The following is a 72,089-nucleotide window of genomic DNA, read 5'->3' as shown; positions in this document are numbered from 1 at the left end:
TGAACACTAAATTCTACTCCTGAAGCCAATATTACACTACATGTTAACTAAACAGAATTTAAATAAAAACCTGAAACAAATAAACAAAAAACATCTGGACACTGAGAGCCACCACACACTTTGTTTGTGCAAGTGATTTCATATTTAGAAGATACAACAAAGCTTTTAATCACTAAATCCCTAGATGATCATGGTAGGTTGTTTATGGCAATGAAAAACTATTCCCATCTCTCTTCTTCATTTCTGCACCTCACTGAATTGCCTGCAAAGCCAAGAATCACCTTTCTCAGCTTTCTCTTTGACTAAGAGAATATGTGATCCAATTTAGGTCTTCTGTTTTCTCTATTCCTTCTGACCTGATTGTGTAAGTAATGGCTAGAACCATCTTCAGACAATAACGGAAAAGTCAGAAGACTCAGAGAGGGCTGAGCCCTGACATCACCAAACCACAGACCCAATCCAGTAACTACTGACCTTGAGAACCTCTGTTATGTGAGAAAAATAAAACTGTTTGCATAATAAGAATCTGTAATCAGGGGTACCTGGATGGCTCAGCTGGTTGAGTATCTGACAATGATTTCCACTCAGGTCAGGTCATGATCCCCTGATGGGAAGATCAAGCTCCATATCTAGCCTACATAGGGCTCACATTTAGCAGGGAGTCTGCTTCTCCTCTCCCTCTGCCCCTCACCCTACATGCACTCCCTCTGAAATAAATAAATGTTTTTTTAAAAAAAGAATCTGTAATCAGGTTTGTATTACTTGTAGGTAAATACAATCTTCATTGATACAATATAATTAACTAAATCTTAAAAATTCACAACAACTTGGAGTCTGAGTAGCCATCACCTACAGATCTCAACATCAATATAATGGTAATCTACACATCCAAAAAACTGACTTTTTTCCATACCCAGAAATGAATTAAAAACTGTTTGTAAAATGCAAAGCAAACTGAACTAAGAGAAAATACAGGCTCTGTATCTTTTAACCTAATGCCAAATCATAGGATACTTTTATCCTGTTTGCGTAGGATGCCACATTTTATCCTGATATTTAAGTCCTTTCCTCATGAGAACCTATTTACTCTATTTTGATATAAGCAGGGTGTCTTAATTGTCATCTATACATGCCATGACTTTCCATGTAAATGAGGGTGCCCTCATCTTTCTCATCAGAAGGAATCCTCCACCTCCTACCTCTCCATTTATTCCAAATTGCCCATATTCTTTCTCATGTTCCATCTCCTCTCTGAAAATAGCTCTGGTTTTTCAAGTCCATAGCTGTCTCTTTAGTTTTTAAGCCACCTACTTAAAAAAGCATTGATTGGTACACATGCGCACACATGCACACACATGCACGCACACACAATGCACACATACACACACACCCCTCTACCACCTTTGCCCTGTGTCTACATTTGCCTTCCCCTGCTCTAACTCTGCAAAGGCAGGGCACATCACCCAACGGCCTTCTACCCACACTGTACCAAACTTAACAATGGAGCAGCACCAGAGTTTTATTAGGAAAATTCTGTGGATTCTCAGTAAGTAGTCTGGATTTTTGTGAACTCTTCAGGAGACACTGTTCTGCCCTTAAGTAATAGCCCTGTTCAAAGAATCAGACCTTCCAGGAGACCATGGGAAGACATCTTTAAAAGGCAGAATTGTCCTGAAAACATTCACTCACATCTTACCCTGCAGACTCCAGCCACTGGAAGTGGCCTTGTCTGTATATGGCACATTGGCCAGGCTGCCACTTTGTGCTCTATAGAAGTCCCATGGCCCCAGGTAGCTTCAAAAGTTCCTCCTGAAGAAAATTTTGCTTTTCATCCCTCTCTGTAACTCTGGTACCCATTCTCTTTTCTACCAACTTTCTCTCTTTCTCCTTTGCCTCAATGCATCTTCTGTTTCCTTCTGAATATCCCAGCACTTCCTATTCTGCCTCTCCTTTTGCTTTTCTCTGTGGACTTCCAAGGACTGATCATGGCCTTGCATATAATTTTCTCACTCTGTGTCTCCCCATCCATTCATTATTCTCCGAGTCTGATTTCTCAGTCTCCTTTCTACCTGGGAGGTAGGTGGTTTAGGAACAAAACCAGCTTTGTTTTGTTTTGTTTTCAGGATAAAGAGAACTAAGGCCCTGGCAGAAAAGGTATTTGTCCAAGGCTACAGCAAGTTACTACCATTGAGGACAGAGGTCATTCAACCCCCATGAAGACCTTGTCACTGACTCGTCCCAAGAACTGTGTCAGATGTAAAAATCAATTTCCTGGCAGCAACCAGCCACCACAAGTTTCAAAATAGTGACAACTGATCTGATTAATTCATTCTACAGAGAAATGACAATAAAAAGAGGAGTTAAGAAACTTAGAAAGGATATAGAAATGACGAACAAGCCCCTCCTTTCTTAAAAATGGTGTTAGCAGGGTATTAGATTTACTAGTGAATTTGAACGCCCTTTTCCACCCTACCCTACCATGCCTCTCTTTTAGCTGCGGATTTATTTCAAGGCCTTACCAATCATATGCTAAAGCTGGTACATCACTAAAACATCTTCTGGGAGGACAGGGAGAAATCCAATCTAGGATTGAAAGCTGCAACTGTCATAGATAAAAAATACGCTTCCAAAGGCTGCTATTGAGTCAGACAGTTGGAAGAGTTATTGCCAAGGTTCCTGAGCTTCATGTAAGTTACTGGCTACTATTCTGCCCAATGCCAGGAATACCTAATCTTAGGGAACCCCCAAGAGGAATGCAATCAGGCTCCTCCCATAACCACTCCCCTGTGACTCAATATTCTTATTACCAGAGACCACCTCAAAGGAACTGACTAAATGATTTCTACTAAAAAAGAGCTTTAAGAGCCAGATTTCCCTACTCTGAACTGTGCCTTAACTCAACATTCAGCACTACTGAGAGAAGCTCTAGCTAGACCAAAAATACCTTTTGAAGAAGAAAGCTATCCTATATCCTGCCATGAAAAGGTGTGTATTGAATGTGTGACACCACTGTCATCAATAAGCTGTTATAAAAGCCCACGGTTCAATACATTCATTTGTACATTTATGTCCTGCCCACAAAAACTCCTAGTTTTAGTCAGAAAATCTCAACATTCCTAATTAGAATCCTATATGCCAAATTGATAGTTCCAGTGCCACCAGTACTAGCCTGAGTCCTCAGCTTTATGATCTTACTGTCTCATTCAGGTACTTGCATACACATGCATATGTACATATGCACACACGCATACCCCACAAGCATACTGACACATACTTCTAGTTTTATGGCCTGTGTCAAATTATCCAGGCCTAGCTGTTGCCTAGGATCATAGATAATTCAATATTTGTGTCATTAATTTATGTAGCACAGGCTTATTTTTTGTCAGTAAAAATCATAATTGTATAAATTAAACAAGAAACTAAATGGATCCTCACTTTCTGGGATAGCTCTGTGGTGAGTCAGACTCCTCATTCAGTGGCATAGCCTTCAGATCAAATGATTCAATATGTAATTACAAAACCCCTCTTCTGGGAATCCCATTATAAAAGGACAACTCACTGGGAATAAAGACTCGTCCATATGCCTTCTTTCATAGTAAGGATTATAGTTTTTATTGCAAATAAGGAAAGCAAAGTGGCCTGCCTCTTCAGGTTAGGGGTGACTTAACCAATTATTAGAAAGAAAGAGATGTTTTACTATCTTTAAAACCTGAAGGAATATGCAATGGACTACATTTAAGACTTTAACCTGACAGCTCCAACTTGAAACTTTAGAATGCCCCCAAGATGTTAAATACAAAAGGACCTTTATGTACTTTCAACTGCAAAGTCTTTCTCAACATACCTATATACCTTAACTCCCTCCCTCTTTTTACTAACCTACAAATGCCACAACCTTTCCTTTTCCTGTACAAAAGGATATCAAACAAATTGCACTTCTTGATATATGTCGGTCCCTTCACTCAGGAAAAACGACATGGCTATTTTATTAGACGGGAGGTCTCAAGAGCTCCTGAACCCCACAGACAGTCTCGTAAATTACTAAGAGCCACACCACCGGAACAACAATAAACTTGAAATGGGTTAAGTGGTTTTGTTTCTGGCTCTCTCCCACATCTCTCCATGGACTGTCCTGAAACCGTACAGCTCCCTGGATATGTAATCACAGATACTTGCGTACCTGGGCCCCAAAAGCAAGAACACCATTACACCTGGCCTTGATTTATCATCACCAAATTGACTGCATCTTTGGATAACATTCTCTAGAAGGAGCTGATATTAACTATCTAAGGGTTTATGTATCTCTAAATATATTTCACTCCTTGAAATTCTTCGTATTTTTCAACTTTGCGATGATGTAATTATTTCTAAAAATCTGTAAGTTCTCCATTTTTATGTGTAATAATGTTTCTTTTATTTGACCTAAACTTGCAGCTTTAAGGAATGACCTCTGATATGAGCATTCTGTATTGATCTAGCTGGGATCGATCAAGAAGACAGCTAGAATCAGATCAGCCCAGTGTGCCTGCTGGGTAAAACTGCAGCTCTAGCTTAAAGAGCAAGCAGAGGATTTGAAGAAGAAAAGCTCACCTGTGAATGCAAAGGACTTCTAGCTCCTCTCCTTGGTTCACCATCTGGGAGATACCACTGCATTCAGACTTTAACCACACATACAGCACAAGTCTATCAAATGGGCAGCAATAATAAAGTCTCTCAATAATAATCTAGTCCTCAAATCTGTGGCTCTCTCCATTGATTTAACATGTCTTCAGAGAAGTCCAGGAGTCTGACTCCCTGCACAGAGCCACAGGTAGGCACAGGAACTGCAATCCCATTCCCTTCCTCTGCAGTCAAAGGCCTTTCCCTGTGCTTCCATCTGTTACCCCATCTGTGTTACCCCATCTGTGCAGTATTCTCTCTCCCCCCATCTATTCTCCTCTAAGAGACTGAAAAACACATGCATTTGTGTCTCCGGATCCCTATAGCTATGGTCATCTACATCACAGACAGACTCCTTAGCTACTGTGCTTGAGCACTGCTTCCATGGTTAGAAGCTTCACAGATAGCTATTTTGCTTTTTATGAAAATAAAAAAAAATGTATAATGACCAAGATACCAGGTCTTGAAATAATCGTGCCTGGGTTCCCAGTCAGCCTCCAACAATACCTTTTCTATAACTTTGGGCCTTAATTCTCCAGTGCCTCAGTTTTTCCATCTGTAAAATGTGAATGGAAGGACAGTCCCTGCTTTACAGAGCTATCATAAGATTCTACGTATAAAAAGCTTACTACAGTATTAGTAATATATACAGTTTTATTCTGTGCTGAGTAATAGTATATACTAACTGCTCAAAAAAACTACAAAAGAATATTATTATTCACTGTAGAACTATGCCAAGTGCTAGAAATAACACAAGAAAAACACATGTCTTCTCTTAACAAAGAGCTTATATGTATCCTATTGTTTTATATTTGCTATAGTAGCTCACCATTTGTCTGTCCCACAAGGGCCAGGAAACTCAAAGCTGGAAAATATATGTAGGCCTAGTTGTGTTCAAAATTTCAAATACTATACATTTTGTTAAGTATTTATAAAAAACTTTACCAAAATCAATCTCATTCTCAGATTTCACTCTCACAGGAAGACATACAGATTTCCAGCTTATGTCAGATAATGAATCCATTAATTTCTTCCTGATTTTGGGTCTAGTAAGCCTGAACTTTGAGGGAAATTAGATGATTATAACTATATTCAAGTTGGGATTTAGAAAACAGACAAAAGAGTAAGGAGGGATATTTGAGGCAGTCAGGGACCTAATGAGGAGCAAATTCCAAATAACAGTCACAGAATACAAAGAAAATGGCCTTTTATGGATACCACAAAGGAATCATTTGGGTTTGAAATATCTTTTTTTAAATGCAATAATTTGGTGAAGATGAAGTCACAAGGCTTCGAGCGGAGCATGAGGCGGCCTGCAGGAAGGCACAGATGGCTGGAAGCAAACTAAGCAAAGACCCAGCCCCACGCAGCCAGTTCTCTGAAAGGCTGTGATCGCCTGGCACAAAGGCCAACCAGACATGTCAGGGAGGAGAGCAGGAGGCAGCTGGAGAAGCTGAGATTAATGAGGAAGCGCAAAATGAGAAAGAGCAACAACTGGAAACCCTTGTGGTGACATCAGGAACAGAGCCAGAGAAGACAACCTTGTTATCACATCTGTTCCGTCATTATAATTAAATGGTAATGCATGTCTCTTGTTGGGTTACCAGGGTGGAATTCCAAGTGGGGGAGCCCCTCACCACTCACTCAGGCCCCCAGCCTCTGGCCTTCTTGTTGAAACTGAGGAATCGTTCCGGGTGCTAATAGGCTGGGTGTCTGGAGCAAGTGTTAATTTTGGATTACATCTGAGTGGAAAGAAGATGAAGGTCTAGGGAATGCTTTGCCTTCACTCAGATGCTTCATTTCCAATTACCAGCACTGCGGAATACCCAGGGAGATGTTTTCATTCCAATTTGGAAGATTTCATAAACTTCCAAACTTTTAGGTATTGATCCAAACTCTTGTGCTTTGGAAGCATGCACATGTACTCTGTGGGGAGGATCTAAAAGCTCCAGAGAGAGGGTGGAGGGAAAGAGAAGGTGGTGTAAGTCCCACCTGAGGAGATATGCCCACTCTCAAATGGCCATCCACCTCTGTTTTTGCCAAAATTGGCTCTGCCCAACCCTGAGGCCCATTAGAGGCACTCAGAACCATTAGCTCCAACTGGTTCTGTGCTGAGTAAATACTCTCATGTCCAGCTAGAAACTAGGGCAGCTGCCTGGGTTTGCTTTTTTTTTCCCCTCTCCCCTTTCTTTTAAAATCAGCAACACAAAGTTCTCAACCCCAAATGGCTCAAATGCACCTCTTAAAAAAATATACCGTTTTATATATTCTGCTAGTGGAGGTCAGCATTAATTTGAATTTTGCTAGACTCTCGGTCTTTTCTCACTTGGTTTTGAATATCTCAGATTTTTGTTTGATTTTGGACAGGGTCATTTGCAGGGAGGGTGTAATAATCAGATTTCTACCATCAGAAGGTAAGCTATCTATGCCTGCAGGGAAAGGCCTCTGTCTATCATCTTTGAAATCTAGGAACTAAATAGCAGTTGTTTGTGAAGACTCCCAAAGGAGGTTTTTAAAAACAAAGCACTTCACTAGATGAGAGTGGGGAGGGTAAGGCATGATGCTGTGCTAATGCATTATTCAGCTCAGCTCCAACCAGGGAGTTATCAGAATGCCCCCATACCTGGACATTATGTGGCTGTGTTGCAGGACAAGAAACTGAGATCACTGAGCCTAAAAGAAATTTAATTTATAAGTAATATTTGTTTCTTCTTTTACATTTTGGGTTAATAGCCAAATGAATCAGCAAATAAAGAATCAAGGGAGAAATTTATTTTGTGATAAAAAAAATTAGCCTAACACCTTGGTAAGATTTATTTCTACACCAAAAAAACACAAAAGAACACCAAGTGGCACAATCATGAAGTGCCTTGCACGTTTAGTCTCTAGCTGATATTTAGAGATGCTGTACTAGAAGTGATACAGTAAAATCAAAGCTACCCAGACAAGAATTACAGAAAAAGTATAAATGCTGGTTGCATTGAATCGTGTGGGTCGTTCTGATTTAGGCTCTTTTTATCTGGCCAACACTTCTCACTCTTTTTTCCTAATGCTGCCTTCTTCAGAAATGACAAAGGACAAAACTACTTTTTAAAAAGTGAAATAACAGGGTGCCTGGGTGGCTCAGTGGGTTAGGCCACTGCCTTCGGCTCAGGTCAAGATCTCAGGGTCCTGGGATCGAGCCCCGCATGGGGCTCTCTGCTCAGCAGGGAGCCTGCTTCCTCCTCTCTCTCTGCCTGCCTCTCTGCCCGCTTGTGATCTCTCTCTGTCAAATAAATAAATAAAATAAAATTGTAAAAATAAATAAATAAAAAGTGAAATAACAATTAGATTACTGGCAGATACCATTCTAGATGCTTAATGCACTTCCCTCTTTCTGGATACAGAGCAAAATTACATTTCCCTGTTCCCTGTGTCTCAACTGGAGCCAGAGGAATGTAAGGAAAACTTGTGACTTACAGACTGTGATGGCTAAGAGCAGGTGGGTCTTCTCTACTCCTTCAGTGGGGAGCTTGAAAAGCCACATGCTGAAGATGGCAGTAGCTAAAGATGGAAGGATCTTGAATTCCTGACTAACCACAGGAAGCTGAGCCCCATATCTCCCCTCCCCCTGCCAGTAAAAGTAAGGAATAAAATGTTTAAAGTGTTAATTCACTAAGAAGCGGAGAGGTTTATTTGGTTTGTTTGGGGTTCCCCCCCCCCAGTAGGTAGCATTAGTTAATTTGGTATGGAAATGGATACTTTGAAACGGAGTGCTATTATAACAAAGACCAAAAATGCAGGGCACTGACTTAGAAGTCAGATGGCAGATAACAGGGAAGATGACATTACAGTCTGGAAATACAGCGATTTGCATTACACAAAGACCACACATGCAATAACCTGACAGGAAGATTTCACACCTACTAAAGCAGCTGGAAGGAAAGTAGGGTGTTAGTATGTGTTTACAATTTTTGCTGAATTTGGTTAGAAATAATAATAAAGTGGTAAATTCAAGAGAAAATTGATCAGCTTGCAAAAAGAAAAGGGAATAGAAAGAGTCCAGTAATATGGGACCTTGGATTATAAATATTGACTGTTTCGTGGGCTCCAAGGAATAGGAAAAAAGATCAAATAAGGCTTTGAGCAACAGAATCCCACTAGGACCCAGCTTTCTGGAAAAAAATCAGATTAAAGATAACCCAACAGCCTCAAGGTAGCTGCCATTAAGCTGAAAGAAAAACGTGACTGAGAGGAAGCAAAGAAATAAGGCAGATCTGGACTTGGGTGCCTCAGTTACTAACATGTGAGATTGACTTAAAGCAAATAGATGAGCAGCCTACTTAGTTTTTCAAGAAGTGTGTTTATAGAGTATACTATTAGAAGGTAAGCTACAAGAATAGTACAATCCCTTTACCATTCAGGATTTTTTTTTAATTTTATTTTTTCAGTATTCCAAGATTCATTGTTTATGCACCACACCCAGTGCTCCTTGCAATATGTGCCCTCCGTAATACCCACCACCAGGCTCACCCAATGCCCCACCCCCTCCCCTCCAAAACCCTCAGCTTGTTTCTCAGAGTCCACAGTCTCTCATGGTTCATCTCCCCCTCCAATTTCCCCCAACTCACTTCACCCCTTCTCCCAATGTCCTCCATGTCATTCGTTATGCTCCACAAGTAAGTGAAACCGTATGACAAATCCTTGTGACCTCAGCTTTCTAAATGGTCTCTGAAAACACCACAGCCCCAAGAAGGGCACACATCCCAGTGCTGAACAATAGTTAATTTTATCTGTCAATTTGACGGAATCAGGAGATGCCCAGATATGGTTACCAGGATTTCTGGGTGTGTCTGTGAGCATGGTTCGGGAAGAAATTAGCATTTGAATTGGAGGACTCAGTAAAGCTGATTGCCCTCCCCAATGTGGGTTAGCATCTTCTAATGAGCTAAGCGCCTACACAAAACAAGAAGGCTGAAGCAAAAGGAATTTGTCTCCTTTGTTCTGCCTAATTGCTTGGGCTGGGACATACTGCCCCTCAAAATGGAATTTATGTCATCAACACCCCTGGTTCTCAGCCCTAAAGGCTCCAACTAAAATACACCACCAACTTTTCTGGGTCTCCAGATTACAGACAGCAGATCATAGGACTTTTCAGCTTCATAACCGCATCCCTCAGCCAATCCCTGATAATAAATCTCCTTTATATCCTTCTGTTTCGCTGGAGAACTCTGATCACCCCAAATGTTGCAGAAGCCCTTCCACCAAGGAATGGTGCCAAGAGCCAAGGAGATAAAAGAAAATACTTCCAGAGGATAAACCAGGCTCATCAGGAAGTTCCCCACTGAACTTGACAACGCCTGACCTACAACACTTCAATTTACTATGGACTAAAGATATCGATATGTTTTCTATCCTTCTTTTTCCAAATGGGAATTTTAATTCATATAACCTTGTTCTTACCCAACCACTGCATATAAATTTTATTTGGGAGGCACGCACAGCCTAAGGAGTCACATCAACACATCAACACTCAATGGGCATAACTGTGCAGTTAGTTCTGGTAGCATTGACTAAACAGGATTTTGAGTTGCTTCTTTTAAGAAAAGGTGTCACGCAAAGAACACATGCCCAAACAGTTGCCATAGCTCCACCCTCAAACAATATTAACTAGCAAACCTCCCAAAGACAAAGTCAAAAGTAGGTGTGCAGGTCCCCTGTAGGCCCTTCATTATAAGACAGCACAGAGATCTAGCAGAAGTATAAATCAGGCCATGGGAAACACAAGATCTTCCCCCAGCATGATCAGGGGACAATAAACAATTATAAAATAACATGCCAGAAACATCCCCAGCCCTTTCCTGCAGGCCTAACTTTCATAGTTGAGGAGATTCTAGTCCCTCCTTTGGAGTGACTGTGGTTTTTAGGTTCTAAGCCTTGGAATTTACCAAGATTGACTGCATTAGGTCTATAAAGATTTACAAAAGTCAAACTCTTTTGGGGGGAATGTTAGTGTTATAGGTTGAAATATGTCCCCCAAAACTATATATGTTCACTTGCAAATGTGAACTTTTCCCAAAATACAGTCTTTGTAGGTATAATCAAGTTAAAGTAAGGTCATAGTAAAATAGGGTAGGTGCTAATCAAATTACTGGTGCCCTTATAAGAAAGGGAAATTTGGACACAGGGAAACAGACACAGAGGAGAAGGAAGGTATAGATGGAGACAGAGGTTGAAATGATGCATCTACAAGCTAGGTGATGCCAAGGATTATCAATAAGCACCAGAAGCTGGAAAAGACCAAGAGGTGTTCTTCCCTAAAACCTTGAGAGGGACGTCTACCAGATCTACCAATGACTTGATTTTGGACTATAAGAACTATAAGAAAAATATATCTTATTTAAGGCAACCCAATTTGTTATACTTTGTTATGTAAGATATGTCAGCTAGCAGTAGACCAGTCTTAGGTAGAATATACCTACCTCTTAAGACAAAAGTATGCTTTAGTGTAGGAAAAAAATGAAACATGTGGGCAGGCTTATTACCAGAGGCCACTCTCTGTCATGGACAATGCTATATTTCTTTACTTCTAGGCACACAGCAAGACTACATTTCCCGGTCTCCCCTGCAGTTACATGGCTAAAGGAAAATGGGAAAAGTATTGTTGCCACTTCTAGATTTGATAGCCAAAGATGCCATGATCCTCTCGCTCATCCTCTGCCATGCAGCCACATGTCAACACCCTCCATGACCTAAGGAGCAGCACAATGAACATAGCAGAGCCTCTCTGTCAAGTGATTAGCAAAGCCTTACAGTGCATCCCCACTGATCACACTGAACTAACACAAAAGTGAGAAATGCACCTTACTGACTCAAGCCCAACAGTGTGTTGGAGATGGCTCATACCAGCTCAGAAGAGCCAACAAACAGATCTTCCTAATTTCACATATAATGACGAATCATTGTTAACTTAAATCTTGATTGACATCGGCCATGGTGGGTATACTGACCCCATGAAAATAGTAAATGCTACAAACAAAGACTTTTTATTTCCACACTTTTGTCTGTTGGTCAGTTACTAAATTTTGCTACCACACCACTAGTTAAGACTCTAAGGAATGAAGGTTACAGCAGCTAGAATTAATCACATTAACTAATAAAAATCTGGTAGTTTTAGTTCTGGCAGTGTGATACTAAAAACAATCAGAGTGGAATTCTAAAATCCTGGAAATGAATATCCTTTGGAGATCACCTGGGCCAAATTACTTATTTCATAGATGGAAAAAAAGTAATACTCAGTTGAAAATAAATAAAAAAATAAATGGGACTCTGATCACTGGTAGGGAACATATTGGAGAGAACTGAACTGCAAGTGGGGGCGCAGCTGGAAGGCTACTGAGAAGCGGAGATTTGAGGTGATGGTGGTCTGATCTTGGATAGGACAGTGGAGAAAGAGAGAAGCAAACAGGTCTGAGATAGATTTTTGAAACCAGAATAAACACGGATATACTTGCTCCCTAACTTGCTTATAATTCTGTTTGCTGCTGGAGAGTAATTTTGGGATAGAAGGACCATACTGGTAGGATTTAACAGGCATCCTTAGTGTCTAGCTTGAGAGTTACTATAATAAAGGATCAAAATTAAACCTACCAAGTAGCTAATTTTTTTTTAAGTGGCTGCTATATTTTAGGCATTTTACATATATTAGTTCTAACTCTTACAAAGGACAGAAACACTGGTAAGAGATGTGTGTACCCCTGAGATGAGGAGGAAGGAAGCAGGAGATGGAATGCATGGAGCTTCTAAGGCCAAAGGTATTAATATTTCTATACCACAGATGAGGAAACTGAGACTCAAAGAACCTGATTTGTTCAAGGTCACACAGGTAACAAGCAGTAGAGCTAAGATCCAACCCAGGTCCATTTAAGCCCCAAACTTCTTTATACTATTACACATCTTCCTTTTTTTAAAACATTTTTATTTATTTATTTGAGAAGAGAGTAAGAGCAAGAGAGAGCACAATCACAGAGGGAGGGGGAGAAGCAGACCCCCGCTGAGCAGGAAGCCTGATGAGGGGCTCAATCCCAGGACCCTTAAGATTATGACCTGAGCCAAAGACAGACAGTTAACCGAATGAAACACCCAGGCACCCCACACCTCCTTCTTTACAGTGAATTCCCATGTGGTTCAAGACTGGAAGGGTACAAACCAACCTTGGTAAGAAAAGTTTATCAAGAAATTTCCAATATCAAACAGTGGCAAAATAATAAGTAAAATTATTAACATGAGCTTACAAATACACTTTTAAGATTTCACTAATGCTTCTGATTTCTGTTATAATAAACACAATACATATAAAGCATTCTATAAATGTTGTCCATTATTACTAACTCTATCAGTATAAAACTTAGGGAAAAACTAACTGGAAAGAATGACTATTTAAGATGTTAAGCAACTAAAAAAATACCCCTCTTTCTTCTTTCCTCATTCCACTCAAAAACACATCATCCAAAAAAATTTAACTGTCTAGGCAGTCTGATGGGGCAGGAAAAGAATCATTAACAGATGCACATGTAGGCAGCAGTCTTTCACCCGGAAGTAATGAGCCATGTAGCATCTAGATGTAAATGTAAACACATCTGTGAGTATCCAACACGCTAACTGTCCAGTGTAGCTCTAGCTCCATTTCCTAGCTAGGAGGCTTTTCTTCTCCTAGCAGAACAAAAATGTAGCAGACAGACTGGCTTGACACTGGATTAAAATCCAAGATTCCTCAAACTTTGAGGAATTCCTCTTTCTTCTCCAAAGTTCTGAGAGCTATAGACCACCTTCTGAGTGTTCACACATATGGTGTTAGAAATGTATACACGTTTTGTCAAAGCAGAATTCTCCTGGGCTTTGGAGAACTGATGCCAGCTAATTTTCTGAGTGTTCAAACAGGCTAGGTACTCTTTTAAGTGTGTCATTTGGATTATTTCATTTAATTATCATATCAACCCAACGCAGTGGGTACTTTAACTTTATTTTACAAAAAGAAGAAGCTGAGGATTAGACAGATGGGTCACTTTTCGGAGGCTCCACAGCTAGTGACAGATGAAGACAGGATTAGGATCCACGCATTCATACTCCAGAGCCTGAGCTTTCTTCCTGTACTCTCCATAGCTCTATGGCCTCATGGGGCAGGGGGACTGGACCCCTTCCTCAGCTTAAACCTAGCTAGCCCAGGCTCCATTCCCTCCCTGTCATATTCCCATCTCTGAAGCTTATTTATCAAGAGGCTAACCAAGATGGTTTGTGGATGCTCCACACCATCCACAGTTCTCCTCCTCATATTGGCCTTAGAAGCTCCATGTATTCCATCTCCTGCTTACTTCCTCCACCTCTCAGGGCTACACACATCTCCTTCAGAAACTTCTAGACGTTTCTGACCTCTTGAAGGTTAGACCAAATGAGGTCTACAAATGATTTTAGTACCATCTCTAGATTACTATATCAGCAGTATCTGCTTTATCACCCCCCTTCCTTTGCTAACTGGCTATACATTTCTGGCTGAGAATCTTTCTTAGAAGGATAGCAATAGTACACAATGCCCTCCAGGTTAATCATAAATGCACAATGTTAGCGTCAATCAGGCAGTGTTTACTATACAACCCATGTCAAATGCTACCTATAGAAATAGAATCTACCAGGAAAATAAAACAAACATCAAAACACAAAGTACCATACATGGGGCACCTGGGTGGTTCAGTCGTTAAGCATCTGCCTTTGTTCTGCTCAGGTCATGATCCCAGGGTCCTGGAATTGAGCCCCACATCAGGCTTCTTGCTCAGCGGGAAGCCTGCTTCTCCCTCTCCCACTTCCCCTGCCTGTATTCCCTCTCTTGCTGTCTCTCTCTCCGTCAAACAAATAAATAAAATCACAAAAAAAACCCCATAAAGTACCATATGTAAAAATACAAAGTTAACAGCAACAGAAAACAATACATAATCAGGTTTATGTTTAATAGTGTTTTGAGATATTAGCATTCTATGCAAATACTTTGGAAGAATATATAATAAGTCAGTATTGTTTTAACAATAAATTCAAGAGGATGGGGCTTAAGGTTAGAGAATGAAAGGGGGAAAGAATATTTAGACAGTCAAAAGCACTTTCTAGACCTTCTTCAAGTCACACCACAAACACTGCATGCTTTTTCAAATGTACGGCAGTCCTCACTCTTTACTATACTGGAGAAGATAATTGGATACAGTTTCAAGCTACCCTAAAATTTATTATTTATTTTAATCCCAGATGCCTTTGAAGAACATCCAGGTAAAGAAGGATTTTATGTGTAGTTACTCACAAAATACCTTTGATGATTTCTTCCAAAAGCAAGATATTTTCTAAAACATCTCTCAAACCCAAACATGTCCCAGTTTCCCAAATTACCCAGGAATGATTCTTTTGTTGGCTCTTTCTTGATCATGTGCATTAAAGGCAGAAAGATAAAACATGCTCTCAAGCATTGCATAGTGGATAATTATATTTTTAAGGATCTTCAGTTACATTATTTTAGCATCTGTGTAATTAAACCAAAGTGCGATTCTCAATTAGCAGGTTTTCCTTTCGTCTCTTGGATGTAATATCTTCATGGATAGGAAAGTGTTTTCCCTCTTTGAGTAGCTATATTTATCCCCATTAAACCAGGAGAAGTGTGGTGCCGGCTTTAATGAAGAAGTCCATCCGTGAGTCAGTGACGCCGAGGGGAAACGTCAGGGTTGCCCATCAACCCCTGTTGAGCACTGCAAAGTAATAACGCTTTCTGTGGAGAGACTGACAGCAAATAGCAAAGGTGTGAAATGAGAGATGAGATTTTCTTTGGAGCTTGTCCAGATTGTGATAGTCTTCTAACCCCCCTCTACCCCACCCCCCACTAGCTTTTCCCCATCTGTAGACACTGGCCTGCCAGTCATCAATGCTATTCCCCAGAGCATCCCTGATGATTAAACACCTGTGGCAAGCAGAGCCTCCTGAGTTTCTGCCACATTTGGCTGAAATTTCCTTTTGGTCATGGAAGAAAATTAAAGTTTAAGTTTCAATACTAACCAAATAATCCGCCATGATTATGGGAAACACAACTTTGTATTTTGATCAGCTTGCATCCATTCAGTCTGATACATGTGGTTTTCATCGGGAAATTACTGCATTCAGGATACCCTTCTTCACTAATTAATGGTTTTGAAGCAGCTGAAAAACTTGGGAGATACGGCTTATGAGAAATGTCACAGCACAGGATTCAGAGAGTTATCTTACCCAGCCTTATCAATAACTAAACCAGTCGTTATGTGGGGCAGGTGATTTTATTGCAAAATTTCTTGCACTAACCTATATTTTCTCTTGTTTTGATGAAGAGGAAGTAGTGCTCAACATTCTTGTAGCTTGAGATGAATAATGCTGTGTGAATTCCAAAATGAAAAAAATGAATCAGAAAATTATTTCATCTCAGCTTGTTTCCAGATTGAAGCTTATAGCCCTCACTCTGTGAATGAGCTCTGGGAGGTGACTTATTATAAATTTTACAAAGAATTCTGCATAGAATGCTAATATCTCAAAACACACTATGAAAAAAACAAAAACAAAAACAACAACAACAAAAAAAAACAAAAACAAAGTTCCACAGGAAAATAACTGAGAAATGTGGAGATTCACGGCTTTTCTTTTGAATATTAAAGAAAGAAAACTGGGAAGTCCAATCTGTTTAACTGTGTTTAAGCCATCCTTTTCAAACTTATTTGGACCTCAGAAAGAATATATGCATGCATATTTTTTTAATTACTGATTAATTATCTTTTGTAAATCATACCTTGAATTCTATTAGACATGAGATCCTTGGTATCAGAATTTGTTTACTGGTAAAGTCAAATATCTGGAAAAACTAAACAATTTTCATTCAATTATTAGCACTTTCATGGCAATTATTTCTTTGAATTCTCTCCTCAAGAGAGCTGAGTTCATGGGAAGTGAAAAGGTGGGTATGGAGTCAGGTGTACAGTCCCTTTCTGAATTACAAACACAAGGAATTAGAGCCAGGGCCCGGCAGAGATATGGAATAAAAATGGCAGCAATAAAAACTTTACTCCATTCTCTTTCCCACTCTCATGTGGAAGTGTATCTGGAAAAAGAAGAGGCAGAAACACAGATAAAAATGTTCTCCATAAGGCGTCAACTTCCATCCACTGGGCCTACCCTTCATAATTATTGAACACTTATCATATTCTAGACATTGTGCTTGGCACTTGAAGGCAAAAGCAAATTAAGACAAGACCTCTTCCCACAGTCAAGAAAGAAAATAATTAAAATTTTTAACCAAACTCTAGCCCACATTTTCTAGGGTTCTCTCACCTTCCACAAAATAAAATACTGTTGGAGTAACATTGATAAACATTGCCTCTCTTTGCTTCTCTTTCTGATCCTACCATCTATTTCAGAATCCCTAATTTTCTCTTTTAAAGTAATCACTCCTTCAAAAAAAAGATTAAAAATGATTTCTTTCAACAATTGAGTATAAATCTGTTGAATTATGTACCAGATTAAAAGGACACTAAGCATTATCCTCATGATTATAGAGGACATAAAGGGGACTAAGTAAATTGGGCAAGAATGCTGAATTTGTTTATTAATTAGTAAATTCATTTATTAAAAAGAGATTTATGAAGTTCCACTTTGTATAGTCATGAGTACTAAGTGTTCTCAATACTAAGACCACACAGATGCCTTCACCATTAGCTGGTTCTGGAGAGGCTTATAGTTAAGAGAATCATGGGTAGATGGGCCAGATCAGCTTAGTGCTAAGTGTTCTATGAACCCTAGTTTGCTTGATCTAAATTGTCTGCTTGAGTCTGTTTAAAGCACTAACTTAATGAATTTGAAGCCATTTGGAAACTTAATGTGGGCAGAATCCCCTAACAGGAAAAACAGACAAGAGAAGGAGTCCAATAAGTAAACAGACATAATCATATAAATTGTGGATTTGGAGCTCACCATAAGGAAAAATTAGCAACAGACTATATTATTGTATCAAGTGCCTACTCTCTGCAATGTGTCATGCAGGAGTCATGAGTGACCCCAAAAAGTAGAACTCTTAACTCACAAAATTAAAATTTAGTTGCAGGGCTAAGAAAATAAACACAGATACAGAAACAAGCACACAAACAAATGCCTAGTTTAGCACTCAAAATACAGACCTGGAGTCAAGTTAACCAAAACCACAGCAACCAAAAGGAGGAAGAGACTTCTGGGAGTGAGAGGCATCAGAAATAGTGGTGGTGGGATTTAAGCTGGAACTTGAAAAATGAAGCCTACATAGAAAAGAAATTGCACTGTTTGATTAAGAATATTTGACCAGCCATAACAAAATTGCCATATTCAAGATGATTTGCATATCTTGACTGTAAATCACTGTGGGACTTCAAGGAGCATTGTGAAAAACTTGGGGCCTTCTTCATTGCTACCATTACCCCTATTCCAGAAGCAGCCAAGTGACTCTCCAGGAAAACCAGTTTTATTTTATCCCTGTATCAACCAGGACTGGTCATGCTGGGAATAAAACCAGGGTGACCTCCTCCTCTACTTCCTGGCAGTCCTCACGAAACTACTTGGCCAGGTGTCCAGCACACAGCAAAAGGGTAGAGAGAGAAAGTACAAAAGAGTGAATTTAGTCCTCCAACTTCCTTCTCCTCTGTTCAGTGTCAGCATTTTTTATCTCCAAAGAAACTTTATTCCTTTTTAAGAGTAGACTCAAAATTACTGCTAATTTTCTACAAGGAAACTGTTCTTTGAAATACACCATATACCATTTTCTAACCTCCCCCCACCTCCCCACTTTCGTAATGCTGGCAATGCATTGGCTGTGAACATGTAAGTATAGTTGCTTTTGAATGCTGCAAGGTAAATGCAGAAAATGACAGCTTAAATGGAATCATTAAAGCAGATGTAGGTAATATCTGAATGCTACCAAGCCTTCTTTGCAAGGCAATAAAGTCTTTATTTTCAGTTCTGATGCCTTGCACCTTTTCAGGGTAGCTGACAACCTATCATTTCTTACTTTTTTCCCCCCATTTCCAGCATGAACTCAGGGGCCTCTTTCTATCTTAAGTTGCAACCTGTTGATTGGTGGAAAAGGGAAGAACTGTATACAGTTCCACCCTAAGCGGTTATTTCTGGCAGTGCAGCAGTGAGCTCTGTCAGCTCATTCAAAGACATTAGTGTGAGAAAGTCACAACAAAATTGCTACCTGTCCATGTACTGGGGGCACCACAAAGTACAAGTTTCAGAATAGCACCAAGACAGACCCAAGAGACCACATCCTGGTTTTGAAGAAGCCAGACTTTCACAGTAGTATTTTGCATTTCTTTAAGTTTATCCTTCTCCATATAGTTTTCATTATACTTTCCTAGTCTTCTTATGAAGAAAGCAGTTGGATGTTGTTACCTACAATAAGGATAAGGAAACGGAAACTTACATTGATTTTTAGAAATATGGTAAAAATAGTTAATTGTAATGTTAGGTATTTAGAACATGGTATTGAGGTTTGCTTTTGGCTTTGTTTCTGTTTTTTATTTGACCAAACACTTATACAGTGCTTCGTATAGGCACTTTCTAAGTTGTTTTTGAATATCAACTCATTTAATTCTTACAACAACCTCCTAAGATCAATACTATTATTATCTCCCATTTTATAAATGAAGAAACTGAGGCCCAATGTCACAAGAGTGGATGTAATGGCAAAGTTAGAACTCAAATCCAAAACTCATGGCTCCAAAGTCCATGTTTCTCAACTCTTTCACTATGTGTCCTTCAACACACTGGAAGGTATACTACAAAAGAACGAGAAATAAACCTAGCTCTTTGATTCTGGGGCTGATGACTCCCTCACTCACCCAACCTACCACTGAACAAACCTTTATTGAGCAATCACTACCAACAAAGGGCTGGTAGTGATTTGGGGCATCAAAAGAAATATGACAAATACAATCAATCTTCATTATTCATGGATTCCGCATTTGCAAATTCACCTACTGCTAAAATTGACTTGTAATCCCAAAATCAATGCGCACTGGCTTTCAGATAATTTGCAGACATGTATGGACATGCCCAGAGCAGTGAAAAATTCAACACTCCAACCTGCATTTCCCAGTTGAGGTCAAATAAAACAAAGCTCTGCCATCTTGTTCCAGCTCTCATACAGAAATGACCAGAGGATGGAGACAGTAGTAAGTAACACAGTGTAATGCAAGAAGCTCCAGCTCTGAGACCAGTGGAAGGGGTTTGAATCACAACTCTGGCACCTATTAATGGTGGTCTCAGGCAAGTTACTTAACATTTCTGATCAATTTCCCCTAGGAAATGTGGTTCAATATTCACTAAGTCACAGTTTGGGTGACTTTATAGAATAAAAATAATTATAATAATCTCCTTCATTCAAGTTACTTACATCTTAAGTGAGAGGAAAAGACAAAGATATATCAGAAATTATTTAGGTAACTAGTCAAATATGTGCAATATGTAAGAAAGGCAAAATCACTGAGTGGCAGCACGCGATTTTAAAGCTTCAGGTAGGCAAGCTGAAATGGTCAGTGTAAGCATCAGGAAGAAGATGGAATTTGGGATTCAAAGTAACAAAAACACAGCCAGAAGAAAATCTCTCCAGCCTTGGAGTTTTCCCATGCTCTTGGCTTTTATTAACTATATAACAAGACCCCTTTGGATGGTGGCTACCATCCCACTGACTAAATTAATTGAAGACTTAATTGCAGAAACTTCCGATTTTCTATCATATCTTTACAATGATACAAGGTGACCCTGAATCTTTAATTAGAATGATTCAATTGTCAAAGAAGTGAGCCACCTGGGCACAACTGCTGGTAACCTGTAAAAATCACAGATACACCCTCAGAAACTTCATGAAAAGGCAGATGCTGCATCTCCTCCTCAGGGTATCTTGACAAAGTGGTCACTATCGGCTTGACAACCACAATCATGGGGACACACAAGGAGAAATGCTGCCTGCTGCCTGCCCACAGTAAGATGAACCACAGTCTTGAGACAATCTGGAGATAGCAGGAGAGGCTTTTGGTCTCTATGCATTGTTTTGACTGGTTACAGCTGTCATTAGGGGTTGAAATTGTAGAGTATATCTTTCAACAAAGTTCCTACTTTCTCTCACCTGCTTAGAGACTGTAGAAATTTTTAAAATATGGTTTTTTGACACAGAAATAAAATGTTATACAATATTTGGTTGTCCAATATTTGTTGCTAGGTGTAATCAATCATAGAAGAGACACCTGGGAGAACTGCCACTGGATCCATAACCTAGGAAATAGTCTTTGGACATTGTGGAGATAGAAAAATAGGCAGGGACTAGATGGGAGGACTGGTCTGGAAGAATCAGCATATTGGAATCAAGTGTGACGGAACTAGAAAAACTTGAAACTGACATGTCATGTTCTGAGCTCGATGAGACGAGGAATAATGTAAAGTGGGGATGAGCTGAGAGTATAAAGTTATAAGGTTTTGTGGAAAGTGTGTAGGACCTGTACCAATTCTGAAGATGGATGTAATTATTGTGCCAAGCTGAAAACTAACTGCAAAGTTACTACAGGCATCCCTTTCTTTTTTTGATCCTATTAACTTAGAAGATATTAACTTCTCCATCCATAAAAACTTATTACTCTTTATCTTTCTTTTCGAAACATATAAAATACTTGGGTCTGACTATTCCACTGAAGAAAGAATCATCATACTGGCTCATGATATTGATAATTCAAAGTACTCCCTAAATCACTTTGACCATAATGCGATGAATATTTCAAGCAAGAAACACACACACACAGAAAGGCGGGCAGGGGGGAGAGATGGGGTGTGGGTGTGTGTGTGTGCGTGCACACACATGCATGCATCGAGGTCATCTAATTGTTTTACTTATTTAGTCAGTTGGTTAACATCGATCTTTTTTTGGCATACTGCTAGTGAGTACATAAAATAAAATATGTGCACTGGGATATGGTCCTGACAGAGTAATCATAATAGAAAATGAGGTGATCTACTGGTAAAACAACATTATACCCAAAACAACAAATCAGAGTCACAGTGCAATTACTGTCTTCAGACCATGTACACTGGGCCCATTCCCCAGCAGCCAACCAACAGCACCACATCATTATCTCCCCTGCTCGCTTGGACACCAGGTATTAACATCATGTCTTACAATTCTGGAGACTAAACCAATTAAGGCACAATTTAAAGAAGGTATTCATAAATATTGTACCAGGGTGGTACTGACACACCTAAGTATTTAAAAAATACTTTAAAAAGTATTTAACTATTAAAAAAAATAGAATATGGCTCCAAATATATGTAATCCATTTTAGAAGAGGTTCCACAGAGCAACTTCTGCATTATGAATAAATATGCAAAATCAAAACAGTAGCCCAGTTCAAATCTCTCTCCTACTCCTCTGATATACTTCTCCATGTCATATCCATTTTCATATAAACAACACAGTAATATAACATCTGCATTGCTAAATAATGCTACTATGTTCTAATTTCTTTGGAATGGCATGAATAAAATCTTTCTACTCCTGTTTATTAGAATTTATTGATGACAATCCTTTGCAAAGTAGCAGAAGGTATAATTAATTCTGGTACGACCCTAAGTTGGATATAGAAACTCAACAGGGCTTACTTTTGACTTCAAATGATCTATCGCTTGATAATGTGGAAGGGAGGCAGCAGGAGGAGGATATGAGCTTCCATAACTTCACTCTAAACTGCTTCAATGCTACCTCATGCAGTTAATGTTATATACACACTGTCAGCTATATAATACAATCGTACTTTTCTTTATTTCACAGAGATGTTTGGATACAATGTTCTGTAGGGGGGGGAGAAAACAGTATTTCAAGGTTTGGGCAGGAATTTTACTAAAACAAATATTTAGAAATCTCTCTAACTCATCACAGGGCTTCCACCATTACTCCTACTACATTCAATTCTCTTTGCTCAGGACATCTGCTAGACTAGAATACGGATGATTTCACAGTTATACAAAATGAAAATTAATGCAGCATTTCAGTAATTCCCCCACATAGGCTGCTTATATATATGCAGTATCTTCATCAACAAAAGAAATGATATAGTTATGTTGAAGGTATAGTATCTGATACACCTTCAGCTTGTCTTACTGATGAATGTGGTTGCTTTGAAGAAGAAGTGAAGAGGAAAGTTGTTATTCTGGGTTTAATTTTGACAGATATAAATAATAAACTAATAGTTTAGAAATAAGGTAAGATCAGTGGGTGTGGTGCATAAACAATGAATTTTGGAACACTGAAAAGAAATAAAAAATAAAATGAAAAAAATTAAAAAAATTTTTTTTAAAGAAATAAGGCAGGAAAGAAAGTGATCGTGTCAACCTGGAATTCATAACATTAAAGAGAGGAGCACTTGGATATGTGTATTTCAGAAGAGAATGTGATGTCAAGGAAAATAGAGATATGGCGCTCTGGTGAGTGCTTTTTAAAGGAAGTAAGACTCACAAGAGGTGGAAGTGTCTTTAAATTGCAATTTATTATGTCTTTGAAAATTATCTCAATTTTCAAGGCAGGCAAGAGGTAACATGCAAGAAAAAGGTGTAGCAGTAATGATGCTTCTGATAAGGGCAGATTACAAAGATGAAAGGAGGGGTACATTTCAACTCTCTAAAAACTGAGCTATCACAGAATAAGATGGGCTGTCTCAGAAAGTGCAGAGGGAAGAAAAGAGAAGTGTTCTATATTATCTGAAAGGTTTCTTTCCACTTAAAGATTCTGTCATTCCATGTTATGTGGAAATAGATTTTCATTCATTAAAAAATTGTTTTTAATCAGTGATTTCAGACAATAAGCATTTACATATGAGAATGGTGCCTTGGGATTTACAAAGTGCCATGATATGCACATCAATTCTCACCACAGCCACCAGAGATCACTGCCTCTAGATTATAAACAGCAGACTGAGCCCTCCTCCGGAGATTAATCCATGGCCCTAGGGTATCACATTTGCAGGACTCAGGACAAGAATGCAACTAAAGGCCCACATACATTATGGCTAAATAATATTTAAAAGTTTTAAATCAACAACAAACAGTTAGAGCTCCATATTTAAACTCCCTCCTCCCTTGGAAAATGTATCTTCAAACCACAATGTCAAAAATATATATACTTTTTTATGACTAAAATTTGGCAACATATAAAAGATGGCTGAGTTTATTATTAATAATTATAATTATAGGTCTGAATGTTCTATGGATAGACCTGTGATATTTAAAATTATGTTAATAATTCTTAGGTTATATATTTATTCCACCAAATGTATTTCTTGACTTCATTTTAATAAAATTACTAATCTTATTGTTACCAATATTTTCACATAATTTGGATTTTATTGAACATAATGATCTATACATTTTAAATGTAAATTATTCAAAGTATATATATTTTAATATATTTTGACCAAATATAAATATAACATAAAAATATTTTCATGTCTATTTTCTAAAGTCTTCTCCTAAAGTATTAAAAATTAAAAGGTACAATATCAGTAATAATTAGTATATAAAATTTTTGTAACTATTATCTTCATAAGCTGATTGATTTAATAATTTGAAAATACAGTAAGATATACTAAATATTTATTAAAAATATTCACTACTAGTTTTCAATGTTCGTCTAACTGTCAAGGTAAAGAATCAATATTACTCTTCATGTTTGTTACATATAACTAAAACTATGTACATACTAATTTGAAAATAATATAAATTGTTTAATATTATAAAATTTCCCTAGCCACCATGGCACTTTGTGTGTACCTCCAGAATCAGGATGTGGAACCTGAAGAGCAATAAGAAATGGACCCCAGCTCTATTGCAGAAATTAACTGTATCAATGCCTTCTTAGGGAAGACTTGACAAGCTACTTAATTTGTCTTTCATCTTAACTATATCCTTTCTCTGCTCAAATCCTTCCCAGACAAGCTACTTAATTTGTCTTTTATCTTAACTATATCCTTTCTCTGCTCAAATCCTTACCATACTCCAAAGCACTATTTGCCTCTGGCTTCCACAGTGTTCAATCTACAAGCCTCCATGACAAAGGTGCTTGGTATTTTGAAGACTTGAGAAAGAATGGTGTTAAGTTATGAGAGCAGATATTTACAGTCATGACACATGCTGCATCAGACTCCAAGAGAAAAAGGCACCCAAGTACTTTTAAAGCAACTGATCAGGGGCACCTGGGTGGCTCAGTGGGTTAAGGCCTCTGCCTTCAGCTTGCCCCTGGGATTGAGCCCTGCATCGGGCTCTCTGCTTGAAGGGAGCCTGCTTCCTCCTCTCTCCGACTGTTTCTCTGCCTACTTGTGATCTCTGTCTGTCAAATAAATATGTAAAATCTTCAAAAAGAAGTGCAACTGATCAATTTTGCATGTGTTTGTTATTTAAGGTCCTCTAAGCAAATGGCCTAGGCCAAAATCCCCTCTTTCCCCAAGAGTTGTAGAAATTACGTGATCTATAAATTAATCCATGCAAATATCCTTTTAATGGACTAGTGCAATCTTCAGAGGTGGTGAGATCCCCATGACACAGGAAAAAATTTGGCATCAGGAAAATACAAATCAAAACCACAATAACCACCTCATACCAGTCAGAATGGCTAAAATTAACCAGTCAGGAAACAAGAGATGTTGGCAAGGATGCAGAGAAATGGAACCCTCTTACACCGTCCGTATGAATGCAAAGTGGTACAGCCATCCTGGGATACAGAATGGAGGTTCCTCAAACAGTTAAAAATAGAACTACCCTATGACCCAGCAATTGCACTTCTATGTGCTTATCCAAAGGATATAAAAATAGTGATCTGAAGGGGCACATGCACCCCAATGTTTATAGCAGCAATGTCCACAATAGCCAAACTATGGGAAGAGCCCAGATGTCCAGCAACAGATGAATGGATAAAGAAGATGTGGTACACACACACACACACACACACACACACACACACACAATGGAGTATTACTCAGCCATCAAAAAGAGTGAAATCTTGCCACTTGCAACAATGTGGATGGAACTAGAGGGTATATGCTAAATGAAGTAAGTTAATCAGAGAAAGACAAATACCATATGATTTCATATGGAAATTAAGAAGCAAGACACATGAACATAGGGGAAGGGAACAAAAATTAAAATTAAAACAGAGAGTGAGCAAACCATAAGAGATTCTTAACTATAGGAATAGAACAGAGGGTAGCTGGGGGTGAAGCAGGGTGAGGTAATTACGTGATGGCATGAAGGAGGGCACTTGATGTTTTGAGCACTGGGTTTTATATGCAACTGATGAATCACTGATTCAACACAGTATGATTATCATATACTGATAATATACTATGTGTTAACTAAACTGAATTTAAATAAATTTTTTTTAAATGCACATAAGTGGTAAAGCGATTTCTAATTTCAGCTAAAATACAGGACATCTAAGGTACCCTGAAGTACTATAATCAATTAATGGCTTTTTAGAAAATGTTTCTATCCCACCATTAGAGTATATATACTTATTTAATTCATATTGAAAGGTAATTTGGAGTAAAAGTGCTATGAAATCAACTCTGTGGCCAGCTACAAACTAACCTAACAGTCAAAATAAAGAAATCTATTATTTTAGTGGGCCCATTAAAGTTTGTACATGGAAATATGGAATTGGTTTTTAAAGTCAGATGTCTAAATTAGATCCAGTTTTATGGAGAAACTCCAGTACTTTCTCCACCTACATGGAAATTCCTAAGTAGAGTTTCAGAATGAATCTATGCATCTGCAGGACCCTCACTCACACTGATAAAAATACAGTTTCCTGAGGACTTAACTCATTAGAGCAGAGTCAAGTAAGTCATTTTAGAAAGATTCTCAAAGATGTTTATCAAAGCAAAACAAATATTTACTATTCTCAGTTACCCAGAATATGTCACCGAACAAAATTTTTTGTTTCCTAGGCTCTAGTGAATAAAGAAGCAGTACAATGAGGGAAGTAGGTGGACTCTGAAGCCAGGCTGCCCGAGTCTGAACCCAGCATGCACTACCCAAAGCAGTGTGAGGCAGCACATTACTGAACTCTGCTTCTCCATTTTCCCTTCTCTAAAAGGGAGATGATAATAGTGCCAGATGATAACAGTGCTACTACCACACAGGGCTGGAACGAGAATTACATGAGTTGATCTGCCTAAGGCTCTTCGACCAGAGCCAGATACCTTTGAAACACTCAATGAGCATAAATTATTATTACAACAGATTTGGCAAAAGAGTGGTTGATAAAGGATAAAAAAAAAGGGGGGGGGGACAGAGAAGAGCAAGAAAAATAAACAAGCAGAAGCAGGGTCTTTTCTGACTCAGTATCTAGAGAAAAGAAAGCTGTTAATTGCTTTTCTAACCTGATAACTGTCAATTCATGATAAGCATAGAAAGGAATATGTGTTCCATTATGAATGATCCACATTTTCCTCCTAGAATACAGGAATGCAAATCAGTAGGAGATCAGAGTGAAAAATCAAATGACCAAGTGACCAAGTAGTGAAGGGTTTTTTTTAAAGCCTAAGTGCAGGACATGGCCCATCTGGAACTCTCCACCTTGGGGAGGTGAGTTTGACCATGACAGCTAATGGGGAAGGATTTATGATCAGTGCCCTTCGCCAACATATTATTCACCAACTGCTGACAGGCCCAACCCTTGAGAGTGAAATGAGTAGGGATGATATCAGTCACTCTCTGTCACTCGAATTGCAAATCTTCTAGTCAGCAGGAGAAACCCACAAGCTGATACGAGAAAGGGAAGTGTCAACAGGTTCAGCTGTGGCTGGAGGTGCCCCTGATAGGTCAGAAAAGGGAAATAAAGACAGCAACACTAATTGAGCCCGCAATGAATGTATGAATCAGTGGGGCCCATGAACTCTACCATTGGATCTGAAGGGTGACACCAGAAAAGCATGGGCTGGAGTGTCAGAGGAAACCGGTTTCAAATCTCAGCTCTACCACTTAATAAATGGCCTTGGACAAGCTACTTAATATCTCTAAGCCACCATTTACCCATCCATAAGATAAAGATAATAAAATCCACCTCACACGGCAGGGTATAGAGATTTATTAAGATAATAGATAGGATGCGTCTGGCACAATGTCTGGCAGGCTGAAGGTATTCTATACACCTTAATCCCTATTCCAGGAGGTGCCCTAGCGGGCTCACAGCCAAGGGAGGTTGGGGTGGGGGGAATGCAATTAAATAAGCAGTTACAAGCTAGAGATGAGAAAGGGACTTCAGAAGGACACAATGGGAGTTCCCCAGTCCAGCCTGGATAAGTTATGAAGCAGCAGAAAAAGAGATGCTCAGGAAAGACTCAAGAGGGGAATGTGGGGAATGTGGGCTACTGAGTTCAAGACAGCCAGCAGGAGGGACAAAGAACATAAGGCAAATGGCATAAGCCAAGTCCTGGATACAAGAGAAATCAAGGAGTGGCTGTCCTGAACCTCAGTCGTGCCACAAATTCTTGAAGTCACAGCTCCAAATCTACATAGCCATCTCTCCTTGACTTCTATCTGGCGTATTTCTCTGGTCACGGTTTAATCCACTGTTGAAGAATAATATCCACCTACAATACAGTATTATAATGACACACATAAACAAGCATTAGCCTTCCGGGCTTTGCTAAAAGACAGCAGACTGGAATGACCTGGCCATTGCTGAATAGGAAAATCCCCAGCATTACAGTTCACTGTGCTACTACACCTGAAGGATCAGTGCATAACTATTGCTCTCTCCATCCCCTACTCAAAGGCAAACAGATAAAAAAAAATAAATGCAGTTTGCTCTATAAGTTAACAGAGAGAAAGGTACCTGTCCTCTAAAATACCCAACTCTTGAATAATCTCTATGAGCACAGAGAGAAAACTGGGATTGGTGCTTACTGTAAAAGAAACTTTCACTCAGGCCTCTTCCTATCATCCTCATTAATTTCTAACAAGGTAGAGCAGCTCAGTCTGATTGCTAAGAGTCAGAAACATAAAGCCATTTTTTTTTTCTTACTAGTGATCAAGATCACTGCCTGTTACACATCAACGCCCAAGCTGGGGACAGAGGTCCCATTTCTGCCCCACATGCTAAACCTCCAGGGCAGGATCTGTTTCTTTGGACCTACCCAGCCATCCTGCATCTTGTCTGCCTTTCTGGCTCCCTACATGGTTAATATTCTAAGCAGGAGTATTTAGGGCCTGCTTCCTAGAAACAACCATTCTACTCTTCTCTGACTTCCTTCATTGTATCTGCTACAACCAGGGCAAGGAAGAACAGATTGGGAAGCATTCTGCAACCAAAACCACTTTGGCAATCCCTGACTGAGATTCAGAGGAGAGAATAGAAGTAGCAAAGATTACCCTGATCCAAGTCATGTGCAGCTTTCCTTGGAGCACTGCACTGGAAATTTGGAAACAGTAGCACAGGTATCAGCAGAATAATATTTTGTCTTGCATTTTTACTTGGTTAATTGCATGTATCTATCTCCTGCAACAATCCCAGAGGGAGGAGAGTTTAGAGGTATAATGAGGCACAAACCACCCCCCAAATCCCTAATAGTGATAAGGACTGAAATCAGATTTATAAAACACAAGATCAGTGTTAAAAATATAGAAATGGGGAAAGTTAATATAAAGAAACCCAGAAAGAGGCATGATGACAAATAATATTTTTGTCATAAATAATAGGTAGAACATGTTGATTTTATGGATAATCAGTATATGCATCTTAAAAATTTTTGATATCTACAGGGTGGCTCAGTGGGTTAAAGCCTCTGCCTTCGGCTTAGGTCATGATCCCAGGGTCCTGGGATCAAGCCCCTCATCGGACTCTTGGCTCAACAAGGAGCCTGCTTCCCTTCCTCTTTCTCTGCCTGACTCTCTGCCTACTTTTGATCTCTGTCTGTCAAATAAATAAAATCTTTTTTAAAAATTTACGATATCTAAGAATATTTAAAGATTATGCAAAAATCAATCAGTGGGTTAATTAATCAATATTTGGGGATGACACCTGTTTTGAGACTACTGGGATACGGGAGAATACAGTAGTTACAACAATGTTTGGATACTTCCTAAATAAATGGGCTATGCTATATAAGTAATTCAAAAGAAAAAGTCTATGTCTTCAGGTAACATGGCTGGGAACAAACTTACTTAGAAACACAAGCATTTCCTCTGAAGTCAATAAATCCTAGTTCAAGTCCAAATTGCAATATCCGAAGATTTCAAATCCTACTGAACTTTAGTTTTTCAACTCAGAAAGGGAATTATGAAACCCACCTTATCAGGTTGTTGTTGTTCACATTAGAGGAGGTAACTTATGCACATGATGATTTCTGACACTGCCTGGTTTACAACAGAAGTTCAAAACCATGAGCTACCTTTCTTTTTTTTCCTTAGGAAGGTTAAACTTTATCCATGAGAAAGCTGATTAATAACAGTACGGAACATGGCAAGAACCAGCTAAGCAAGCACCACATTCAGTCTGCAGATTTTGAGAAGGCCAGTCCATTTGTAGCAGTAAGGGAAAATTCTGCAAAACAGAAGTAAACTAGGATTAAATCAGAAGAGAGGGTGGGAAACTCTTCCCATTTGGTCCCAACCTTCCTGTGGGATAATACCATAGCTCTTAGGGAAAAGTTGACCCGAATTCAGACTGTTAGAAGCAGGGAATTTATATAATGTACCACACCTTATGAGTTAAAGACCATTATCAGCAAGGATGTATTATCTGCCTACTTTGTGTTGTGGCAAAGAGGGAGGAAGAAGAGAAAAAGGAGAAAGTAGTAAGAAAGAGGAGGAGGATGAAGAAGAGAAAGAAAAATAGCTATACAGGAGAGAGGAAAAAGAGTGGAAGGGGAAGTTGCTTAGTGTCCCAGACATCACAGCTGCAGTTTGAAAGGGCACATCTGAAATGGGCCTGTTAAATTCAACAGTTTCATCATCACTGCCACCAAATTGAGCTGCTCTGAGAAACACTTTGCTATGATATATGAGCCGGGTGAGGATGATTAGCTAAGTCTGTATTACACAGCACATGAGAACTCAACAAAGGTTTAGTCATTTAAAAGGACAACATTGAGTTTTGGCCAAGGATTTTAAAAATGAATATTCCATGTGGGGAAAAAATTGTTAAATACGATAATGACAGGAGAAAATCTTGCTGTAATTATTCCTCCATATGTTACCACCTTCGAGGGAAAATATATACATATAAAGTGAGAATAATCCCCCATATGGGTTTTCAGATCCATTTTTTTTTTTAAGTGAGCAATCACAGGTTCAGAGTGAAGGAGCATTATTAAATGATGGTCAACTGCAAGCCTTGCAGGGGACCAGCTGCAGCTCCAGTATAACATGGAGAAGACCAGGGAAAGATGACCAGCCCTCCAGATTTACTGCTCATGAAGAGCTGGAGAGCATCATGGATTGCTCAAGCTAGATGGGATATTGAGAGGTTATTAGGCCCATTACCCTTCCCCTAGGCCACTTCACTTGCTCTTTCATGACAAAGTAACATTTTACATGCAAGGCAGAGCTGGAGGCAGAATGAGTATTATACACAGGTGATGGGAGCAGGGGGAAATGTGGATGTTTCTTCCACTTAGAATCATGAAAAGTCCCAACTACATTCTGTCTAGTCCATTTCTTCCTCCCCAATAATTAGGACAGCACCTGACACATCACAGATACTCAGTGAATCTTTGTGACAGGAATGAATGAATGAATCCTATGCTGGGATTTCTCTTCATTATTGTTTTTTGAGCTCCCCCAGGAAATTTAGGATTCAACCACCATTGCTCTGGACCAGAGTTCTAGTCACAGTTTCTCAATTTCCTCCTTTATAAGCTAGATTTTCTAATATCTCTTTTACAAAAAGAGGATTTGTATGTGTGTGTGACTGTCACACACTCCAAAGGCCATCTGAAAACTTAACAGCTTACTCGGTTATAACTAAAATAAATTTTAAAGCAAAACACTGGCAAGACTTCCTGAACAAATTCTCTTTGTGGTAAATACAGCACAAATATCAAAGTTGCCTATAAATAATTAATAATTCTACCTATTCCACTAAACCTTCTTTTATAACACTTGCCCACATGAATCCTTATTTTGTAAACTTCTATAGCAAGTTTTATTATAACAGCCATGGAGTACTTGGATAATCAGTGTCCTATAATTTTTCTAAATGTTTACAAAGATTTATTTGATTCCTCAACAAGCATGGCAGCCCTTAGAGAAGGACTGCATACCAGGCCTCACTTAAGCCACACAAAATTCTTTGTGTAATTTTGGCATAGTATGTCATACCTGTCTGCTTGGATCTCATCAATACATTCATAATAAAACTAAAGAAAATCAATCAGTCATCCAGATGATCCAAGGCCATTTGTTGCTAAACATCTGAGTAACACTGAAAGAGTACCTAGCCTGCCTTCAGAAAGCCAGAGTGGACAGGCTGCTCAGAGCTACTGAGAGGTGAACAGAATTCTGAAGGCCAAGGACAGAAGGGCCAAGGGAAGGCGGGGCAGAAGCAGACATAGAAGTAGAAGTAGAAGTTGCGACGTTCCAAAGATCCAGGGACAGGATCTAGGTTTGGGTTGAGGCAAGATGAAGTGGAGCAGCAGAGAAAACAAGGACCTATCATAAAAGACCTAGATTAAACCAATTAATTGTCTACAATTTAAAAAGATGGAGGCTAAAATGTGAGAAAACTCAAATCCGCCCTTAAACTACATGCAATATAAATTGATAAAATATTATTTTATATGCGCTTTTTAAGAACATACAGAAAACCCAACGGCATCTCTGACAGACTGTTACCCAAATTTTTAAGTACTAGGGGAAAGCTCACCAACTCCATTTCAACTTGCACCATTTCAGTTGATAGACTTTTTTTTTCTTATTCTGAAATAAAATCATCTTCTTGGTCTGAGTATTTCCAGTTCTGTCTTCAGGGATGGCTACACAGAAACTCATAAAGTAATAATTACCATGAGCCTTGTGTAAGAAAGACCACCCCTATTTCTCCATCAGAGCTGGAGGTGCTTCTAGGTGAGGTAGAATGCTACCATTTTAACCCCATCATTTGACTATACCATATAATACCTTTCACCTATCATGGATTTTTGTTCCAAAAATAAATACTAAAAAAGCAACAATAACAACAAAGTTAAAATTGAAAAAGGCTAACACTGCACACAACAAAATTAAAAGAAAATAAACTGAAAAATCCCACCGTGTTAATAAGTTCCAAACTGTTAAAATTGACCAAGAAAAACTGGACTTAGTAGAAAAAATGGTTGCAAAATAAAACTGACAAGGCCATAACTACATTACAGAAAAATGTGTTATTGACTAAAAATTGACAGAAGAATCTAATTTTCTTTCCCAAATTTTGATCTGAAGAATCTGATCCAGGAAAATTGGACATGGTAGAAATAACTGCCATAAAGAAAATTCAGACTGGGAAAAGCATTATTGCAAGATTTTTTTTTTATAGATGACTGATGAAGCAAATCATTATTATAAACTTTATGCATAGAAAATTGTTCCTGAAGAAAATAGTTTTAATAAAACAGAACTAGAAAAATAAGGAAAAAGTAAATGGCTTAGCTGTACTCTATAGAAAACTGACCAAGGTATTAAATTGTTTTGAGGTCTCTCTCAAAAATCTTTCTCAGTAAAAATTCATTGATTAGAATGTATCAGTTGGTAGAATTCTGATTTACTCACACAGAGTTCAAATATCATCACTGTCAAAATGCTGGGGTAAAAAGAACACTGGGTTAATTAGCATTGTTTTTCAAACAAAACACACTAAAAATCCTTACCTGTATAAATAGGCTTCTGGCAAAGTTTAGACAGATAAGGGATAAATCTAACATCCATGTTAAGGGAACGTTAGGGTCTATGAAGTCAAATCCTTGTTCAGAAACAAAAAGGGCATTAATAGTGCTCCAGGATAACTTCTCTAATGTTCTTATAGTTGAGTACTACAAATTCAATAAACAAATATTTCCTGTGCTTCTACTTTATGGCAGATTCTGTATTAAATGCAGGCTGAGACAGGCAGACTTGCTCCTGTCCTTAGAGTTTATACAGAAGTCTGCTCCACAGAGAAACTAGAAGAGAGAACCCTAGGATCACCTGACTCAGAGTTGTACTTAGAAAGTCACACTGTGAGCTCCCTCCCACCAACTCTTTTGTAAGAACAAAAACCTGTGCAAATGAACATAGAAAGTCTTGACAAATGAGATTGACATTTGACAGACACCACTTGGGTCAGAACAGATTTACTTAATGTGATGGTTAATTTTACGTGTCAATTTGACTGAGCTAAGGGATGCCCAGATAACTGGTAAAAAAAGTATTTCTGGGTGTGTTTGTGAGAGTGTTTCCAGGATAAATGAGCACTTCAGTGGATACGCTTACTAAAGAAGATACCCTCAACAAGTGTAAGTGGGTATCATCCAATTATTTGAAGGCCTAAATGAAACAAAATGGCAGAATAAGGGCAAATTTTTTTCTTGGCTTGAGCTGGGCTATCCATCTTTTCCTGCCTTTGGACATCTCTACTCATGGCTCTTGGTGCCTCTAGACTCAGACCAGAACATACACCATTGGCTCCCCTGGTTCTAAGGGCTTTAGGTTAGGACTTGAACAAGATGACCCACTTTCTCAAGCTTCCAGCTTGCAGATGGCCATTCATGGGACTTGTCCTCTCTCTATATATATTCATCTATCTGTATATCTAATCTCTTTCTCTATATCTATATAGATATAGATATATCTATATAGTTCTGTTTCTCTGGAGAATCCGGAGTAATGCACTTAACCAAAGGACACAGGAGGTAGTAACCATTTTCAAGACCCAGGGCAGAAAGTTCAGCAACATACATGAAGTATAAGGTTTCAGAACTTCAACTAACAGGGTACGCAACCATGAGTAGTGACACCTGAGTCAGTAAAAGAGTCCCACCAGACTCTCAGTAGGAGCAGGTAGATACAAACAGATCACATCATCTGGGTCAGATACACACAGCAATCATGGATCATGTCCATATACCATGACTACAGGGTTCAATGCAGGACTATACAGACCCTCAAGCACAGTTTTTCATGTACTTCTCTCAGCCTCTAGGATAGTACAGTCTATTCCAAGTACATTTTGAATTCAGTGCCATGGAATCAGAACAAGGGCCAGTTGCACAGATATCTCTATTATGCTAACAGACAGCTATATGGCCTATACTCAGAAGCTGTCAGTGACACGAAGAAAGAAATAATACCCATAACTTTTATTTAACAGAGTCTCATGGGGAAGACTGCCAATCATCTCTCATTATCTGTTCTCTCCTTCTGACATGACAGTTGAATTTTCAGCAGGGCAACTGGCCATCTAGCTAGGACTACCTTTCCCAACCACATGGCAAGATTCTCATCAATGGAATATTAATGCAACTGACGTTGGCAACTTCTGGATTGTGCCCTCAAGAAAAGGGTAAAGTCTCTTCCTGTGGAAGTAATGAAAATATAGAAAGCTGGCTGGAAATATGTGGATGAAGGATACATGTTGTAGGTAAGAGGAGCAAAGAATCTTTCCCAATAATATAGCTCTATCATAAGGACTTTTCTCAACCTTTCTAGGCACCTTATAATTTTACGAGCATTTAAAACCTCTAGACCAGCTTGGCCCTTCATGCACAGGAGAAACTGATTTCTAAATACTTTTACCCAATTTTATTTTGGGCCATTGTTAGAACCAAATTTATATCCAAACCAATTAAGCCACATGTATTACTTTTTGAATATCAATGGTTATACCTGAAGAAGGTCTCTTTGTAAGAAAGAATATGGTACAAGGTGTCCAGATTTATTCCATCTTGTGCATATGTCATCTAACAGAGGATCCCAAATGTAGGTTAAATTTAACAAACTTCACTGTTTGCACAATTTGCTTGAAATGGACTGTTTTAGTCATCAGACTTTGATGAACTGAATTATTTTGCGCTCTACAGGGATTACAAATCTTCAGAAAAAAAAAATGTATTTTGACCCAGAGATTCTGCTGGATATAATTTAATCTTTAACAAATCAGATAATATTTAACAGCCTTGTTATATCACAGGGCCATGATTTTATTTATTTTTTTTTAAAAGATTTTATTTATTTATTTGACAGAGAGAGATCACAAGTAGGCAGAGAGGCAAGCAAAGAGAGAAAGAGGGAGGCAGGCTCCCTGCTTAGCAGAAAGCCCAATGCGGAACTCGATCCCAGAACCCTGAGATCATGACCTGAGCTGAAGGCAGCGGCTAAACCCACTGAGCCACCCAGGCGCCCCAGGGCCACGATTTTAAATACCAATACTTGTTATGTTATAATTAGCAGGGTTCAAATTTTTTTAAACAATGGAAGACTGATGCAGAACAGAGTTGATCCTTCAGGAAGCTTTTGTTAAAACTGGTAGTTTAATCTTATTGAGCACCTGCTGGGTCCCTTGTCTACTTTTACACTTAATTCCTATACAAACTTACGCAACCTGTTTGGGTTTTTTTGAACTTCTGATTTTTCAGAACTTCTCCTCCTCCCCAGGTGGAGATTTCTGGACAACAGTCACTCTGGCTTTGAAAGGCTATGATTCTAAGAACGTGGGGCAGAAGCCACAGAATAATGGCTCCTGTCACTGCCTTGACTCACTGCTCTTCTTCTATGGGCACTCATTCTGGAACCAGATGTCTGCAGTTGGAGATATTTCCCCAGAAGCAACATCCTGTAACTGCTCCTCCACAGCTTCTTTCACAAGTTGAGTTGACAACAGTAGTGTTGCCTCAGGGCCTTTCCCATGCTGAGGCTATAAATGGGGTATCTGAACCATCAGCCCTGACTGGACATTACCTCCTTATAATGTGTGCAGTATTAGAATGGAGAAACTTTTGAATTCCAAATTCCCTCCCTCTGTTAGAGAAATTGCTTGCCAATAATTCTGCTGACCTCCAAAACAAGTCCTTTCCAGGGTGCCCTGTCTCCTTCCCACATTCCAAGAGGCTGGAGGTGGTTCTCTGCTCTGCCAAGGCTGTGTTCATCTGGCCACAGTGAGAAGACTGGGCAGATTAATTAGATGCTTCAGAAGGGGTGAGAATCCTGCTGTTCAAGATGAAGCAGATTTGTGGGTGAGTTAACCAGACTCCTCTGTTCAGATTTATGATTAACTTCAGAACTGAATAATGCACATCAGTTGACATACTGGATCCATCCAGGCCAGAACTCTGCCTCTAAGAGCAGCACTGTGGGGCATTTGGAGGGGAACTATAACAATAACACAGTGTAACAGCATAACCTCAAGATCAACATCCCTGTAATAATAGTTTACAGAGCTATAATTCATGAATTAACCCACTCCATTAAATACTTTATATTTTTGAACCATATTATCTTGGAATCCCACTCTACTACTTAATAGCTAAGAAAATTTAGGCTAGCTGCTTAATTTCTGGGTTCACATCTGCAAATGAAGATAATGACAACCTCATGTGGTTATCTTATAAAAATTGACTGAGTTATTGTATGTAAAAAGTTTAAAATAGTGTGTTCAGTAGCTATTCCATATCATTTTCATTTTTATAGGCATGAGATAACAATTTCCAAGTCCATGAGTAGGAGAGGCAATATGTAATACAGTGAACTGACTTGGAGTTTTACCTCTGATATTTTCTCACTACATGTCTTAGGTCACACTATTTAAGCTTCAGAGCCTTACTCATTGGGACTGAAAATAAGGATATTAATGGCAACTTTAGAAAGGTGGTAGAGGTATATGTGAAACTTCAGGCATGTACTAAGAGATCCATGGCTATGATTACCACTTAGCCTTCTAACTTCCCTCAGGAGAAGCAGTCTGAGCCCCACTAGGGAATGAGTATGGCTTATGAAGGAGAAACCACCTTTCCCATGATGATGCGAGGACAACAACACTGCTCAGAAGATGTTTGTTAAAATGACATTCACATTCAACAAAACAGAGCTCTTATTTCCCTGATGGAAAACAATGTTAAAGGTCCTGATTATAAAGAGATTTTAACCCTTATTAGAGATTTTTTGTGATTCTCTCAAGGGCCTATTGATGTCAACAAAAAAACTGAAAGGATAACTCAGAACAGTGAAATGGGACTCCAGAATAGAAATTAGGACATTCTATTCCTAGCACAAACTGGTAAAAGATAATTCAGACCTAAAGCATATGGTTGATGGGCAGAGGTATCACTGTTGTGCTAATGAGTGTCTTCCTTACTCAAATACCACGCCTTCTTCAGCCAGCTTCTTATAAAGATCTGCAGGTTCTACAAACTGCTGGTCACCAGAGGGGAGGTGGGTGGGGGGATGGGTGAAATAAGTGATGGGGATTAAAGAGTGCACTTGTGATGAGCACTACATGATGTATGGAAGTGTTGAATCACAACACTGTACACCTGAAACTAATATTACACTGTATGTTAACTAAACGGAACTTAAATTAAAATTTTAAAAATTTAAAAAATAACAATATGCATGTTCAAAATGAAAATGCCAACATCCTTAACCTTTAAAAACATCACCAAAAGCGTTTCCCTTTCTAACCACTAAATTTATTTTCTGAGAAGAAAAGAAAAATAAGTATTAAATGAGCAAGAACTTAGGTATGAAGCTTTTAAGCATTTATGACTCGAGAGAAAACATGTACCAGTAGGTACAAGCTTGAGGTCTTTTCTGATTACTTACTTTCCCCACTTATATATGATGCAAATGGATTAAGAATCAAATATAAAAATATATGGGGCGCCTGGGTGGCTCAGTGGGTTAAAGCCTCTGCCTTCAGCTTGGGTTATGATCCCGGGGTCCTGGGATCGAGCCCCGCATCTCTGCTCAGCAGAGAGCCTGCTTCCTTCTCTCTCTCTCTGCCTGCCTCTCCGCCTACTTGTGATCTCTGTGTGTCAAATAAATAAATAAAATCTTTAAAAATATATTAAAAAAATATAAAAACAAAGCCATACATAACACTGGAAGAATATACAGAAGAATACTGGGGTAGGAAAGATTTTCCTTTGTAAGAGTAAACTCAGAAAGCATAGAGGAGAACATCACAACTTACAAGACTGCACAACTCATAAACCCCCTTAAGATATTAGGGGAAGAAAAGTAAGAGACTTAGAGTCAAGTACAATACATATAACAAAGAAGGGATTAATATCTGTAATATATAAAAATTATTTCCATCTACAATTTTAAAAATGGCCAAAATATATTAATAGACAATTCACAAAATAAGCACAAAGTTAGAGGAAAATATTTAATCTCTCTAGAAATGCAAATTAAAAATTAAAAACAACCTATAGAATCTGTTTTGTACTACATATATGCAAAAATCACTATTTTTCCTCATAAGTATATAGGGAAATAAACCATCTATACCCTGTTGAGACAAAGCTTAGAACAGCTTTTAAAAGAGGGCAATCTGATGTGTACACATTTTGGCCCCAAATTTCTATCTCTGATACGTATCTACAGAAATACACAGATGCCCAGAATTACATTAACAAAGATATTTACTGCAGCATTTTTTTATGTTAAGTAAAAAAGGAGGCCGGGGCACCTGGATGGCTCAGTAATTAAGTGACTGCCTTTGGCTCAGATCATGATCCCAGGGTCCTGAGATCAAGCCCTATGTTGAGCTCCCTGCTTTGCGGGGAGCCTGCTTCTCCCTCTCCCTCTGCCTACTGCTTCCCCTACTTGTGCTCTCTCTCTCTCTCTGTCAAATAAATAAATAAAATCGTTAAAAAAAAAAAAAAAAGGAGGCCATCTGAATGTTCACTAATAGGCAGAAGGTCAAATCAATTTTAGTACCTGTATAACACAGAATACTATGCAGCCATTTAAAAACACTATACAGGACTCCAGACTGATATGGAAATACATTTAAGCTATTGTAGCAGATGGTTTGTTTTGTTGTTTCTTTCCTACAGGAAGTTAAGGACATCTACCATCCCACGTACTTTTCTCACAATGACACTGACTTTTTTTCCTACCTAGAAATGGGGCTATGTTCCAGCTCTTTGGGTAGAATTATGACTACAGTGTTGAGTGGAAGTGATGCTGTGTGACCTCCCAGACAAGGTCATATAAGAAGATACAGCATCCTCCTGGCTCTCACTACTTTGGGGTACACCTATTCTGGAGGAAGCCAACACCATTCTGTGGGGGAGCCTAAACTGCACCGCACAGAGGCCCCCAACCAACAGCCATATCAACCTTCAGACACATGACTAAATAAACCTTCAGATAACTACAGCTTCCAACTTTCAAGTCCTCTAGGCCCCAGACATTGGGAAGTAGAGACACATCTTCCACACTATGTTCTTTCTAAATTTCTGACCCACAGAATCCATGATCATAATAAATGGTTGTTTCATGCCACTAAGTTCGGGAGTAATTTATTATGGCACCAAATACTGGAACAGATATCTTACATGAAAGATATCAGGTCTCATGACAATACAGGCAATATAATTCCATTTACAGAAAAATATCAATCCAAACTGTAAATGTATGTGCAAATATAGAAAAATATATGCATGTTACTATAAATATGTATGCATATGTTTTCATATATGCCTAAGCATAAAGACAATTGTCTAGAGAGACACACAATTTGTTGCAAATGCTGCCTCAAGAGATGGGAAAAAGAATAGGACAAGGAAAGAAAGACTTGAAATTCGCTCTCTGTATATCTAGATTGTTTGCATTTTATGCCACTAGCACCTAATTTAAAGGACAAGGGAAGAGGAAGGGAAGAAAGCACAAAAGGAGGAAGGGTAAACAAACAGCTTTGTCTAGAACTGAAAATCTAGCTAAATCTGTGAATATATAAAACATAGATTTTTTTTTAAAAAGTATAGGTCAGATTCAGAAAAAAAGACTGAGCCTTGATAAAGAATTGGAATCGAAATACTACCACTTATAAGCTATATAAATTTGGACAATTCATTCAAATTTCCTGATTATAAAATGGGGATAATTCTGTATTTTTTAGGGTTGCTGAAAGGATAAAATAAGATGCAGATTGTAGTCCTAAATATAATGCTTAAAATATACAATGTTTTCAATAAAGGAGTAAGTTTTCTTTACCTTTCTGCTTGAAAAAATGGAAAAAAGGACACTCAAGTGAGCAAAAATATAGAAGAGGCAATTCAGGTGACAGAGACAACATACAGATCTATCTAAATAAAACTTGAAGCTAATTTAAGGTGTACTCAGAGGTTATAAAGGAAAAATCTGAGCTGATCATACGCAAATATGTACGCAAATATCATTGTAACTGATCCTTTGTTCCCATGCAGCTCAGATACACTCAACCATGGTACCCAGTTGTGCTATGCAAGGTGCAATTGTTAGTGCCGCAGGGTGTTGAGCACATGGCTTTCTTGATTAAAAAAAAATCTAATTTCTTCTCCTCTTATATACAAATCAGTACTTAGAGGCATTCCTTGGTTTCTGACCACCTAGCGATAATACAGCAAATTTCAAATCTAGGTGTTGTGAAAGAGACATAGTCCAAGGGGAGAAGAATGCACTTGAAAACCCATTAGAAACATGTGCAGAATGTCCTTTGAAGGCTCAGCTCCCCACCCCCTATTCTGCCCTGAGTGTAAGACCTTATTCCAAAAGGTTGAATAAAAAGGGAAGATAGACTAATGATTAAAAAAAAAAAAAAATCAGATACAGCCTTGCCCCGATAGCCCACCCATCATACTTTCAAATAAGCTGATCACTTACAGTAGAGGTTATTTAGAACAAAGTGGAGCTCCAGAGTCCATTTATTTGAATGTATTTCCATTTCAATCACCCTGCTTCAGAAGTCGCCTCTCCTTCCCGTCACATAAGGTGAACAGATGTGATTTTAAGGACTTACTTCACGAACTCCTGCTCTGAAAAAAAAAAACAGAGCTGTCTGCATAGAGAATTTCTTTTTTTACCCCATTAGGAGCATAAGATTCAAAAATTAGTTCATTTCTGATCCTACCCTTGTGAGGGCATCATATTATTGAAGTTTCCTTTCAATACCCTTAGTCATAGGTTCTTAGATGAGTGAGTTTTCCTCTACTCTGAGCATAAATAGATTAAAAAGACCTGTTCAGGTGAGGAAGCAGAGATCAAGAAGACTTTCTCAAACTTTTCATTTCATTTGGCATAATCATTGGTATACAAAGGCATCATCTAACATGAGTGGAACATCAGTTGATGTTCCTTTTCCAGAAGATGGGAAAGGACGGATGGCTCTGAAGAGAATCAACTACACAGTTTTTTGGGCAATAGGTGCTTTTGTGACAAACAGCTCTTTATTTCAAATGATTAGCTGAGACCACGTGGATGTCTCCCCAACACTAAATGTGGATAGAAATATGGTACATTATGAACATTTAGCCATGTGTTTATATTCCTAGTGTATTATGAAAACAATATAAACATTGAAAAGCAAGATATAACAAAAAAAACCACCATAAATTTCTACCTTTCTACGACTAAGGAAAAATAATAGCATTACTAACCAATATGCATTTTTGAGCACTAGAAATACCCAGGATACTCTGAGAGAGACAGGACTCCTACCCTCCCTAATGGGAAGATGAAAGTTACATATATACAAAAAGGCTAGAAAAATATAAGAAAGTTCTGAATAAGTGAAAAATAAATGAGGTGCATGTGTGAAGACAAGGGGTATATGGGAATTCTCTGCACATTCCAATCAATTTTGCTGTGAATCTAAAAGTGCTATTAAAAAAAAAAACTCTATTTAATTGGTAAAGAGACCATGATAGATAAATAGATAGGAAGTCATCTAAAATGACCTGTCAAAATCAGGCAAAGTCACAGAAAATGTCTTAGAAGAGGTAGACTTTGGTAGACCTGGCTCAGTTAAGTGTCAGACTCTTGGTTTTGACTCAGGTTATGATCCCATGGGTCATGAATTAGACCCCCCAAGAAGGGCTCCCCAGTCTGCAGGGAGTGTGCTTAAAGATTCTCCCCCTCTGCCCCTTACACTCACTCACACCCTTTCTCTCAAATAAATAAATAAATCTTGAAAAGGAAAAAAAAAGGAAGAAGAGGTAGACCTTATTTTGGTACTTGAGGGAGGGTGGAATTGGGACAAACTCAGTGAAAGCAGAGAACTACAATGAGCAGAGGCCAGGAGCCCAAATGTTTGGACTTCACAGAAACCATCCTCATTCTATCAAAAGGAACACATTGGAAGGTACACGGATATAAATCTGAAGTCTTTAGAAATAAATCTAGAAGCTAAGGTCCTTGTTTTAAAATTAAAACATCAATCATTCTTACTAATTTATGCTATAACATGCCTACTCAATAGGGTCAAAATGCAGAACTAATTAATGATTAAGGTTGAAGCTCTTAGAGTCAAGGCATATGATTTCAGAAAATTTGGTAGTGGCCTTGCATCATGTTCACCTTTGACACCAGGTCTCTTGGCCAGCCTGAGAAATTTCTAGCACAATAGTGTTGGAAATATTTAACAAACCAACTTCTATTCAGCCAGATTAAGAAAGCAAGGGAGTTTCTCAGGGAAAAAAAAAGTCCCGAAGCCTGTAGAAATTTTTTTCAGAGGAAGGAGTTCAAGAGGAGAAGTGCCAAGAGCAACTGAAGCAAACAGAAAAAAAAAAAAAAAAAAACCCTCATGCAATGGTAATTTGAAAGGTAGGAGGGAGGTTTGTGAATTTAATTATGATAACACCAGTTTGTCAGGAAAGCTAAACTCAACAAGAAAGTCCTTAATCATTAACACTGTCATCCCAGAAAAGTGCCTTCTCGCAACTGCCTGTTTGATAGATTCTGGATGACAAAGACAGCCTGCAGACAAGGACCTGTCAATCCCGCTGCACAGAACATCAGAGAACCCCCCTGGAATGTGTGTGTGTGTGTGTGTATGTGTGTGTATTTGTTTCCCCTTTTGCTCTTCACCCTTTGTCCTTGAAAATTCTTGCCTCTTGTTCTCTAAAACAAACTGGCAATGCCTACTCTGCTTCTTTGCACTTTTTCCTCCTAGTACCTTCTGCTTGGTTTTTTCCCTGAAGGTTTTACTCATCTTCACTGTCTGTTTCCAAAGGCGACCATGTTATTGAAAACCATTCTCAAACCACGGTGTGTTTCCAGCATGCCCCTCCACCCCAACCTTCATCTAATCTCAGAATAGAAGCTTCTAAACCAGTTGCATAGGTTGAGAGGTAGTTAGAGGCCACCCCCTGGCCCAGATACCCACAGCTAGGACCTGTACCAATGAAGAGGTCAGACTTTAATTGGTCTCTTGTTGACTCCTGCCCCTTCTCCCCTCTTTGCCAGCGAGGAACATGGCAGGTAGTTCACCAAGACACACAGAGTCATTCACCTCTACAGGCTTGTATTCCTCTCCTCTAAATCAACAGCCTTTTCTTGTTCCCTCCTCAGTTTTCCCGGCATACAGTCTTTAAAAATAACCTAGTGACTGAGCATTTAAATTGAGAACATTTTACTAATATCAGAGCTAAGTTATCTAGATGGGGTAGTGTTAGGGAGAGAACTGAAAGATCACAAGTACCAAAAGAGGTGAAAAAAAGTTCTATGTCACCCAAGAGTCAGAACAACAAAATGAGATTGAAAGAAAGTAAATATATGCTCTACTGTAAGGGAAGAACTCCTAAACAAGAGTGGAGACGGCAGGATGGCTTCTGCGGGGAATGGCAAGAGAGGCAGCAGCAGGGTCATTAAAGTCGAACTCACAAAGTGCCTGAAATAAACTGGAAGTAACATTTTATTCTAAGAGCTCAGTTTGGTCAGGGCCCAATTTGGTTAGCACATGGTAACAGCAGATTTCCCAATGTGGACATCTGTCAGTCTCAGATTTTGAGCAGGGGAAAAAACCGCTATTCATTTTTTGTACATTTTTTGATGCCTATTTTAAATACAGTTTTATTTAAGACATTGCATTTTCCACTTACAATACAGTGCTTACAAAAAGAATGTACAAGATGAAGAATCCCTAACACTCAGAAGGGGTAAAATCTGGCTTGCTTGCTGCCATCTCCCAGATACGCATTTCTATGATAGAGTCTTCATTTATTACATAATCACAGGTCTCTGCTCCTCTGCTTTATTTGAACTCCTAAGACAACTGAAGTTAATCATATTATGCTTTGTCCCATCTTTGCATGATATATATACCATTTTTATTGTTAATGATTTATACTTATTTCTTTTAAGATTTCATTTATTTGAGAGAGAAAAAGAGAGAGGGAGAAAGAGAGAGAAAGACAGCATGAGCAGGGAGAGGAGCAGAGGGAGAAGCAGACTCCCCATGGGGAAGGTAGCACCCCATGGGACTTCATCCCAGGACCTCGGGATCACTATCTGAGCTAAAGGCAGACCCTTAACTGACCGAGCCACCCTGGTGCCCCTGATGATTTGTATTTCTTACCTCCCTAACTAGCTAGTCAATTCTTTAAGGACAGAGGATACTTTGTTCCTCAAAACTATTAGCACTGGACCTTTGACATTGTTGCCAATCATGAATATGTCCAAAAATCACTATCATTAAATGTTAGTATAAATGGAAATGACTACAAATCATTGTTTATGTACCAGAGAATGTGATAAGAAATTGGCCTAATCTTCAGAGCATTGTAATACTTATTACTTCCCCCATTTTATAGAAGAGGTAGAGGTTTAGAGAAATAAGGCTAAAAAACTTAACAGTTAACAAGTCACAGAGCTAGAACTAAAACCCACCTAATGCACTGTTCTGGCTCCAAAAGTCAGAGAATCCAATACCTTTATTATTTTGTAGCACATAGTAATAGCTAACTTTTTTGGAAATCAGGCAATAGTCATTGAGCTAAGTGCTTAAGATAGATTAGCTAGCTTACGATTTAAGCACTATTACCACTTGAACTACAGCCATTTACAGATGAGGAAACCAACATAGAGAGACAATCAAAGAACAAGAATGTAGAGCTGTAAGGAGCAAAGCTGGGATTTGTCTTGTCTCATTCATGGGCACCATGTTCTTGATCACTTTGAAATACCATTCAGATAAAAGAACTTAAAATTCAAGAAGAAAATCTAGGTTATCAAACACCTAGCCCCATGCCATTTCCACCACAGCATAATTTGTTGATTCAGTAATTACTTAGAAGTGATTTTCCACTGAGTCTTGTTTAACATCTGTTGCTGAGTCCTTAAAAACTTGACCCAACCTCGTCAAGATAATTCAACACTGCTGATGTACTCTGTTTAAATTCCAACATACCAACATTAAAAGTGATCTTTGGTGAGGAAAATATGTAACACTACTGCCCAAACACCCCTTATAGATATTGGTGGTGAGCCAGAGTGAAGGTATCCCTGATGTCTGGGGCGGGGCATTTGCACAGGAGGCAGAATAGAAAAAGTGCAAACTGCAGTCAAATGCTCTACCACTGAGCTATACCCCTGAGAATGTGAAAACTGGAGTGTTGCATATGAAGGTTCTGGTTCACAAGCTAAAGCCATGGTTCAAAAAAAACAAAAACAAAAACAAAAAACAAAACAAAACAAAAAAAAACTATTTTCCAATTTTTTTTTTTTTGGCCATTTACTGATCTACATCATTAATTGGTATTTAATCCTCATAGAGAAATTTTAAAGGTAATATACTGTAGAAAGGATACTACTGAGCATCAACACTCAAGCCACACACTCCTTGAGGGTAAGCATCCCACCTCCTCTCTCTTCTGGTACAATACTAAACATATGGGAAATGTTTGATCAGTAAAAGCTGAATTTAACCAAATCTTTCTGAAGTCCTAACCTGAACTGTACCACTGGCTAACCAGGCAACAAATCACTTTAGGAGACTCAGCAGAGGTGACAGGCCTAGAGGCCTGGGATATGGGAAGACACTTCTTCAAGTTATGCAAGAACATCACAAATCTACTGGGCCCTAGCAATGGCTACAGCCTGAATAAATAATATAGCTTATATATATACTTTCATGATAATTTTTCTTCAACATAATATATATGCAAAGGTGAATAAGATTCAACTAAATTCATAATAGCTTTTTGTAATTATGAATTTTTTCATCATAGAGTATGGTACTATGTGGAGAATCTAGGAAATTTTATGGTATTTTTAAGAGATCCTCACATAGAAAATGTCTAGATATAATGGATCAGAGGCCATTTACGGTTCCTTTGTATTCCAAGCTTTTTTTTTTTTTTTTGTAAGCCTCTACTCCCAACACGGGGCTTGAGCCATGACCCCAAGATCAAGAATCACATTCTGCTGTCCTGCACCAGCCAGGTGACCCCATATTCCAAGCTTTTATGATTCTTTGGCTTGAAGCAGAGACAGAGAACTAGGCAATGCTTTTCAAAATGTGTGCGCTTCATTCTTAGTCACTGCATTTGGTGATCACAATTCCCAGTTCACCAATGAAAAGTTTGGAATTTAGTATTTCCATATCTGGTTTTATAATGTTTTCTGAACATTTTCTGAATTGAAAAGATAATTATCATCTTTTAGTTGGGTATCCTTGTCTTCTTCTAAGAAAGACGCAATGAGGTTTTCAATGGTGGGTGTAAATTTCTCAGTTCCATCTCTCCTTATATCCCTGTACACCTTATTTGCTCTTCACACACAAACCACTGTTGTTGTTTCCTGAGCTTGCCACACACCTTCACATTATGCTGTTCCATTAGCTGGGGAGACCTTTAACCAGTCCTCAGACATATCCCACTTCTCTGGATCATTTTCATCTTGGACCATCACTATTAGCTACTCCTTCCTACCATACAGTGGTTGTGTGCCTATCCCAGGCCTTTTACTCTGCCTGATGTTATAGTTCATTGTTTGTATGGCTCTGCACTCTCATGGCCTGGAAGCTACTTGAGTTAATCATGATTATTCCTCATTTATCTTCTTTCCCCTAGACAGCCTAGCTAAGGTGATCTCTAAGTGCTCATTAAATGCCCTGAATGAATGAAATGATAGATGAAGTAACCACAGAAGGCAAATATCCTTGATTATGAAAAACTACACTTGAATTCAAAAAGTTTAAACTTGTTTCCAACTTGTATCTGACATGGATTAACATGAGTTTAAATTTTTAAAAAATCTTACCCTCCTACTCCTGATTACCTGATGTTCTTTACACTTTATCAAAAGGCAAGTGAAAGGAAATAAATTCTTTCTGCAGTTTCCTGGCCCTGCTTCTATACTCTACAGAAAGAATTAATAAACCAACATTATTCCTGGAACTGGGTTGATATAAATTGATGGTTCTAGTACCCAAACCAAGATGTGGTGGTAGGATAAGACTGTGAGAGCATAAATTTTTGTTAAAGGGAGAAAGTACATTAATTCTATCACCACATATAACAAACCTAAAATTAAAAAAAAAAAATAGAAAGGAGAAAATTACGTTTCCTTTGTAGAAGTGAGTACAGACAAGGGAAGAAAAAAATACATTTGTTTCTTTAAGTTATTTCTAAACCAAGTTGAAGAAATTAGAATGTACGTGTAAGAATGAAGACATTTGCTAAAACAGAGAATATTACATAGAGTTTGCTCTCGTGGCAAAACTGTTTCTTCTAGAAACTGAAGAAGGACAATATACCATTAAGCGCAGGACCCAGGACAAAGAGCTGACAACTGCTAACATGAACAGATTACTTCATCCTGGTCAGGTACTGTGCTAAGCTCTTTACTAGCTTATAATATTTTATCCTTACAATAGCCCTCTGAACTGTGAATTGAGTGCTGTTATTATCTCCATTTTTCAGATGAGGTTTAATAAGATTAGGCTGCCCAAGATGATGGAGTTAGTAAGCAGTGAGACCAGGATTCAGACCCAGGGAAGTGTGATTTCAAAATCTTAACCACTTCCTAGTCCTAGTATAGTTTGAGAATAGGAAGTCCAGAGTATAATCTGAATTTTGTCTCTGGGCTAGATTTAGAACATAGCCAGACTTTCAACAAACCCAGGCTAAGGGTAAGATTTTTCAGTTTGAGAGTCCAACATCAACAAAGATGCAGAGGTCAGAAAATAAGAGGTATCCCCAGGAGACCCAGGGAGATAAGAGCACAGTATCTATGGAGACAGTGGGGATGGTAAAGTTCCCCAGGGAAAGGGGAAGAGGGGGACCAAATCTGACCTACCACATATTTTGTACAGCCAGTGACTGAAGAATGGTTTTTACATTTGTAAGTGATTGAAAAATACTTCTAAAAGAGTATCAGGATAAGTGAAAATGATATGAAATACACAAACTTTGAATAAAATTTCAGTGTTCATTAATAAGGTTTTATTGGAACACAGTCATGCTCGTTCATTTTGTATTGTCTGTAGATACTTTCAGAACTGAGTAGTTACAATACAGACTGTGAAAAGCCTAAATTGTTTACTGACTTGTCTTTTTTAGAAAAGGCTTACTGATTCCTGATCTAGAAAACTAATAGAGGAATGTATGTAAGTGACAGGCAGTTTTCAAAATGGCTGATCAATCATAATTTGAAAGGTACTGGATCCAAAACTCTAAAGGATTTTGAGACATAAAGTGACATAATCAGGGTCCCAGGTGTTTAAGATTTAAGACATTTTCAGATGTCTTCTGTGATGATCATTTATTATTATTATTATTATTATATATTATTATATATCATATATATTATTATATATTATTATATATTATATATTATTGTATATATATTATTATATATAATATATATTATATATTATTATATATTATATATTATTATATATTATTACAAAGGGAAGCAGGGCAGAAAGGCAACTGCCTCAGGAGCAGTATAGTCATTCTGGATCCTAGGGCTTCCAACTTCCAAAGAAACAGTTCATCTACTCCTGGACTTTCCATGACCTCAGACAAGCCACCAGCCCTGTGCACTCACAGCATTCATTCCCCCAAGAGAAACTATCTGGTTGGATTGATGCCTTATTCTACAAGGTGCAGTGGCTAGCTTCCTGTATGTTTTGCCTTTCCATGGCTGCCCTTCACTGAGACTACTCCTTGACCCAGACAAAAGCAGGAAAGCAGTCTCTGAGGTGCTCAACACTCAAAGCAGAAACTCCAACTACTACACAAGAACTGTCCTAAAAGCCTGGTTCATTTTATCTACTGCTTTAACCACTTATCTTTCCTGTAGCACTCTGTGCCTTTTACTGCAATTGCATTTGTTCTTTTTGGAAAGAAGGAAGGAAGGAAGAAGTGGGGGGAGAGGGAGGAAAGTGGAGGAAGGGAAGGAGGGAGGAAGGGGGGGAAGGAGGAAAGGAAATGAGAGAGAAATGCCCTTAATAGTATTCTCTCTCCATCAGTGATGACAAGTCAGTCATTTATCCTCTTTTAAAGATCTTTGTGTCATACGTAGTTTGAATAAAATAGCAAAAGATTATCTGTATAACTAGCTCAGCAAATCCTAACAGTTTTCAAATCTGAGTTCTCAAAAGGCTTTTGTCCTCTCTTCTGAAGCATTTAAACTATTTGAACAGAATAGCCAAAACCATTTTGCTGAGAAACTGTATCGATGGAGAAAACCTGAGTTCTAATTTTCACTCTATCACCACTAGCTAGGAGATCTCAAGAAAACCAAAACTCTTTGGAGCCTCATATTGGTCAGATATGAAATATAAATAATATTACTTTTGAGACATATGTCACAGCTGGCTCAAGAGATCAAATGGGAAGATAACACATTTCAAGCTTCAGAAATTGTCAAATATAGGATACATAGGAATGAAGAATATAAACATTAGTATGCAGAATAAACATTAGAGGGCTACAGAACCATAAGCCATCATGCCAGGCCAAATTGGTAAGAGGTTGCTTTGTGAACAATTTAGAATTTCATCAGAATCTTAAAGAAAGAGAAAACATTTCAGGCTGGAAGAGTGGAAAAAAGCACAGAAGCCAAAATGCCTGAGGTATGTTTAAGGAACAGTGAGTAACGAGCATGGCTGGAGCAGATGAAGTATGTTAGCAAAGTCCTCTCTCTTTCATTCTCTTAAAAAAAAAAAAAAAAAAAAAAAAAGTAAAAGGGGCACCTGGGTAGCTCAGTTGGTTGAGTGTCCAACTCTTGATTTTGGCTCAGGTCATGATCTCAGGGTTGTGAGATGGAGCCCTGAGTCCAGTTGAGTTCCATGCTGGGAATGGAGTCTGTTTGGGATTCTCTATCTCCCTCTCCCTCTGTCCCCTCTGCCTCTCTCTAAAAAAAAGAAATGTGTTAGCAAAGTTGAGGGAGATGAATGTAGAAAAGGTAAACTGAAGCCAAGCTGTTCGAGTCCTTGAATGCCAGGGTTAGAAGTTTGGAGTTTACTTAGGAGACAAGGAGAGATACTTTTAGCTAATGATATGACGAAAGCATGCAGGATAGATGGGAGAGACAATAGAGAGCAGAGAAAATCTATTAGAAGCTATGGCTCTCAGCCATCCAGAAATGAGAAAAGAGTCTACTGAAGCTATGGCCATTGGCTACCATGAAAGACTTAGCAAATTATGAGAATGCTATCGTTGGAAATGGTGAAGTCATAAATGGGAGCCATCCTAGAAGAAATTAACTCATTTTAGCTTCAGTTTTTGAAGGAATGACATTTGGGGCTTGAAAATACTCTACTATTAATCACAATATCATATAGAAAATGCTTTGAGAAGGGAATGAGGATGAAAGGGATTTAGAGCCCCAGAGAAAAACAGGAGGTAACCATTCCCCCAGACTTATCAACTGACCAGGTTTGCCAAAAAAGCTACGAAGGAGGCTTACAACAATGCAGCCAGAAGGGAGGTAGCTCCTCAGGGAGACTGAATGGAAAAAGAAATGTAGAACTGTCATGTTGGGACCCCTGAGAGTCTAAACCTGACCTTCTCCAGAGATACCCCACATAGAGGGAAGCCACAACATAAAGCCAAATTTTTTTGAACTAGGCAAATGGGGAACCAAACACTAAGGAAGGCTGATTTATATTTAAACACAATATTTTTATTGCTTTTTCTAGATATTTGACACCAATCCTCATTTTAAACTAGACAAAGCAGCATAATTTTTTTTCTTTCAAAATGATTGACACTCAAAAGGTAATACCCTTTAAATTCCTCCAATTAAAGCAAATTTAATTTTAAGTTTAATTAAAGGAAACTTTAATTAGAAAGAAGATTAAATTTTAATTAAATTTCTCTAAAATCTTCATACCGGCCTTTACAGCTAATATTTCTGTCAGAAACCAAATCCCTTCTTAATATTCTTAAATTCTATTCTAGCATTTTCCTTCGTATTAAAACAGCATCTCACCAGCTGAACCTGCCACTGTGAAAATTATTCCCATCTTAAAATACTGGAAATGCAACTGAGGAACAAAAGTCTCCCTGGGCAGAGAAGGGAAAACAACAGATTCTATTATTGATGAGATTTTTATTTTCAATCTCTTCCAGTTCTTTCTGAGGCGATTAGGTATGGTGGGCCTGCTGTGAGCCAGTTGTACTGAGTCCACAGCATCAACAAATATTTATGGAACACCTACTGTGTGCGTGGCCCTGCACTAAGTTCGCTGTCTAACAGGAAAATATTGTTAAAATACTAGTTCAGGCAGAGGTCTCAGCCAACAGATCCTGGACCAGCTTTGCCTCCTGGATTCTCTGGTTACCTCTCCTTTTCCAGAGACAGGAAGAGAAACATCATCTGACACCTGATTAGTGCAAGATCCTTGCACTGCCCCACTCTGCTCCAAGCCTGCCACAGGTCACTAGCAGGAAGAACCCTGGATTAAGAGACAAAAGTCAGATTCCAGACCTACACTGTTGTTAGACTGTTAAATCATCTATAAGAAAAACCTAAACTCTCCATTCTTACATTCTTCATCTATAAAATGGGATAATAAAACTTCTCATGCCTACTTCTCAAAGATGTCAAAAGGATCAAAGGACCAAAAAAAAAAAAAAAAAAGCTTCTGAAAACTACAAATGCTGCATATTCCTACAGATAACTACCCCCTATTGCCCCAGTGCACATCCTTATTACATTCTTCCCAGGACCCATGCCCTGCTGTTCTCTATCAGTCCTTACCCAAGCTCAGCCTATACTTTAACTCCTCCCAGAAACCCCACTGAACAAAGCCCCCTTAAAAAGAAACATTCTCTTGCTTAGATACTCATTTATATATGAGTATATATATTAGATACTTCATTTATATATGAACCCTAGCCTAGACTGCTTTATATTTAGAGATGCTGCTATAGAGCAGAGCCCTCCCTCTGTTTTGACATACATGAAGCAAGCTTCAAAATCCCAAGCATCAGACTGAAATTAAAATAAAATGAGAATCAACAATTTCATTAAAAGAAGGTTACCTTTAGTTTGTCTGATAGGAAGCAAATCTCCTCTTTGCAGGTTACTAGATTAAGTTTCCAATCACTGTGAACAGGGCTGTGCTGAGCTCTATAGTCACTATTACACTTATCAGTCATGTATCCCATTTCCTTGAGTAGCTAACATGTTCAAGGGCCTATGCTGCATGCTATAGAAAACTTAATTTTTTCTGTTATCATCCCCTAACAACCCATCTCCCTGGCTGATCAGGGCACCTTTTGGCCCTGCACCTTGAAAGCTCCCCTAAATCTACTTACCCAGTCTCCAAAATCTCCACCAAACCTAAGCTCCTCCAAGAAGGCTATCTGACTCCCCAGACCTCCCTTCTGAATTCCTAGATCCCTAGGATTCAGTAACACACAGTAAAGCCTTTGATGGAGGGCCTGGCTCCTTGCTGTACCCAGAGTCTCAGGCCTGTCTCTTCACCTGCCTAAAGTAGCCAGAAGGTCAGATCTATGTTTTTTTTGTTTGTTTGTTTGTTTTTGTTTTTTTAAGATTTTATCTCTTTATTTGACAGAGAGAGAGAGAGAGAGAGATCACAAGTAGGCAGAAAGGCAGGCAGAGAGAGAGGGGGGAAGCAGGCTCCCTGCTGAGCAGAGAGCCCGATGCAGGGTCGATCCCAGGACCCTGAGATCATGACCTGAGCCGAAGGCAGAGGCTTAACCCACTGAGCCACCCAGGCGCCCTCAGATCTATGTTTTATGCTCCTTTGGTAGCACCTGCAGTGCTCAGGCCAATTCTACAGACACAGGAGATAACCAAAAAAGACTTACTCATTAACTGTTTCCTAAAAAGGAGTAGAAGCCCTATTCTAATTCATAAGTACAGGGTACATCAGAGATATAATATTTCTCACAAAGCAGCAGAGACAATGAATATTTGAGGAGCAAACAAGAGAGGGACGATCAGAAACAGGAGACGGAGGTAAGGTGCTTACATCAGTGGGCTTGGCACAGGGTAAAGATGAGAATGTTGAGATGGGCTTTTCTTGGGGGGCTGAGAGGCCCTCAATGTGAGAGAGAAGTCAGGGCAAAGGACTCAGAGACTGTTGGGTTTCATGGCCAGCTCTGGGCCTGGGGTGATCCATACTGTTCAACTGTAAAATGGGTACAGTGTAATTCCCGTGTTCCTACTTTGAGGACTTTTGTGAGATCTCATTATTTACTGTTTGTAAAGGGCTTTGAACTCTCCAGATGAAAGACACCATGAGCAGTTCAAAGGATGACTCCAGACCATTATTAGCTGTAGTTAGCCTCAAAGTAAGAGGAATGACATGACCATTTTCAGTGCACCTGTCAGCTCGGCCTTTTTTTTTTTTTATCATTTGTAGGATTTTTGTGGCTAAATTAAAATTGCTCTTCATTACTTTTTTCCCTGGCAATTAAAAAAAGATCAAAATGGGACTTGTAACAAGGAGGTTGAATGCTAATTTTTGTTCCCTATAGAAAGGCAAAACATACATTTCAGGAATCCTTTCCTCTTTACATTTACAGTCTGCAAGAATTTTAGGGGAAATGGGAGTTTCCTCTTCTGCCTCAGAAAACCTAGGGCTAAAAGAACCAAGGGGAGAAGAACACTTTCAGGTGTTGATTTTTCCTTCTTTATACTAGTTACCAAACTTCTGTACCACCAATGACAGAACCCCCCCTTTTTTTAAGTTGAACCTCTGAATAGAATCTTTGCTCTCATTATCAAAATGCTGCCAGCAATGAATTCTAACATTTTCTCTCCTCCTCTTTTTCCTTCCCACACCCCCTTCCTTAACTAGCAGAGTCATCAGAAGGTGAGTTTCTCAGGGATCCAATGGAACATGGTGATTTTCTTTTCCTGTTCTGGCAGAAGATTTCTTTGGGGTCCCTTCTCCAACAAGGGTTATTGCCTACGGGTCATGTTCACCTCATGCTGAGGTCCCCATATGCCTCTGGTTTTCTTTCTTGCCTTTTTCTTGACCTTTTTGCTTCTAGGAATATCTTAACTGAGAATTGGTTTGCTCCAATTTTTTTTCTTTCTAGCTTTATTGAAGTATACTTATAAATAAAAGTTATATATATTATACAGGTGTACAATGTGATGTTTTAATATATGCATACATTGTAAGGTAAGCACCATGATCAAGCTAATTAACATACCCATCATCTGACAGTTATGATTTTTGTAAGTCCCTGGTGAGAGTATTTCATATCAACTGTCTTAGCAAATTTCAAATATATAATGCAGTATTAACTACAGTCATCATGCTATACATTAGATATCCAGAACTTATTCATCTTACATAACTGAACCTTTATATCCTTTGACCTACATCTCCCCAACTCCTCCATCTCCCAGCCCATTTGACTCCCTGTTTTTATGTCTGACTTTTTTAGATTCCACAATAAGCCAGACCCACAATAGCTGCCTTTCTGTGCCAGTTTAATTGACTGAGCATAATGTCCTCCATGTTCATCAATATTTTCATAAAGAGCAGGATTTCCTTCTTTTTTTTTTTAAGATTGAATATTTATGTGTGTGTGTGTGTGTGTCACATTTCCCTTATCCATTCATCCTCAATAGACACTTAGGCTGTTTGTGTATCATGGCCATTGTAAATAATGCTGCAATGAACATGGGAATACAGCTGTCTCTTCAAGATACTACCTTCATCTCCTTCATTTATATACCAAGAAGTGGGACTATGGGATCATATAGTAAATTAGGAAATCATTTTTATTTTTTTTTGTAGCTCCATTTTTAATTTTTTGAAAAACCTCCATATTCTTGTCCTGTGATCTTGGAGAATTAGGGCTAACCTTACTCACTGTCCTTGTTTTCCTCTAGTACTCCCCCTTTCTCTTTTACATACAAAAGTCAATTCACCAAAATGGATATGCATGTTGGAGTTACTGAAAAAGATTAGGAAAAAGCAAGCAAGTGTCAACTGTTGCTTCTTCATTTTACATTAATCATCACAGGTAGCCTAAGAATTTAGATTTTTGAATAATTTTTGAAGATGACAAGTCTAACATAGAACAAGGAGTTGAGAATGAGTTGGCTAGAAAATAAACTTTTAAACTGAAATGCTTTCTGTTTTTCCTGCCAAAACTGGCAGATGTGAGAGCTCTACATAACATGGTATCTTCACAACAGCAACTAACAACAAAAGGAGGGGAGATAACCCACCCACATGAGCTTCTAAGGCAAAAATCCACTTTGCCCCAATCCAGGAGAGTTGTGGGATCCTAAACTGTGCTGTGGGCATATTAGAAACTTTCCTGGTCCCCCTGCAAGTCTTCTGTCCATATTCAGGGTATTCACAAGTATTCTGTAAGGGGCTTTTCATTAGATGGCAATGCCTGTGTATCACAGGAATATTCAATCTAAAATATCTTGAATGTGTGTTTTATGAGTCCACTCTTCTCATAATGTGTTTCTCCAAGGGGTGCTGGGTGGCTCAGCTGGTTGAGAGTCCAATTCTTGATTTCGGTTCAGGTCATGATCTCAGGGTCGTGAGATCAAGCCCCACGTCAGGCTCTGCACTCAGTATGGAGTCTGTTTGTCCCTTTCCCTTTGCTCCTCCCCCAGCTCTTGCACTCTCTCTCATATAAATAAAATCCTTAAAAAAAAATTTCTCCAAGAACACAAGTTTCTCTTTTCAATAACTGCTGCTCATTTTCTGTTGTTGCTGGGGTTATATAAACTAAAACCAAAGACATCCATTTCAATAATAATTCCTTGAGATATAATAATTTAACAGCAATGACAATAGCAACAACAAAAAACCCTTAATGTTCAGAAATAGAAGCAATGACATGGAACTTTCAAAAACTCCACAACGCTTAAAAAAAAAAAAGATTCCACATTTTTATATCTTTATATAAAAAGAAAAAGATTCCACATTTTTATATCTTTACTCCCTTTCGCAGAGTCCTATTTCCAAGAGAATCTCTACCTGTACTTCTTCCTTACACACAAACACACATAATACCCTCTCTGCTCTCATACCTTATGTACACATAAACATGGTACTTCTCATTAGCTTCACTTCCAAAGATTGCTCATTATTTTCAAATGTCCTCAGGCTTCTTTTGTTCCTTTACAAAACCCCATATTCATCTCTAACTTATCATCCATCACCAAACATTTGAATAAAAACATGAAAAAAATTACTCAACCATTATATCAAGCACTGGGGCGGGAGATAGGTGACCCATATTCTGATCCCAGCTTTGCAAATAATTAGTTTTGTGACCCTGAATAAATCATTTACTCTCACTAAGTCTAATTTCTTTATCAGTGACATAAGGAATATAACTGTCCTTCCTATTTTACAAGACTGTTGTGGGAAATAACTAAGAACTGAATATACATCTGAAGCTGAATGTTTATTATTGCCCATTATCTACCTTATATCACTGTCTCTGGCATCCTTTCTGAGAGGTGTCTCTGATGATCACCATCTCACCTATTTAAAATTTATCCTTTCATTCATCCAGCATACATTTATGATATACCAACTATATGCCAGGCCTAAGAGCTCACACACTCAAGGAGAAGGCAGAGATCTTGGCAGAACTGTACTCCTGTGTGAGGGGTGCCCAACATGCTGGGAAACACCTCTTCCAGTCTCTGAAAGCACAGAAAGACTTGAGGCAGCTCTTCTATGTATATAAGGAGTAGACACGTGTCTTATTTTGTTTTTCCATCTTAACTTGCTCAGCATTCATTCCTTTTTCCCAATAGGATCTCCTTTTAAAAAATCTACTCTTTCCACAATGGGCCAAGAAGCAGACTCAACCTTATGCTAACTGGGTGCTCCTTCCCTGAGGCAGAAACTTGTTCATGACGACGGAAGAGATTTTAAATAGTAGGAATTCACTGATTATAGCCACAGTCCCTGACCCAGCTCTCCCTGCTAGGAGACTGTATCAGTCATTACCGTTTCTGCTCCTCCAGAACTGGCTTAGTTCCTGTCTTCTTCCAAGACTGGTTCTTGGCCCTCTCTGTGAGTTAGCTGTATCCTTCCATTAAATTTCATTCTTGCTTTAGTTAGCCAAGTTGCCTGAGCAACAAAAAAAAACCCCAATAATTAAAATAAAAAATTTTTAAAAAATTAAAAAAAAAGAACAATAATATGCCCATAAACTATATGCAGTGTGTTTTTGTGAAAATGTCTGAAACATATAGGACTACCTAAGGGCTCAATCCATATCCATTCATTCAACCACTGAACATAAACTATGCATCAGGCACTGTGTACCCACATGCAGCTCACAGTAGAGCAGGAAGGGTGGACACATAACAGGTAATGAAAAGTATAACATGTGGCAAAGAAAGCCAAGGTCCTTCTAAAAGAAGTGTGAAGGCAACCTGGAGCTGAAGGAGTACTTTCTACAATGAAGTCATACTTTACCTTAAACACAGGAAATGAGGAAGACATTCTGCTAGGTAGAAGTTGGGGGATGGCATTCCACAGGGAAAGAATAATCTGTTCTCCTGGGAGAAGACCATACAAACAGGCCACTGCCTCTCTATCTCATGAGTCACCAGGGTACAGGGTAATGGGCTATAAAGAAGCCAGGAAGCTGAATGCCAGCTCTGGTCCTACAGTTAACTCACTATGAAAATGCCTTTTTAAGGCATTTTATTTTTTAAAATGCCTGTTTCCTTGTCTGTGAAATGAAGGTAGAAGGACACATAATATGGGGGCACCTGTGTGGTTCAGTCCATTAAGAGTCTGCCTTTGGCTCAGGTCATGATCCTGGGGTTCTGGGATGGATCCTGCATGGGTTTCCCTGTTCAGTGGTAAGTCTGCTTCTCTGTCTGTCTGCCCTTCCCCTCACACGTTCCCCCCACTCACACATGATGTCTCTCTCTCTCACTAATAAATAAAACATCTTTTTAAAAAGGATATTTAATGGGTGGCTCAGTCATTAAGCATCTATCTTCGGCTCAGGTCATTGGGATCCAGGTTGCATCAGGCTCCCTGCTCAGCAGGAAGCCTGCTTCTCCCTCTCCCACTCCCCCTGCTTGTGTTCCCTCTCTTGCTGTCTCTCTGTCAAATAAATAAATAAAATCTTTTTAAAGAAAAGGATATATAATATGGAAAGTTTCTAATATTCTATGATTTCATGTATATTTATGTCTATGATAAATAGATGAATAAAGGATGGAACACGAACCTCATCTAAAAGGATCACCCATCCTATCTCCTCAGTCTTCTCTCGCTGCTCTCACCACAGGATGGGGCAGTGTAGATGGAGACTACTTTGGAAGGTAATAAAAAGGCACGAAGGCTAGGGTGGATGGGGCGGTGTGTGGAAGGCAGAAAATTGCCTAAAATGCAACTAATTTTTATTCTATTAAAAACTAACTCAACATTGTTTCCATTTTCCTCTTTCCTGTTATTTAACACGGGCACCTCGTTCATGCAATGTTGACCACATTGTGGTGTCCCTATGTTTCTCTTCTGTTTTTCTCACTACTAGTTTTAGTAACAGAAAACAAATGTAAGGCCCTGTCCAAAAATTGTTAGAGTCAGTGATTGATTCAGCATAAATGATGTGATCCCACGGGATAAACTACTTACCAAAAATCCCACCTACCGGTCTGGGGAGGAATTCCCTGGGAAGCAGGCCTTATGGGCCAAGAAAGCTACCAGTGGAGATGTGCATTTTCTCAGTCCACAGTTCTTTACCCCACCTGACATCTCCCTCCTCTGAAGGACTAAGGAGGTCTGTGCAAGGGGCAGCCTAGGGCTGGGAGATAAGCACACCCCTGGGGGGGCAGCCCTGTGACTAGTGAAGGCAGTGGTCTGAAAAGAAACCGCCCTGGGAAAATCGGTACTCCTAAATTTCCAAGAAACAAGAAATCTCTACAAACATTTCCTCTATGATAATTTTCTTTTTTTAGATTTTATTTATTTATTTGACAGGCAGAGATCACAAGCAGGCAGAGAGGCAGGCAGAGAGAGAGGAGGAAGCAGGCTCCCTGCTGAGCAGAGAGCCCAATGCGGGGATCGATCCCAGGACCCTGAGATCATGACCTGAGCCGAAGGCAGCGGCTTAACCCACTGAGCCACCCAGGCGCCCCTCTATGATAACTTTTAAGCACAAGCTGGGAACAGCTTCTGTCCCTATATAAAACTAGGTGAAAGGGCAACGGACATGAGGAAAATTTTTTGACATCCGTTGGTTCACCACCTCTGCGTTACAGGGTGCAGTTCAAAACTGGAGTAGACGGAGGTCGAAGAGGGACTGGAAAGAGGAAGTCTCTGCGGACCTGGAGATAGTGGTTTCAGGAGCGGGAACTCACCCAAGACGCTTGCTTGTGGAGGACCCGCGGAAAAACACAGCCACTTCTCGCGACAAGTGGAGGGCGCCCAGGAGGCAGGAAGTGGGCACCAAGACGCATGCGCCCAGAGGGTTTCAGCCCTACGTACCCTCTCAGGGCGCCTGCGCATTGGAAGATGGCTCCCACGGAGGGCAGGCTGGCCGACTGTGCCCTCTGAGGTCCCCGAGCTGGTGAGGAGCCTCCTTACCTGCCGGGTCCAGCTCTGGTGTAAGTCGGCTGTCCCATTCTTTCACAGGCTCTTGCAGCAATAGCTGTATATTATCCCTGAGCGTGACAAAAAAAAAACAGAACTCAAATCCAAGGTGAGAGCTCAGTCCCTAAGAGGAGGTTACGGTAACATCAGTCCTGCTAAGGAAACCCCTCTGGTAAGACCCTGCAGGGAGCCAGACTTACCCAGGTCCCCTGACAGTGCCTCCCTCTCCAGGTGACAGAGCACCCTCAGGGCTGGGGAGCAGGATCTAGGGTGTGTGAATTGCAGCATTATCCCCAGAGCTTTATTCTCCTTGTGGCTCTTCTAATACAATACATGCATGGCCATTGTTAAATCTTTGTCCATCCTGTCATAGGGAAGATCCTGCTGAAGTTTGGCTCTTAACCACTGGGAGGCTGTCGCAATTCATACAATTCCTAAATGAGTTTTCATCTCAATTCCTATAGCAACCACGGTATGAATCACTCACTCATGTAGCACCTACAATATCCTTATATTATATATACCCGGCACAGGGACCCATAGACATGTGCCTTGTTGCTGCAGTTGCCAAAAATGATGCAGATAATGGCAATACAAGATACTATGATAAAAGAAAAGGCAAGTAATTTGCCCTAGGTCACTGGATCAGGACCACAGCAACCTTAACCCCAAGGGTTATACATGGATTCTCTTGTTACAGAGACAGGATGAGGGGGGATATTTTAATATTTTAATGTGAAGGTTCTACTTAGTAGCTCTCAGATCTCATGAGGTGGCTGCATTCCCTACTCATTTAGGAGAACATGCTGCCACTTTCTGAGAATTTACTCACCCTTAAAACACCCATAAAACATTCTGTTGCTAGGCACTGGGGAATCCAGAGTGAATAAAACACAGTATTTGCCCTCAAAAAGCTCATGGTCTAGTGGGGGAGAATGTTAAAAAAGAAACTTGAAATGCAGTGAAGTAGAAGCAACTGCTATATGAGCTAAGGAGAAGAAATAACTCATTCAGCTCTGGGATGATTTGAGACACTGATATTTGCTAGTTGGAGATAATGGTGGAAGATATTCCAAACTGAAGGAAGATAAAGGCAATAAGGTAATACATTTGGAAAGGACCATACATGTCAAGTAACTGTAATTAATATGCCTTATGATCTTATATAAGTTATTTATCTTTAGCTTCTTCATCCCTGAATAAATATAATAGTGGTTTAGGTGTATTTAGTGAAACTGGAACACAGAGTTTCTTGGCATGGAGACATGGCTGGGTGAGTTGGGGCCAGGTTGCAAAGCTCTTAGGGATCCAAGAACTGTAAAGGGGTCGGGACTTTATCCCTCGAAATTATTTTAAGGAGAGTGGCATGACCACATATGTATTTAGAATGTCACTTAAGTCCATACCACACAGGAAATTCTATACAGTCTTGTGTCTTTCAGTATTTTTCTTTGCTGAGTGTTAGTCTTGTTTACCCAAACACATTGTAAGCTACATGAGATCCTTATCTCTCATAGCAAGCAGCAACATACTCAGGTCATAGAATGCCCTTAATATATATATTTCTTGATTAATTCTAATACAATTATCTGACTTCCTCCTAGACATCTTAATCGATAACATTTATAAAGCTTAATACAATCACATAAAGCAAGAAATCCTAGAGCACGGAATTTTATATTTTACATAAACCTTTTATGAAGAGAAGCTTGCCTTCATTTTCCAAAAGCCTTACATTCACCTTATAGGTACAAATAGATGGGTGGGTATCTCTCCATATGTTTGGCTAAGTGTCTGAGTGGTAAATTAGGAGGGCTGGAGATTGTAGAGACCTAAGTACAAGTGGGGAAAATGAGCTACTGTGTTCAACAAACCCCAGCAAAATACATTAGAAGGCAGAGAAAGAGATGTGGTGAGAGATTGAAAGTAAAATGAAGTAAAAGAAATGCAACTGACAGAGGCAACCAGCTCACAGATCTCTTTACTAGGGGGTCCAGACTCTTCTTTGGCGGCTACTGGATTTAGTGGTTCAAAGGGAAAAATGTATACAGATAAAGTGAGAAAAATCAATGGTGACTTTGTAGACTATTGAAGAATTGAGTTGAGTGAGTTATTTTGTATTCCTTTGTTAATCTTTGTCCATAAGTAGAAGCACACAACACAAACACTTGGACCCAGTATATCTCAGCCCCTCTTAGGATTCACAAACCCTGGATACTGCCCTCTAGGCCACACATTCCCTCTTCTTCACAAAGATAAATTTCACATCAGCCCAGCAGTCAGCCGTCATCTGTTCTCAGGGGAAGAGTATATAGCATGATCTCCCTTGAAATATTAGCTCTATTTACACGGGTTTGCGTGGACCACATTACTTATGAGTCACCAAGGGGAAACCGAGCCTCCAGTAGATAAAGTGATCAGCACAAACCTCTGTAAATAAATCTGAAATTTCAATGAAGGTCATGCCAAGCTGATTTATTCCTCAGCACCCTATGAAATAATGTTGACCAGGTAAGTGGTTTTCATTTTTTTCCTCCATCCACATAAGGGAGAACCTTTTTGCTCTAAGGAGCTTGTCACGCATGTAACAATGAGCATCTGGTCAGAGAGATAATACACCCTGAAGGAAATAACCTTCTATTATTATATTAGATTCTCAATACTGAAAGGCCAGGTCATATAGCAACACTTTGGTGTTGTTTTTAAATTTAATCTGGTGATACAAGTTCTCAGAACTTAATTGAGGAGCTATAGTTCAACAACAGAAACTATTTTTTATTCAATAAACAGAAATGAAGCATCTACCTACAGGAAGCCCTGAGCAGAAATGAAGTTAATCAGTATAAGAGAGATGAAGACAGATACGGCATGGCCCGTGAAGGTCTCCCTCCCAGTGTCTCCATTGAAAACCCCTAAATATTCCGAGAAGTCAAACAATATCAATGGCATATTGACAAAACAGTCAATTAGTAAGTAATCATTCAATCTATATTTATTGAGATTTTCCTAAGGATAAGACTTTATCCTAAATATTGAGGTGTGGGATAGGAATAAAATGAAAGCATAAGGAAATTTTCCTCAAAAGCTTACAGTACAGTTGAATTTTATTATATAAATAGTCATTGCAGTGAGAAAAGAAATAGACAATCAAATTAGGTGGGTTTTGTTTTCCTTTTTGTGTTAAGCTCAAGAACCATGTATCTTTTCTAAACTGAATTTCCTACTTTTCTATCTGTCCGTTATACATAACCCATAAGTAGCAAGGAGACCTCAGGACCCCAAAGCATTGTCCTTTAAGCAGGAAAAAAGAAATGTGATGACTCCAGAAGATCTTAATAGAATTGTTGAGAAAGGTAAAGAGAAGCTTCAGGAAGACAAAGATAAGAACCAGACATTAATTAGTTTTTTAAAGAAGATAAGATGCTAGTAATGCTAGAAGTATGCATCACAGTATGATTCTGCCAGGTTTAGTTGGAATTTACAGAACGAATGGTAACAAGTCCTACTTTCACTTCTGTCTCAAATCATGATAAAAAATAACTTCAGTGTGTATGGGTGCCATTAGAAACTATAGCTTAGGAAAACAAGCTGTCCCTGGACCCAGTGTTAACAGAAACACCAATTTCATTCATTCTAAGAAAAGTTTCTCTGGTTCTCATTTTAAAATCTCATTTATAGGCAAACAATTGATAAATTACTCATAAAATACTTCTCTTTATAAAATTTTCTTATCTTAAGGAGTCCACTGTGTACCTAAGACTGAAAAATCTGGATTTTGTTACACTGATTCATTTTTATTTAAACCAATTTCCTTATCTTCACCCTCTCATACAGTCTTCTGAGTTTTTCTAGTTTGACTTTTCTTCTAACAGATATTTCTTCTTTGGGGGCATGGCCTTACACCCTGTTGGAGAGAACAGTTCAGGTCTTTCTATCTGTGGTAACTGATCTCCAGTAATACATGAGCAACTGTTTTGGATAAGATACATATATGGTAATTTTGTTGGATTTTCAGTCTTTGCTTACAGAGGTTTCAGAACATTTTAACTGGGTAGGGCATTAGCAAAAACCTGAGGGCCGCTCTTTGTCATGCTGAGGTACTCGCCTGTATCTTGTGCCTTTTTTTCCATTCGATCAGGCTTTATGTGTGCTTTGATCCAGGCAAAACATAACAAAGATATTTTTCAGTTGCAAAACTCCAACTATATATTCACTGAGGGCAAAGCTAAAACCATCATTAGGCAACAATGATGCTTTGAAATTCTGGCTGTAGAATTTTGTGGAGCATATTCTCCTTCCCCTTTATGTGAATAAAACCCTTTATAATGCTTCATATTCACGATGCCTCCTGGTTTCCCTGTAATGCAGCCTTGCTTTGTTATTCCCTCCTTGCTGCTAAAGAAAAAGAGGACAAGAGTGGCTAAGTAACTTGCCCAAAGTTATTCACATGGATTAAAATGAGAATATTAAAACTATTGTAAAGAATGCAGTGAATGTTCTCTGTAGTCACCGGTTCTTCCTGTGGCAATGCTAATATATATTGCCTGAAATGCACTCTCCCTCAACTACCACCTGCCAGTTCAAATCCTGTCCTTTGAGTGATTAACGCAGGTCCTACCTCCTCAAGGTCCACTTCTTCCAAATCAGCCTTCTATTAGCTTCTCTCAGACTCACCAGCTGAATGCAGGATCAAGCCCTGTTTTGTATTTCTCCCGATGCAATCCAAATTGGTGAAGTCATAAGGATAATAATGTTTCCTGCTTTGGGACACAGTGATATTCATCCTACTTCACATGCCAATAGTAGTAACAATAATTATTTCATTAGTTGACAAAAAGCACTAGATTGGAGTCAAAAAGAAAGCATGGATTTATGTTGCTGTTGATCAGCTCTTGAAACCTGAACAAGTCTAAGATTCAGTTTTTCAATCTATAAAATAAAAATGTTAAATAACTTGCTTTCTGATAGTAATTCTAAAAGTACAATTTTATGATTCTCTTGTTTACTTGCACACATCCTTTGGGATAGTAGAAGGGGAACTTTTCCTACTCCTTTTCCTCCTGCTTCTAACTTTTTTTTTTTTTTTTTTTTTTATATTTAATTTATTTTTTATTTTTTTTTTATTTCCAGCATAACAGTATTCATTATTTTTGCACCACACCCCGTGCTCCATGCAATCCGTGCCCTCTATAATACCCACCACCTGGTACCCCAACCTCCCACCCCCCGTCCCTTCAAAACCCTCAGATTGTTTTTCAGAGTCCATAGTCTCTCATGGTTCACCTCCCCTTCCAATTTCCCCCAACTCCCTTCTCCACTCTAAGTCCCCATGTCCTCCATGCTATTTGTTATGCTCCACAAATAAGTGAAACCATATGATAAACAACTATCATATGATCTCCTTGATATGAGGAAGTGGTGATGCAACATGGGGGCTTAAGTGGGTAGGAGAAGATAAAGGAAACAAGATGGGATTGGGAGGGAGACAAACCATAAGTGACTTTTAATCTCACAAAACAAACTGAGGGTTGCTGGGGGGAGGGGGTTTGGGAGAAGGGGGTGGGATTATGGACATTGGGGAGGGTATGTGCTTTGGTGAGTGCTGTGAAGTGTGTAAACCTGGTGATTCATAGACCTGTACCCCTGGGGATAGAGTATTATGCCTCCATCAGAAAGGATGAATACCCAACTTTTGTAGCAACATGGACGGGACTGGAAGAGATTATGCTGAGTGAAATAAGTCAAGCAGAGAGAGTCAATTATCATATGGTTTCACTTATTTCTGCTTCTAACTTTTATCTGCACGTTCCTTCAAACCTGACCCAATTAGCTCAGCATTCTCAGAAGTAGGATTTAGAGAGGTATTACTGAATGAGAATACCACTGGACTATTTAACTGATCAACACTTCAAAACATGTATTTTGAAACATATTGAAGCAAAGCTGAAGATAATAATCATGGACTCTTCAGTTTGGATTCTCTGTCTCCAGTAAATGGAAGAAGACCATAAGCATTTTTCCAGCATCTGGAATTAGAAGGACAGCAACTTAAATTTAAAGAAATTAAAATTATATATGAAAGTCCTTAGTAATTAAAGGAGGAAAAGTTTGTCACTGGTATTATTCATCCTTTGAGGTACACTGCGCTCAACTTGACATTATGGTATCTGAGTTTTAGCTCAACCCCTGTCATCAAATTAGGCATTTGATGAATTGAAAATTGTCTCTAATGTCCCTTCCAATACCAACATTCTAGTAGCTGGGGACTGATTGGGGCCTCCCTTAAGTAACTCCATATCTAAGTTTCCAGCACCCTCCATTCCCCCCATAGTAGTGTTCTCTTCCTCCATGACATGCCCTCCTAAAACAGCTTCCCATGGGTGACCTATTCTACTAGCTTCCACCTCTTTCAGTCTTATCCCTATTTATCCCAGTTTTTTAGAAATCTGCTACTGCTTTAAGTACTTGAGGCATGAGGCAAGCTCATGTTGTCCATTAACATGCATATATGAGAACATAGGATCTCTATGGCATCTGTCCAATATGGCAAAAGAAGCTACTGTCAGAGGAAAAAGTGACCCATATTCCCTGGTCTGTTGACCAGTCTCCTCAATTTTCAGCAGATACCTACGTTTCATTATGACTTGATCTTTTACGAATACCAAATGATACCCCAGCATTAAGGAAACGAACATCACAGGACTTTTTGCCAATAATTTTGAACCAGCTACAACTTTCATCTTGTATATGAAAGTGACAACATGGTATAAAGAAAGTACTCATAGAGACCTAAAGCATGAAGCACCTTAACCAGCCTCAGTTTCTCTGTCTATAAAGTGAAGTGGTTGTACAAATCCAAAATTACAGGAATTTTTTAGTAACTTAAGGTAGATCTAGACAATAGACTACCATGCAGCCTTTCTAGTGGAAATTATACAAACCATAATAATATGGAAAAAATCTAAATCAATCTTAAACAGACGTAGAAAAATATTTTATTGTATTTTTATTTCAGTAACCATACAAATACATGTGTCTATAAGAAAACACTACACAATAAGTGAAGTAACCATTTTGGAGTAGTTTCGTAATGGCTGATTTATATGGATGGTAACAGTTTGAATAATGACAGACTCTTTTCAGTTAACAGTACAGAGGTTAGAATGACTGCTCAGGTTTCATCTAGCAATGGATTCCTGTGGTCCTTTGATAAAAACATTCATGCCAACATGCTTAGCAAGTATAATTGGGGTAAGGAGTTCCTCATGGAGATAAAAAATTGGGGCGCCTAGGTGGCTTAGTGAGTTAAATCCTCTGCCTTCAGCTCAGGTCATGATCCCAGGGTTCTGGCATGAAGCCCCACATCGGGCCCTCTGCTCAGCAGGGAGCCTGCTTCCTCCTCTCTCTCTGCCTGCTTCTCTGCCTACTTGTGATCTCTGTCTGACAAATAAGTAAATAAAATCTTTTTAAAAATATATATATATATATATATATGTATGTATTTTAAGTATGGAAAAAGCGCCTTTATGAAAAAGCATGTCTCAAATAGACTCATTTGTTTCTATAGTTTCAAAATAAGGGGAAGGGGAATAAGGGGGAAGATCTTCTGCCTCCCATTGAATTTTTTCCTTAGCCCAGGAACAATTAGGCACCCTTCCTAATTAGGCACCCTTCCGATGCTTCTTTCTGCATATCTTTTTTATATACAGCAGTTACCAAGTTGCAAAGGGACTGTCTTTATGTCTGACTTTCCCCAGAAACTGTGACCCCATAAAAATAAGGATGGGGCTTTATTAATTTTTGAGTCCTCAGAACCCAACACAGTGCAGTAGGGTCCAGATTAAATGTTGGTTTGAATGAGTAAGTGAAGGAAAAGGAGGAGATTAGCACTCTTCTCTTAAAAATAGAGATATTACAGCTGCTCAGGGATTAGTGTTCCATCCCAGGGACTGGGGGGTTGTTTTTGTTTGTTTTTCTTTTATTTGTTTTCCCCCCAAGCCATCTTTACATACACAGCCCACTGGAATATCTTCTGGTTGCCAAAGAAACACAATTTACGCTTTACCTCACAGACCCAAGGTTTGCCTGACCAGACTCATTAAACTTGATAGTTTTACACATCCCCTTTCCTTGTTTATTGTTTTAGTCAGCTTTGCTAATAAACCAGCTTTGCTCATATTGATTTTTTTTAAGATCTTCATTTATCCATTTGAGAGAGAGAGAGAGAAAGCACAAGCTCTGGGGAGGGGCAGAAGGAGAGGGAGAAGCAGACTCCCCACTGAGCAGGGAGACCAACATGGGGCTGGATCCCAGGACCCCTAGATCACAACCTGAGCCGAAGTCAGAGGCTTAACTGACTGAATCACCCAAGCACCCCTGCTCATATTGATTTCTTTCTTACCTGCACTCATCTTTGTAGATGCTGGAAGGTTTCTCTCAACCTCCTTAACTCCCACAGAGAAGACCATGAATATGGGGGGTGGTGGGTGGGGAATAGTTTTCTGATATTCTTCAGAGAAAGAAACTGTGTTCCCTAAAGCATGGTAATGTACCATTCCTACAAGTCCTTCTGGGGCACTCAGGGAAGCAGTCCCAGGACAGAAGTCTCCCTTTTTTGTTATGTCTGGATTCAGAGGCATATATAAAAATAAGTTGTTTTTTTACTTGTCAATGTTATTTATTTCACAGCTGTTTTCTCGTTATTCAGAATACTCCTCTATGTTTTCTACCCTTAAAAATTCCCTTGCTACTGACTCTTCTAATCAGCATTAAATATGCCCAAGTCTGTTCCATCAAGATACCTCCCTGTCTCTTACTTCACCACACAGTACCTTGAATGTTGTCCACAACCATCGTCTTCACTTCCTTTCAACTTCCAGCTTCTCCTTACACCAGTGCTCCAGTGAATCTATTAGCCCAAAGGTCAGCAGTGGTCTCTGTGGCTAAATTCAGTGGACATTTTACTCAGTGATAGTACCTGTCCTCTCTGCAGCCACAAACATTGTTCTCACTCCTCCACTGAAACACTGCTCACTTTTCTTGGCTTCTTGGAAATCTCATTCTTTGGCTTTTCTTCTACGTCTCTGGCCATTTCCTCAAGGGCTTAAATTCTTTTACTTAAATATTTGGGCTCTGTTTTCATTTCCCTTCTCATTTTACTTTGTCTACCTGAGAAAATTAATCTATTTCCATGATTCCAGAAATTCCTGTGTGCTGATGATTTTCGCCATCTCCAGCTTAGCTCAGCTGTCCTGAGCTCCAGAATCAAATAGTGAACACCTCCATTTGAACATCTTAGAGGTACCTCAAATTCAGTATGAAAATGAACTCATTATTCCACTCCCCCAAACGCATACCTCTTTTGTGTTCTTTATCTCTGTGAAACATAAGACCATGTGTCCACTTACCTGAATCAGAAACCTAATAGTGATCCCTAATTTTTCTTCTTTTTCTCCTTTTCTCCTCCTCCTACCTCACCAGCCACCAAATCCTTCCTCTGTAACTGCTATTGCTTTTCCTTCCTCTGTAACTCAAACCCATCCACTTCTCTCTATCCCCCTGCTGATACCTTAATTCAGGTTACCATTCAGGACAGACATCGTTTCCACCATCACCTATATAAACAATTTGTGTATAATTCACTCCCTGTTGTAGCTGTTTATCTACAAACTCTACCAAAACTACATTTTTGCAAAGATTTTTGGGGCACCTGTTGCAAGAATGGGCATGGTAACTTTCCACAGTGAGATGACCATCACTATCAAAAGCTGCTGGATTTGTAAACACTTTATCAAACACATCATGAAAACTGGTAGCTTCTAAAACCCAATCTATGAAGACTGAATTTGAATCTGAAATAATGATGCAGTCAAATTTATCCTTGTTCTTTCTTATAAAGTTCAAAAGCTCCACCATCCCTAGAGTGAAAGGCATTGATGTCACTGCTCTTTTCATTTCATCTTCTCTTACACCTTCATCTCCCAAATACTTAAAGACTCTGCCCATAAATTCTGTCCAAAATCCTTTTTCATAAGAATCTTGTAGTTCAATAGGAAGCTTTTTCTCTGGAGCACACTATACAATCCAGGTGTCACTATTATCATCTATGATTGTATTGTCAAAGTCAAAAACAAGCAAAATTTTCATGGTTCCAAAAGCAAATGTGGGTTACCTCAACTTAGTATTTCCAAGACAATTATTTTTACTTCAGAATAGGGTTTAAGTTAAACAGTCATGACAACCTTCAGTTTTAAACACCAGCCAGTTTCTTCCTTCATCACCTGGACTATTTCCTTACCCTTAGAAGATAGTGTAGAATGAGATCCAAAATGAAGTCATTGCTTTCTTCATGTAACCAAATTATTTTCATCAGCCTAAACATGTTACTGTTCTATGTAGTTACTTTACCTTGATCTTCAGGTTGCTTACAGATTACAAATGAAGCTAGATGTTCAAGAACATCAAAACTGTGTCTGCCTCACTCTGCTATCTTTAATTTTGTAATGGAGATTTATCTTTGTCTCATTCACAGTCTTACTTCCTTCATGGTATTAATGAACCAGAGCTCATAGTGCATAAAAGTGTTACAAACACTTAGGTTACAATGCAGCCCATATGCTTAGGTTAAAATACTTACTGTGTGACTTGGGGTAAGATATTTAATATCCCTGGGTCTCAGTTTCCCATCTGAGATATGAATGGCATCTACCACAAAAGATTTTGTGAAGCCAAAATTTGTTAATATAAGTCAAGAGTCTAGGTAAATACATGGCATGTGGCAAACTCTGTTGGCCTTTTCTATTATTATCTTAATTGGCTTATTCTCTTTGCAGTTTTCATGCTCATACTCATACCCAGTTGAACCTCTTTCTGTCACTAGGAACACCTTTTGGCATCCCCTCCTTTCCTTCAGGCCAGCTTCCCACCTGCACCTGAGTGCTGTCTTAATGGTTTTCTCTTTAGAAGTGAGGGAAGAAGGGGCACCTGGGTGGCTCAGTGGGTTAAGCATCTGCCTTCAGCTCAGGTCATGATCCCAGGGTTCTGGGATTGAGCCCCACATCTGGCTCCCTGCTCAACAGGGAATCTGCTTCTTCCTCTACCACTCCTCCTGCTCACGCTCTCTCTTTCTCTCTCTCTCTCTTCCACATAAATAAATAAAATCTTAAAAAAAAAAAAAGTGAGAGAAGAAGAGCCTAAGAACAGAAGTAACCACCACCATCATAGAGTAAGTGAATGGAAGAGATGGGACCAAATCCTTATACCTCATAACTTTGTATTCAAGGTTCTCCTCATCTCCGAAGGTTCTTTCTCTCTTTGTTGAAGGAAAATATTTCCATATGCCCTGCACAAAGCATTATTTGTAGAA

General features: G+C 39.0%; 1 protein-coding gene and 1 long non-coding RNA gene across 2 annotated transcripts; both read right to left on the bottom strand.

The window, feature by feature from the left end:
- Nucleotides 1-19,034: 19,034 nt before the first annotated feature.
- On the bottom strand, nt 19,035-58,235 carry LOC116572469. The gene is made up of 3 exons (XR_004278347.1): nt 58,118-58,235; nt 41,572-41,723; nt 19,035-19,107 (listed from the first exon to the last, which is right to left on the bottom strand). It is a non-coding gene; the product is annotated as an uncharacterized LOC116572469 (long non-coding RNA).
- A 12,068-nt stretch (nt 58,236-70,303) lies between these two features.
- LOC116571475 (pyridoxal phosphate phosphatase PHOSPHO2-like) lies at nt 70,304-70,987 on the bottom strand. Its single transcript, XM_032309452.1, is given in 1 exon segment — nt 70,304-70,987. A coding segment is annotated over 1 exon segment (567 nt). The 5' UTR covers nt 70,871-70,987.
- Between the last annotated feature and the right edge of the window lie 1,102 nt (nt 70,988-72,089).

This window comes from Mustela erminea, chromosome 13, assembly GCF_009829155.1.
Source record: "Mustela erminea isolate mMusErm1 chromosome 13, mMusErm1.Pri, whole genome shotgun sequence".
In the NCBI taxonomy this organism is placed as follows: domain Eukaryota; kingdom Metazoa; phylum Chordata; class Mammalia; order Carnivora; family Mustelidae; genus Mustela; species Mustela erminea.
The sequence above is the reverse complement of the archived record's forward strand: the minus strand, read 5'-3'. Positions and strand labels throughout refer to the sequence as shown.